We start from the raw sequence: 70,818 nt of genomic DNA on the forward strand, positions 1-70,818 counted from the left end.
GCATAAGCTTGTGACCCTTGTACTGCCTATAGGCTCCTGAGGTTCTCACCAAATGGAAGAGATATTTTTCTATTGGCAGGGACTCAATAGAAGAAAGAAGGGAAAAAAAATCCATGCCCCAAAAGAATAGCTTCATGGGAAAATGTATTAAACAGTGAAAGAACCAGGAAAATTAGAGCTAATTTAGATTGACAGTGTTTTCAAACATGTCAGAACTAAGTGAACTTTTTAGGCAAAAATGTTGTGCTAGATCCCTAGAGGACATAAATAATGATATCCATTATCTTCCTCATGAGATAAAATCAATATTTTATTTTTAAAGGCCATCAAAAGAGATGGAGCTCCAGATTCTCAGAGGCACAAAATACCAGTGTAAGCAGGATAGAGTGTCTGAGGCTGTGTGAGCCTCAATCCTACTTTCTTTATCTTGGAAAGTTGCAGAGGCTAAAAATGGCCTACAGACATTTCAGATGATCCTGATCCGAGGCATCTGGTTTCCATGAGGGTTTTTGTCATTCATTGAGAACAGTGAAATTATTTCTGGAATGCTGAAAGGCGGGACAGAATCAGCACAGCCTTTGTTAGAAGTGGGATCTGCAGAGTCAGAAATGCTTTTCCTTGGAGTGATCTCATGTAGTCCATGCAAACTTTAGATTTAGAATTTAGCTGCCCCTCAGGTGGAGTCACTGCTTCTCCTCTGAGCTGATAGCTGACCCAAAGAGATGGGCTTGCCGATGTCTGCAGCAGCATTTGGCAATGACTCAGAGCAGCAATTACTGACTCACAAAAGAACCTTTTCCACTAATGCATGTTTCTCGCCATTTTCCTAGGCATGGGAGGCTGTGACTCACTGCGTGCTTCAATTTAGAGGAAATGCACGATCAATGTCGTTTACAACTCACTCTTTTGGACTACTGATGCCTAGATATGCAGCTGCAGGCAGGTAAATGAATACCATTATCACAAGAGAGACTACCAATTCTGGGATACTGAGAGCCAATTCAGGACCCTCCTGCTTGCATGTTGATATGGGGATTTTTGTGTTGGGAGGGTTTTTTTTAAACATCATGAGTGAAAATAATTTGTTAGAGACACAGAGGAATTTGATGAATACTAGGAAAAGAAATGTTCTTATTTTTGTTATTTAAAAACTTTTAAGCAGTCTCCATAGAATATAAATGCAGTGCAAAGAAGTTCTGTTCTTATCTTATAAATACCAGTGAGAACAAGCCCATTAATTTGTAATACTGCCAAGGGTTGTACTTATGAAGCGTAGAATGTATGAAGTACAAAACAACAATTTCTATTCAGTCACAGAACAACTAAAATTAGGCTATACTTTGAATTCTCTATGGCAGAAAACGAAACCTTCAAGTGAAGAAAATGAAACCCTTTCAGGGTTTTTTATGTTTGAGCAATTAAAACACCTCATAATTCCACAGTATATGAGATCCAGTGGAAGACTCATTGAAATAGATCAGAACAGATTCTCTACATCACATTAACGATTTGAGCAACCAAAACATGCTTTGAATTAAATACAATGACAAAATACTAATCTTGATTTCATTTTAATAAATTCCAGAGATGGATGGTTGTCATATATGTGTGCTTTCAGTTTCCCTGCAAGGCATTTAAAGTTCAGTTGTATAGTGTGGTTTCATACATTGAAATATTGTAAATAAGTTTTAAAAAACAACCCAGAAGACTATTTTTCCCCCAAAAATATTTTTGACAAAAAAATAGCAGCATTAAATGTATGTTTGACAAAACAAATTTTGTTTGGAAATTTGGACTAGATCTAAAGTTTCAAATGTCAGCTTGAAAAATTCTCTAACAGAGACTACCAGTCTGTGAAGCTTCATGTTTAAACTTAGGCTCTGCAAGAGTCAGAGAGCTACATTGATGGTAATTAGAAAATTTTTTGTTAGATTAAGTGGGTTAAGGTTATTCAGAGTAGCTCTTTCACACTGTCCAGTGACTTCAGCATCCTCAAAATAGTAGTGGACTGCTCACTATACTCTGAGCAGTTATTTCATTTTTATAATTCCCTTTTTGACATATTCTAGGTGTGTCATGAGGGCTTTCTGTGTCCCAAGGACTTCACGTTTGGGAACATTCAAAGGAATAGGAGTCATAATGCAAAAAGTATTTCAGTTTTTATGTAGCTCCACATGTCTCGGCATATTATAGAATTTTATCTGTGACTTTTTTCCTGTAAGGAACAGAGTCAATTCCCAATACTTCAAAACCCAGCAGTGGTTTACATGTTTTTCTATCCACACTACTCCATGTGCATTACACATACAGACACACTGCTGTATATTATAAAGTGGGTAGGTTTATGCACATTATAACATGTATGTAGTTACACACAGACACACACAATTAATATGCTTTATACCAAAGCTATATTCTGTACAAACTACTAACAAAACCCCAGACCATGACATGACAAAAGAATTAATTTCTTTTAGAACCTTTTGGGGTTTTTTCTGGATTGCAGGAAAGTATTTATTAAGAAAGCATAGTCTTTCAAACATACAAGATAGTACACTTCCATCAATTTATTTTATTTAGTGACAGAGAAAAAGTAACACTTGTAGTAAAAGAACCAAGAAACCCTATAAATTGCTATCTGGTTCAACACCATTTCATAGAAGTTCTTTGAGAAAGAAAACAATTCTTTTTTTTACAAAGCTGTCCTTTTAGAATTTGTTCTACAACCTTAATTAAAACATTTGACTATGGGGTAGAGAGATGTTGTGGGTTTTCCATTATATTTCAGTTTAAAATATCTTTTTATTATCTTTTAAAATGTGAAAATCATGGTAGCCGTTTCCTTCAGGTGACAACTAGAAGGAGTATGAGATATTTTGGTAGTTTGATTTGTGCTTTGACTATAAAACTTTATGATGCAGCTTGTCTTGATGAGAAATCTTATAACTTAAGCAGTCCTCTAATTCTCTCACACTTGCTTTTTCAAAAGGGATAAAATAAAGATTTTGTGTTGAATTTGGCTCAGCTGAGTTTGATGGCATAAATGAGGGCAGAGGCTAAGCCTGACTGTGGAAGTGGGACCTTCGAAGGAATTTGGCTGTGGGCACATGAAAAGCAAAGCAGAGCAGCTTATTCACAGCCTCATCCGGCTTTTGAATTTGATGCTTTGATATGATGATTTGATATCAGTAAAAGGGTCAAACATATTTTAAACTAAAGAGAGCAATTGAGTTGAGAGATAAAATAGTGCAAATTGGAAAGTTTTCACGTTTCACAAACTGCTCAGCGCTGCAGAATGAGACTGGAATATTTTTAATTACCCTTAAATGTGACTAAGCTGTGTGTAGGTTTCAGAAGCAGGTGAGTCAGAGGAGGAAACCTCACTCCTCAGCAAGGATTTGGACCATCTGAGATAAATCAACATATGTAGAAAATTAAATCTGATTTAATAATGATGAAATTATTAGAAAATTGTATTATTTTATTTTTAAAAGCCTGAAGCTTACTGCTTCATTCAGTTTAAGAAATGAGAAGAGAAACAACAGAGTGGAAGGGTATCATCACAGAGAGAAACCCCCTCAGAGAGCAAGCTTTTAATTAAATCATAACAGATGCTGACCTAGGCATTGAGGGGAATCAACGTTTCTGATTTGTACAGCATTTAAGGTGATACAAGAGGTGAAGAGTGAAAAGCAGGGGAATTCATGTATACATTGGTTTTATTCCTCCTGGGATCACAAAGGTCATTGGCAAAGTTCCTGCTGACCATAAAGTCGCATGCTCAGGCCCAGCTGCTCACGTTGTTGTTCATAAAGAAAACAGATTTATGCAACTGAGCCGCTGAGTGGAGGGGTTTATGGGGCGCTCCCGGCGCTGTCTCATGGAAGGACTGCAGGAGCTTCTCACAGGGTCGGGGGGAACGCCTGGATCCGCGCTTGGATACGTGGAGCATCACTTAAAGGAGGCGCCGAGGGACGAATCTTGGTGCCGGGGAGCAGCAGCCGAACAGGTGAGCCCGTGTGGGTTTGGAGCGGGGAATTTTCTCCTTCCCCTTTGCAATTTCATCTCGCCAGTCCCTCCCCGGTTCCCTAGGAACAAAAATGGAGCTTATGAGGACAAAAGGGATTAAGGAGAAGGAAGCAGCTACTCTTCTTTTATTGTCTGCGTTTGAACTGAGGGGATCCCTCTTCACTTGGGGTTTTAAGGGTGATGATTGCAGGAAAAGCTGCCTTTTCCAGGCTGTTAGGGGTATTCCGGGGGTGACAGGGAATCCCTGCGTTCTATTTTAAGGGGAATGGGAAAAGTATTCTTGTGGTGTTATGGGTTTGATTTGAAGGCAGCCCACCCCATTTTCATCACCCTCGGGTTTAAATGGAGGGGGCAGCCCTGGTGTCCCTCCTTTTCAAGGGTTTGAATGGAGGTCGAAATCGCCCTTTCCCATCAGTCGAAGACTTTCATTTAAGGAGCGCCCCTTCTTTTCTGCTCTCATAGGGGACGAAACTGAAGGGAAGAACGCATTTCTTTGCCCTTGTTGAAGTGAGGAAAGGAAAGGAAAGGGAAGATTTATATAGAAATATAAATCTAAATATAGAAATATACAGTCAATATAGAAAGATATTTGTAAAAACACGACTGAACGAGGCCGCCTTCGGCCGAATGGAACGAGCTCAGCCGAACCAAGGCGAGACCGGCCGAACCTGACGGGCTCGAGCGAACCGAGGCCAGGCTTGCGAGGCTGCCTGAACGGAGCCGAGCTCAGCCGAACCGAGCCCACTGCTCTCGTGCGCGCTAATTAGCGCGAGTGCGGTCACAGCCCAATGAGCTCCTGTGCCACCCCGCGCTCCCGGTCGTGTCGGTGCGATGGCCGGGCCACCCGCGGGACGCGGCAGCAGGAGAGCCCCGAGCCGGGCGAGTTTAACGTGAGGTGCCGCCGCTTGCCCGCCCTCAGGGAGCCCCGAGCCGCGTCGAGCGCATTGAGCGGCTCCGAGTTCGGCCGAAGCGAGCCGAACGCACGGAGAGGCTCCGAGTTCGGCCGAATGAAGCCGAGCCGCGCCGAAGGCACAGAGAGCGGCTCCGAGTTCGGCCGAAGCGAGCCGAGCGCACGGAGAGGCTCAGAGTTCGGCCGAAGCGAGCCGAGTGGCGCCGAACGTACAGAGCGGCTCCGAGTTCGGCCGAAACGAGCCGAGCCGCACCGAGCGCGCTGAGCGGCTCCGAGTTCGGCCGAAATGAGCCGAGCCGCACCGAGCGCACGGAGCGGCTCCGAGTTCGGCCGAAACGAGCCAAGCCGCACCGAGCGCACTGAGCGGCTCCGAGTTTGGCCGAAGCGAGCCGAGCCGCGCCGAAGAGGCGAGTCCAGCCGAACGCAGCCGACAATAGCCGAGTTTAGCCGTTTACAGCCGAATTTAGCCGAGCAGCTGTGAGCCTTGCACGCTTGAGGTGAGCGTGCATCATTGCCGGTTTGGGATTGAGTGAAATGCACTAAGGAAACCAGCTCTGGGGAGGGAGGCAGGGAAATCCTCTCTTAACATTTACCAATTCTTCCGTCAAAGCCATCACGGCAGGACAGCGTGAAGACCGAAAGTGTAAGAAGATGTGGAGGGAAACAGAGAATCTGACAGGAGCAGCCAACGCACGAGTGCACGAATTTTGCTTGTTGCTTGGATGTAAACTCAGAAGTTGTAAGGAATTTGGGAATGAGAAGGGACATTTCAGAAGAAGAAGTTGTTGTTACAGTCCTGGCAAAATTTTTTGTTCTAGCTAATAAAAGAAGTTAGTTTAAATTAAAAAAAAAAAAAAGTGGTTTTTTTTTTTTCTTCACTATTATATTCATTGGTGGTATATGGTGTGTTGTTTTATTTCTTGGTGTTATTAACTCTGTGTAAATTGTTTTTTGAGTGAAGCTGACTTTCTGGATGGGTTGGTTTGTATTTGAGGTAGGATTGATTTCAATAGGTTTCTTTCATAGACTTGTGATAGCTATTACTGGGATTTTGGTTTTGTTTACTGTATGTATAAACATACAGATTTGGTAGGGCCAGCTGGGCTGCTGGAGTTTTGAGTGTGAACTTATTAGATGGCTTTTCCTAAACACAGAATAATTATGTAAGGTAACAGCAAATTTTTTGTGAGAAAAAGTTACAAAAAGCAGCCAGACCACGGGTAGCTGCTGAAGTTCTTCGTGTTTTGTTATTGTAATCACGAGTCGTTGTGGCTAATCGCTCCTTTTGTATCAGCAGAGCCTCGCCCGAGGCTAAGTTGTACCTTTCCCAGAAGGGTGGGAACCTTCCCGAACAGTAGAAGAGACCTGAGAAGGTGCGGGGGGGCTATGCAAAGTGACTCCAAGACCACAATGCAGCATGGGTCCCCCGCTGTACGGAGAAAACCCCAAAAAAAACGAGCCACCTAAGAATTGAGAGACCAGAGTGATGTCTAGACGTGAGGAGCCGAATGCTGAGCTTGCAGAGATGCAGAACACCTTCGGACCCTCTCGCCCTGACCAAGAGAGACGACCCCGGCGGTGAGACCAGGCCGACTGAGTGGGTGGGGCACCATCTGATGGGATCAGCAGGCCCTAAAGGCTCCCACGAGGACGTGATCCCCAGCTCTGCCCCTAGTGGACAGAGCTGTGCATATCTTCCTCCTCTGAGTCGCCCGGGAAGACGACGGAGACTGCAGACCCGTTGAGCCACCCAATCCTGAGCTGTTCACTTTTAATAAAGGCATTAAAAAGGAGAAGAAGTCTCCTGGCCCTTTCTGTTTATTTCACTGTCCAGCTGTAAATTTATCTTGTGTTTTGTCTTCCAGGTTCGCTCGTGTTGTAATTTGCAAATGGCACGGCAAATGCCACGAGAGCAGCTGGTGAAGGTGGCTCAGAAGCAATGACAAGAATGTGCTGCAAAGTTGGGTCCAGCAGTCCAGCTTCCCGACACGGTAGGGCAGGCACACCTTTTGATAAAGCATCAAACGCTGTAGTTTTTATTCTTGGTGTTTGTCTGCGCTCCCATTCTGATCACCCCTTGAAGTATTATTTTTCAAAATGATATCTAGGAGAGAAATCATGTTTATTCAGGGGGAGCCATAATTTTCATCTGTTCCAAATGCACCAGGTGTGTTTTAAGGCCTGCACACACAGCAAGAGCTGCAGAGCTTGTTGTGCAGTTTCCTGCAGCACTGATTCATTCTGTATTCCAGTAACCATGCCCTGGGCTGCCAGCCAGGCTCAATGCCAGGAGCGGGAGGAGCAGACCCGAGAGGTGCTTTGGGTGGAGCCCAGCCAGGTTTCAGGCAGCCCGCAGAGTCTGCCCTTGCAGTCCACGCCGGTCTGCTGTTGCCATCTGCTGGAAAAATCCCTAATGGATATTTCCAAAGGTGGGGAGGAGCATCCGCTCCTGTCACGGACCTGCTGGGGGCTCTTTGCCCTCTGGCTCCGTGCGCTCTGCCCAAGAACAGCGTGTGCAGCAGGCTGTCACCGCTCTCTGCAGGGTGAAGCACCTTCAGCCAAGGTCAGTGCAAGAGCAAAACAATCCTGCCAGTAAAGCCTGCTACTAGAGAGGCAAACAATGATCCTTCCAAAGGAATTCATCCTTCTTCTCCCTTACAACTCTCCTGTGTCATCACACCGCAGAATGGTTTGGGGTGGAAGAGATCTTGAAAACGACCTAGTTCCACCTCTGTCCTGGGCAGGCTCACCTTCCTCTGGGCCAGGGTGCTGTGCTGTCGCAGATCAGGTGGCAGATCTGTGGAAATTGTAATGATATTATTAAGGCGTGTCTCTTATTGCCTTGCCATTCGTGAATCCCGAGGCTGTCTTGTCCTAGTTTAGCTTTCTGATGTGGAGGAGCAGAACTGCCAACAGATATGGAATTTGGTGCTCTCTGTGGAGTGACGTCCTGTAAAATTTCTGTCCCAGGAATGCTGTCACGATGGCTCTGCTCCATAGAGAATGACACGGCCTGATTGTCAGCAATTTTTGCTTCTGCAATAGTGTATAAATGCTAAAATTTGAACACTGCTTATTATTTCAAAAGAGAATATTTTAAAACTGGAAGAGATAGCTAAAATTACGCCTGAAAGGTAGCAAGAGCAAATACATAGAATATTTCTCCCTGTTTGTAGATATACTTTTCATTCAAAATTATGCTGATGGGGATATGCTTTTATGTATTTAGTGACTTTACAGATTTCTTCCCCGAGTTTTTTGAGTTCATAGAATCATGGAATAATTCAGGTTGGAAGGGGCTCTAAAGATCACCTCGTTCCAAGCCTGCTGCCGTGGGCAGGGACACGGTTCCATGGACCAGGTTGCTCTGAGCCTGATCCCAGAGCACCAATGGGCCTTGGAACACTTCCAGGGATGGGGCAGCCCCAGCATGTGTGAGCAACCTGTGCCAGGCAGGTGCCAGAGGAGGAAGAAAGCCCTTCCCAGCTGGAGCAGAGGCTGCTGCAGCTTGGCGCAGCCTCGTGTCACCGAGCGTGTGAGACAGAAGGGCCCTTCCCGTGGAGGGAGAACGGCACTGGAAGATCTTTTCTGGGGAGAAGCGGAGCAATGGAACGCCAAAGCAGCCTTCAGTTCTTGCAGCAGAGTTGGGAACAACTGGAAGCAGGAGCAGAGCTGGCCTGGTGCCTGGCAGCTCTGCAGGCAGTGGGGATGGAGAAGGTGCAGTTGTCTGTCTTCTTGGCTGAGTCTTGAAAAATGAGGCACTTTTCTGTAGTTCCTTTTCAAGCATTATGTGGCAGTTGCCCCTAGAAGTCCAAAGGCAGCTGTTTTCTTAGCAGGAGGAAGTCAGGAAGAGGCAAAGCAGGCAAAGACATCAGATAAGTCTGGATAAAAATCTTGGCTAAGCTGTTTTTTCCCCCTCCTCCAAACAGGCAATTCTGAAGCGCTGAGCAGAGATCTGCCCCCGGGAGGCAGAGCAGAGCCGATCTGTGAGAGCTGACACGGGAGCTGTGGTGAGGACAGCTGCTCCCCTGCCTCGGTGTGGGACCTGCTGAGCTGCCGTTCCTGTGCTGGGAGTGTTTCTCCTCTCATGCAGGCAAGCCAGAGAGCTCCTAGGGAAGGAGCAGGTAAGGTTGAAGTGCCGAGATCTCCCCGGTAAGAAGTGCCGTGACAAAAGGAAATGGCCTCAAGTTGCAGCAGGGAAGGCTCAGATTGGCTTTGAGGACCAATTTGTTCACTGAAAGGGTGGTCAGGCGTAGGAGCGGGCTGCCCAGGGCAGTCCCCGTTGCTGGAGACATTTGAAGCATGGCAAGATGTAGTGTTTAGGGACCTGATTTGGGTGGGGGCTTGGCAGTGCTGGGGCAGCAGCTGGGCTCGATGGCCTTAGAAGGCTTTTGCAGCCTAAAGGATGCTATGGTTCTGGAAAGCCTCGACCCCTCTGGCTCCGACACAGCACCTGGATGCTGACGGAAGGAGGCTGGTCATGGAGCCTGGAGGTGCCTGTGCCACAGGGAGGGAGAGGACAAGGCAGTGTCACCTGCAGGGAGGGTCTCGTCCCCAGAGAGCGGCCAGTGACTCCATCCGTGCCCGGGGCTCTGGGTGCACCCTCGGGGTGGACACCTGCCCTCAGGTTTCCCTCTGGGCACCCGGGGAGGGAACCGGGTCCATCCGTGTGGCAGCTCCAGGGCCTGCAGGCTCTGGGGCCCTGCAGCCGTGCGCCCTGTCACAGGGCGGCAGGGACGTGACGCTGCCCGGCCGCGCCGCTGGCCTGGGATCCTTGCTGCTTTCCTCCCGATCCCACATGGCTGTAGCAGCAATCTTGTGTCTTTTCTTTAAAAGTGTCCTTGGGAGAGTTCAAAGAGAGGGTAATTAGTTATGTCAAAGCCTACAGATTTGACCTGTTGGCACTCAAGAGAAAAGACAGAAACCTGCTTGGCATCCTTGTGCCTGGAAGTCATTGTGACCCAGGGAAGTGAGGAAGGGGCTGGCCGAGGTCACTGAGGCTCTGAGATGGAGGTGAGTTTGCATTCCAGTTGATTGGAACGGAGGCTCATCAGGAGTTTCCTCGGCTATCCGAGGCACAGAGCCCTGGAGCCAGGTGAGCCTGAGCTGCTGCACGCTTGCTGTGAGCTTTGGGGTGAGGGTGCATCGTTGCAGGCCTGGGATGGATTGAAATGCGCTGAGGAAAGCAGAGGGAGGGAGGGAGGGAAATGCTCTGTTAACTTGTGCCAATTCTTCTGTCAGACTCATCACGGCGGGACAGCGTGAAGACTGAAAGTGTGAGAAGATGTGGAGGGGAAGAGAGAATCTGACGGGAGCAGCGAACGCACGAGTGCACGAATTTTGCTTTTTGCTTGGATGTAAACTCAGGAGTTGAAAGGAATTTGGGAGTGAGAAGGGACATTTCAGAAGGAGAAGAAGAAAAAGAGGTTGTTGTTGTTGTTACAGTCCTGGCAAAATCTTTTGTTCTAGCTAATAAAAGAAGTTAGTTTAAGAAATAAAAAGAAAAAAAATGTAGTGTTTTTTTTTTTACTTGACTATTATATTCATTGGTGGTATATGGTGTGTTGTTTTATTTCTTGGTATTATTAACTCTGTGTAAATTGTTTTTTGAGTGAAGCTGACTTTCTGGATGGGTTGGTTTGTATTTGAGGCCGGATTAATTTCAATGGGATTGTTTCATAGATTTCTGATGGGTATTACTGGGATTTTGGTTTTGTTTGCTGTATGTATAAACATAGACCTTTGGTAGGGCCAGCTGGGCTGCTGGAGGTTTGGGTGTGAATTTATGAGATGGCTTTTGTTAAATGCAGTTTTTAATTTTTGAAATGTTTTTCAATGTAGTGGTTTTAAGGTGGTTTTTAAGAATTCATTGTATTGTTTTCTGTTGTTTGTAGTTGGTGTATGATAAGGGATGTGGTGTGAGGTCTTGAACGCTATGGTTTTAGTGTTCCTAAGTTCTGATTTCTTTCTGGTTCGATAGTTTTTTTTATTTTTTGGGACAGGGGCATTTATATGGTGGGTTTTTATAGGCAATACGTTTTTTAATTTAGGTAGTGATATTTTTTAGTATTTTAATAGTTTAGGTTTTTGATTTTCATGGTTTTAATTATTTTTTTAAATTTTTTTCAAATAACTTTTCTAGATGATAGGTTATTATTTGTGCATTAGCATAAAGGTAGAGCTTTGGGGACTTTTTTTAGTAATGTTTAGGGTCAGTTGTACAGTTTTGAGTCTCGTGAGTTGGTTTGATTTAGTTTTTACTGGGTGTTTGTTTTTATTAGCAGTTGTGTCATTTTCAAGGTGTATTTGAGTTTTTTGGGGTTTTTGAGATACTGGTTTAGGAGGAAGTTTATGATGAGAATGTGCAGAGGTTTTGGGCTACTTTATAGTGGGATTTAAAATTTATTGACAGTTAGGTTTATTTGAGTTTTTATTAGGGTTCAATGACGTTGTGGGACGTTTGTTCCGTTAGTAATAGCAATGGGTTTTGTTTTGATGCGCTGCGATGGGACGAGCATGTGCTGCGTGCCGGTGCTGACAAAGGTACGGTACTGTTGTGGTTCTGGTGCGTGGGGTCAATGAACTTGTATGGTTTAATATAGAGATGAAAATAGAAATAAATATACATTTAAAAATAAATATAACATTAGAGTGGTAGACATGAATATAGATAACAGATACATACATAAAACTGTAATACATGGTATATAATTGTAACATCATATAGATAAATGATAGTCTATTATATATATATATATATATATATATACACAAAGATATATAAATATAGATAGTTAATATGAAAATATTTAAATGGAGTTAAAATAAATGGGGGGGGTGTTATTAGGTTATAGGCTGGGGTTTTTAAATAAATGATAGAAATAAAATATCAATTCGGATATACAAATATATATACAAATACAAATCTCTATAAATATTTAATTTAAATAAATATAAGGAAAATAAATCTATAATACAGAAAATACAGATCTCTTATTATATTAGAAGGTATTCTCTCTAATATATATAATATCTATGAATAAAATAAATTAAAATGTCCATATGAATATCATTATAATTTTGAAAAATAATATTACTTCCTACATTTTAAATCTGGTTCCAATAAAGGGGTGTCCTTGGTTTTCATTTGGTTAGAGGCAGGAGTTGTAATTTAAATAATATAAGTAATATAGAAATGTGGATCTTAAGATAGAAATATTTAATAAATATATAAAGAGAAATTGCTAAAATATGAATATAAATTTACATATAAATATGTGTAAGTAATATGAAGAGTTGTAGTGTAGAATATAAATAACATTATATGGCAATATAAATTATAAATGGGAATATAAATATAAAAATATGTAAATATAGCTTAAAAGAAAGGGAATGTTTTGGCTTTTATTTAAGTAGAGGCAGGGGTTTTATTTTGAATATTGTAAGTGTTCCAGAAGTAAAAATCCTGACGCAGAAACGTTTAATCAATATAAAAAATATGAATAAAAATATATAAAAATTCATAAATAACTACTCGCATCAGATGTATTATAGAATACAAATTTATTTATAACTTGACATTGGTATAGATAAATGTATAAGTAAGCAATATACATTAATATGCATTATAAATACAAATATGAATATAAAAATTGAATATAAGGATAAAATCTATTTAAATATTGTTTGCAACAAAGGGTTGGGGTTTTTTTTATTCCTATTGTGTTAGAGGCAGGGTTTTTATTTTAAATAATATGAATGTAGATATTATTGTTATTTATTTCTAAATATGGAGATATACAATCGAGATATAAATATATATATAAAAACACAAAATATAAAGAAATACAAATAATAGGAAGAGATGTAATGAAGAATACAAATAACAGTATACATAAGTGTACATTTTAAATGTAAATATGAATATGAACCTGAAAACTAGAATTTTAAAAAATATTTAAATACAGTTGAGAAGAAAGGGGTTCTTTTTGGCTTTAATGTGGATGGAGGCAAAGGTTTTATTTTAAATAATGCAAGTGTTACAGAAGTAAAAATCGTAACAGAAATATATACTTACCATGTAAAAATATGTATAACAATATACAAATAAATTTAAGTTTTAGGGATATATGCAATATGGAATAGAAATGTATTCATAAAAAGAAATGTATAAATGGACAGTGTACATCAATATACATTGTAAATAGAAATGTGAATATTAATAGGAAAAAACTTTTTAAAAAATATTTAAATATTTTTTAAAAGAAATTGTTGTTTTTTTGGGTTTTTTTTCTGTGTTGTGTTTTGTTTTGTCTTTTATCCTTTTAGATTAGAGGCAGAAGTTTATTTTTCCTCTTCCCCGTTGTTTTGGGGCATTTATTTCAGAGCAGTTTTCGGCGGGGGCCTCCCCTGTTCTTTTTCGCCGCCTTCCCTGCCCGCAGCCCCGAGGCGCGCTGCGCCCCCGGCTGGGGCGTGCGGCAGTGCTGCCGCCTTGTGGGCAGAGCGCTGTACTGCAGCCCTGCACCGAGAGGCCGCCACCTTGGGAGTGGCGCGTCGTGGATGTCGCGGACTTTTAATTGACCTTCTCATCATGGCGGCGAAAAGGGCGGGGAAGTGGAGGACCGGGGTTGGTCTAAGTGGACGGCCTGCACAGAATACTGACGTCATGGCGGCTCCGACGGATTTTTCTGCGGCGTTTCATGTGTACCCAACACACGGTGTGGGCTCAGCGGCGCCGCGGGCGGGGTAGTTTGGCGGGTTTGTGCCAGGCATGTGGGTTAAACGCCTTGCTGTGCCGGGGTCCTCTGACGGCCGCTTTCGCGCCCTGAGGGAGCCGAGCCGGGCCGAATTGTTCCGAAGAGCCGAAGAGCCGAGGGTGGCCGAAAACAGCCGAGTTTGCCCGAAGAGCCGAGGGAAGCCGGAAATAGCCGAGTTTACCCGAAGAGCCGAGGGTGGCCGAAAACAGCCGAGTTTACCCGAAGAGCCGAGGGTGGCCGAAAACAGCCGACTTGAACCGAAGAGCCCAGGGCGGCCCAAAATAGCCCAGTTTACACCAAGAGACCATGATAGCCGACTGGAACCGATAGCCGAGTGTAGCCGACACTGGCCGCATTTAGACAATGTGCCCAATATGACCGAGTTTAGTCGAACCGTGCCGAGTTCGGCCGAAGAGCCGTACTGAAATGAGTTTAGACCAAGAGCCGAACCAAGCCGAATTCAGCCGAGTTTCATTAAACAGAACCGAACAACGCCGCAGGGCTCTGCCTGCAGTGCGCCTGTGCAGGCGGCAGGGATCGCTGTGCCTGCAGTGCTCCGAGGCAGACGGCAGGGGGCGCTGTGCCTGCAGTGCGCCTGTGCAGACGGCAGGGATCGCTGTGCCTGCAGTGCTCCGGGACAGACGGCAGGGGGCGCTGTATAAAGTAAGTAGACAATATCAACTCTCTATAAGAAGGAATAAAAGCTCTATGTCACGTGCAGCAGTAGAAAATTTCAGGCTCCCAGGGAATAAATAGTTTTCTTTAAATCCTTTTCGTTCTGGAGTTTTTTTTTTTACTCCCAGGTAGCCTGATAGTTTCTACTGCTGTTTTTTTATTCTAAAGCTAGAAAGGTAAACCAAGATCAGAAATACAAGAAAGGGAAAGGGAAGGGAAAGGAAAGGAAAGGAAAGGAAAGGAAAGGAAAGGAAAGGAAAGGAAAGGAAAGGAAAGGAAAGGAAAGGAAAGGAAAGGAAAGGAAGCAGGAGAGCAAGAGGGAAGGGAAGGGGTGAAAAACAGAGTGAAAAAAGAAAAAAGAATTGGAGGGGGAAAGAGAAGGCATTCGGAAGGAGCGGTGCTGCCTCAGGTCCTTCCCCGCCCAGGGGTGAAGGTCCCGTGTGATGCCCGGGAGGTTCTGCAGCTCCCGGCGGCGGGGGACGGAGCCGTGGCTGTCAGCCCGAGACTACAACTCCCGGCAGGCCTTGCTGCCGGCGCGGCGCGTGACGCAACGGCTGACGCGGCACATGAGTGGCTGGCGGGCCAGGCGGCCGCGCGGGGCTGTGCGCGGGCCGCTCCCGGCGCCTCTCCCGCGCGTGACGGCGACGCTGGACGGGCGAAGCCTCCGTCCGGCCGCCCGCACGGCGCCGAGCAGCGCGGAAGGAGCGTCCGCGGGGTTCCTCGGCCTCACTCGGCGGTGCCGGGGGCGGGGGGCGGGGCGGTGCTTTGCTGCCGCGGGCCGGGAGCTGCAGGAGCCGCCCCGGGCGAGCACGGCGAGCACCTGTGAGTGGTTTTTTTTTCCTCTAAATCGGGAGTAAATATAGCTGAGTAAAATTAGCTTGGTTTTCTTCCTTCTTTTTTAACTGAATTGTTTTTATTAAAAATCCTATTTGAATGTGTAGAAAAAGTGGGGGTGTCCTGTCATATATTGTAGCTTTTCTTGTTTACAGGGTACTCAGAAAATACGTCTCCCTTAGAGTCCCACAGAAAGGTTCTCAGTGCAATCTCTGTCAAGGTATGTATTTCCAAATAAGTGATCCCTTTAGATATTTGCCTGTGTACCTTTTCCTGTTATTCAGAGCTTGCCTTCTGTGGGTTTTATGATAAACCTGTAAAACCGGTTTTGCAAGTCTTAATCGTTGAAGGCAGCATAGAGCCTGTTCTTGACCAGACAAAGGGAAAAAGTGTGACTTTGAGGCTGAACTTGTCATTTTTCATTTGACTTGTCTTGAATTATTTAAGAATAGAGAGAACTAGAAAAAGAGAGAAATAGAATTGGTTATTGAGCACTCCCCAAATGCTCACCATGATTCAGTGTAGAGCCACAGGGCAGGGTGATGGAAAGGGCTCTATGCTTTAGAAGGAAATAAATTTAAACCTGACCTCCACAGAGTCTCACTAACTTCTGTTGTTTTAAAATACAAAATACGTTCAGGAAGTGTTGGAAGTTAGTATTTTGGGAAAGAAATGGCAGTTCCACAGAACATTCCATTTAACAGTAAATTGGAGGAGAGCCCAAGAGAAATTTTTCATCCCTTGATAGAAAAGGTAGGAAGTGACTTTTTTTGGTTTGGTTCTTTTTTCTTTATTATTTTCTGGAAATAAAAGTAATTAAGTATAGGTACTACTGGTCTGTTTCTTCCAGTAACAGGTGATAATAATAGTAGTAGTAATAATAAAAATAATAATAGAAATAATAATAACAGTAATGTAATACTACTTAAACTGTCTTTATCCATTGAACTGGCCATTTCAAATCAAAACTTCTAAACACAAATCAAACCATCATCCTTGTAGAATCTTTCACAGCAGTGGGCTAAAGATCCTGGTTTTGTTGACAGGATTTCTTGGCTCTGGAAGAACAAGAGGGAAGTAGAAGCCTAACTACTTCTAGCTCACAGACCCGTCCAGTGAACAGAGCTTTGTATTTTGATGGGCTTGTGATGACTTTGAAATCAATTGGTCATTACAGTAAAAAAAATTAATGTTTTTTTGAACGTGACAGCAGAAATAACTTTAAGCACCAACTTAATAATAATAGATCACCAATTTAAGTTAAAAATTCATGCTATACTATCAAAATTTAAAGGTAAGTGATTATGTATTAGGTGATGGTATAAAGTGTATGTTCTAATGTGTAGGATGTATGCAAAGATACATACATACCTGAAAGTCCTTAGAGGAAACAAATTTTTATGTTTGCTGTCTGACTGTTTATCATACAATATTTGGTTTTATTTCGCAGGGATCGGTGAATTTTAACTTTGGAGTCCTCTATGCTAAGGATGCTCAGCCTGCAGATGATGAAATGTTCAGTAATGGTGAGTTTTTCACTTTCTCTTTAATTGCTATGCTGATCTGAATAAGAAAAAAACAAAAGCAAGAGAAAAAAAAGGATGGTTTATTATTTTTTACACTGTTATGTTTGTTTCCTCAGTATTTGCTGCAGCTCTGCTTACCCAAGCTTTGGGTTCCTTCTGTCCCACAGGGAGTTGCCCTGTTTGGTTGCATCTGGTGAAATTCACCCTGAGACCTTACAGAAGTAGCTCAAACTACGTGAGAGCCATTTGCAGTTCCCTCCACACACCTGGAGAATGGGTGACGTTTCTGAGGATGTGGCAACTGTACTTCTATCAAAACTCAGTCTGTGAAATTTCTGGGGAAAACTCTTCGGTGACCTGAAGGGTTCAAACTCTGGTGAGAATCCAGTTATCAGGTGCTCACCTGGATGGTTCCAGCTCTTAAAGTGAACACTTGTACTCTTGCCCTGTAGTTTACATCCATTGTATTTTTGTTATTTTGCAAGATTTTATGTCTTTGCAAAATATCGTCCATTTCGCTCTTTGGAACCTCTCAGATTGTTCTTTGGTGTAGCGCCACCTCATGGGACACTTGGCTGCCGTCCTGAAGGGGATGGTCGCTAGAATTGTAAATTCTGGAGAGTTTGTAAGTCTTCTGTCCCCAGGGAGCTATCATGCTTTGTTTACTTTTGTTCTGTTGGTTAGGCGCTGCTTCTCATTGCAAGTATGAATTTCAAACTACCCTGTTCTCTTTTTAACTGTTTTCCTGGTTCTCTCCGTACGGCAGGGAAAGACTCTCGTATCCTTGTCTTCAGGCTCGGTGCTGTCCACGAAGATACGGAGACTAAAAAAATCATAAGAAGCAAAATATGACTGCAGGGAAAACAAGCTGGAGAGAACAAAAGGTGATATTGTTATCCTTACCCTGTATTAGAAACATCCAATGTGCTTTGATGCTGGCAGCTGCCAGGGGCTTGTTAGCTCTTTGTAGGCAGGTGTAGGTGTTCGCTTGTAGGTTTTTTCTCTGGACAAGTCAATTCAAACTTTGCTAAGCTTATATTTGCAGATTACTCTCTAGCACAGTCCAGCATTACATTTTTGAATGCTGTAAAAAAAACATGTTACTTGGAAATTGCTAATGATGAGAAGCTTTAGGGGAAAAAAAGATTTCAGGGTTGGGAGACGTGAGAAGAATTTTGTGGGGATGTTAGACTGAAGTAAAGCACACTTTAGGCTGGACTGGCACGCTGGCAGGTCCCCTATTAAACAGTAGTGCTGAGATTAGCCTGGGGGTTGCCCATTGTTTCTGTAGAAATCAGTGTTTCCTGGTCTTCAGAAGTAAGCTGCTTTGAAAAGCTGGAAGGTGCAGCATGGTGACAATCCGTGTGCTCTGGATTAAAAGTAGATTTCAGAAGGGTCCTAGGCTTTTGTCTTTTCCTAGAAGCCGATGTAATCCTATTGAGGAGTTTTTAATTCTGTGCTGCCACGTCATCGGTCAGGGCCCTGTTGTACTAATCATCATACAGATACAAAACAAAAAATCGGACCCCGTCCCAACCACTTAGAGCCCAGAACACGATTTCCTCGGGCTGCCATTTGTGTGCCATCGGCACTCACCACGGAAGCGAGCTGGGGATTGTTGCAGCTGCTGGGAACAAACCGCTCCTCGTCACACAGGAACGGAACTGGGACGACGCCTCGGCCAGCCCCTCTCTGCCATCGTCTCCTGAATCTGCAGCAGAGCAGTTCCGGTCCATCCGGGCACGTGTAATCCAGTTCCTGATGATCTGAGCGCACGGAGCAGCGCTCCGCTGCTGTGGGGGGCTCAGGGAAGGCAGAGTGTGCATTGTCATCTTCCTGAACCTGCAGACGAATCCAAGTGAGAAGCCACAGGGTGGAAATCAGTCGCATATATGCTAAACGAAACTTGCAGGTTTTTTTTAAGAATTGTTTCTGCTTGTTCTTTTTTGTGCTTCAGTGCTTCGAAAACCTCTCTTTAAAATCAGTTCAATTCATCAGTTGAACCTTTGTTTGCAGACCCTCAGTGAGCAGAATTTGTTGCAGACTCAGTGCACGCTGTGCCGGCCTCCCGGGAGTGTGAGGGGCTCACGTGTGCTACTTTTTGCTTTAGGACGCTCTGAGGTATTTATTCCTTTTGGGATACATGACGAGAATTGCCAAGAGAGGTAGTTACAAGGTATGACATGAGGAAAAAGCCTGTCTGGTTGGAACGTTGTTGCTGTCAAAAGTTAATTTTTCCTTCTTTCTTAGCCAGTAGTTAGCTTTTTGCTTAATTTTTGTGGTATCATTATTTTATTGTTTAAAAAATGGCTTCAAAATCACTTTGGTGGTTGGTGTTGGCCACCAGTACCTTGTTCAGATTTGCCTATTTGCTTGTAGCTAAAATGTTCGCATCCTGTTTATCATTCTATTTAAGAAACTGCTGCCCAGCCAACTAATAACTGAATATCCATCTGTCTGGGACACGGGGAGAGGATTTAGGTAACGTCTTTGTTCCCAGGAAAAGGTTCCAGTGTAGTTTCTAAATAGAGGAGAAGGGGATGAAGACGCGGGGCTCTGATGCCATTGGGGCACCCCAAGGTCCCCAGGAGCGGGAGCCCCGCTGCAGTGCAGGAGCAGGTATGTTCTCATGTAATACTGAACAAATTATAAATATAAATATGACAATTTAAGCATGAAAATATTTTTTAAAATAGTTAAACAAAGTGGGTTTTTTCATTTGTCAATAGGCAGTGTTTTGATTGTAAAAATTATAACTACAAATAATATAAAGGGAGAAATCTAAGTATAGAAATATAAATATATACAGATATATATAAAATTTAAACCTATAAGAAAAAATTAGTTTTAGCAGTAGATGTGATACCTAATATAAATCATAACTTAGATACTTTCCTAGAATTTTATATATATTATATATAATTATGAATATAATGCATCAAAAGAAACTATAAATATAAATGTGAATATAATTATACAAAAGTATAAAAATATTTCAATATCGTTCAAAAGAAGGCTTTTTTTGTGTTTATTTGGTTAGAGACAGGGGTTTTATTTGGAATCATAGAAGTAGAAATCTAAATATAGAAATATACAGTCAATAAAGAAAGGTATTTATAAGAACACGACTGAACGACGCCGCCTTCAGCCGAATGGAACGAGCTCAGCCGAACCAAGGCGAGACCGGCCGAACCTGACGGGCTCGAGCGAACCTAGGCCAGGCTTGCGAGGTTGCCTGAACGGAGCCGAGCTCGGCCGAACCGAGCCCGCCGCTCTCGTGCGCGCTAATTAGCGCGAGTGCTAATTAGCACAGCCCAATGAGCTCCTGTGCCACCCCGCGCTCCCGGTCGTGTCGGTACGAAGGCCGGGCCGCCCGCGTGACGCGGCAGCAGGAGAGCCCCGAGCCGGGCGAGTTTAACGTGAGGCGGCGCCGCTTGCCCGCCCTCGGGGAGGCGAGCCGAGCCGAGCTCAGCCGAACGCGCAGAGAGCGGCTCCGAGTTCGGCCGAAGCGAGCCGGAGGGACGAATGGAGCCGAATGCGGCCGTCAATAGCCGAGTTTAGCCGACAATAGCCGAGTTTAGCCGACAATAGCCGAGTTTAGCCGAAGAGCCGACTGGAGCCGAGTGACTCCGGAGCGAGCCCAGCTCCCCCGAGCGCAGCCTCCCGGGCAGGGCGAGGCGCCGGGCCGGGCTCGGGGTGCAGCCGGGGCTCTGTGAGGCTTCCCCGCCTGTCCCTCTCTCTCGCCCTCCTTCCTTCTCCCCGTATTCGCCTTCTCTCGCTCCCTTTCCCCCATTCCCTCTCCCCCCACAAGCCCGGCTCCTTCCTGTCCAGCCCCTTCCCCGCTACTCCCTTTCTCTTCCCCGTTTCTGCCTCCTCTGTCCACCCTCCCTCTACCCCCCTCCCGGGCTTTCCCTTCCCGTGCCGCTTTCCTGCACAGCCCGCCCTCCCTCGCCGCCCTTTGTCATGCCCTGCTCTCGCTCCTCTCTTCCGGTGCCCGCTTTCCTTCTTTGCCGCGCAGCCGCGGGGCTCGGGGTGCCGGAGAATGAAGGCCCGAGGGTATGGGGGTTCATCCGTGGTGCTGTTAACACAGTCAGAATGGCTCAGTGACTCTGTGCCAGGCTGGTGTGGCCTCAAAGGCTGCCCCTGCTGCTGGCAGAGTGTGTGAAGCGTCTGCTGAGCGGGCAGCGGCATCCCCCTGAACACCTTCTCGCAGCAGGGACGGAGATGGAGCCAGCCCAGCGCGTGGAAATGGATCTCTCCAGCTGAACGCTCAGGTGAAGCGAGCAGAGAACTTGCCCAGCATGAACCAGGTGAGCTGCACGTCTCCAGGGTAATGGTTCTTGCACCTTCAGAGCCACAGTGTCGCTGAGCTTTTTTTTTCCCCAGGCTTTCCATCACCTCTCAAACAGACGAATGCTCCCCTTGGAGGCTGCTGTGCCCTGGGGAGCCTGGCAGGTGGCCCCGTTGGTGAGAGGAGGGCAGCTGCAGGCAGGCAGCCCCCAGGAAAACACGGGAGTTTCAGTGGTTTCTGATGCCTGAGGAACGGGGAGATGGCGTGAGCTGAGCAGGAGTTAAGCACGGTCGTACAGAGGCCTGGCTGTTATGATTTAAGATGGCTTATTGAATATCTGTAGTTTCTATAGATATTTGTATATCTGTCCAAGTAGGATATAGAGCCTTGTGCAGGAGAAAAAGAACTCTTGATGTAAGATATGACCTGGGGGAGGCATCATGCCAGGCTATCCCTTCCAGATTTGGACGGCTTCAGTGTCTTGTGTGGCATGATGGGAAGTTCTGAAAATTAAGATTTCCTCTTTGGTGCGGGTCAGATGGGTGACGCCTGGCAGCTCGTGCACTGCCACTGTGCTAACCTGTGTGCCTCTCCTTCCCTCCCTGCTCCACAGGCAGCGCAACACGGGAGCAGCAGGGAGAGCTGGCTTTGTCCTGGAAGATCCAGGAGCTCGCGGTGGATATCTGAGCCTGCAGCTCCAGGCTGCCGCACGACGCAAGGGCTGCACACACCCAGAGCGTACAGGTACTGTCACAAACGTGGGCTGTCGTGGCTGAGCCCTCAGGAGCTGGCGGTGCCAGCTGGGAGAAGAACAGTAGCTTCCAGCCTTTTCTTTTGTCTGCGTTTCCCGTGTTCAGTCAGTCTGATTACTTCTGGGCATTGCCCAGCAGGGTGTGAAATGCTTCCAGGGCTAAAGGGGGAAAAAAAGGGAAACACAAACTATAATCCAACCTCAGGAGGGAGAAGGCATCTGTCAGGACAAACTCTTAAGAGAAATGGGATGAAGAATACTTGTTTATTCGGTCTTTGGTATGTGTAGCTAGTTCAAAGAGGTCTCCCAGTCCTTCCCATTAGCAGAGCAAAGGAAGAGCAGCAAAGCCCTCAGGCTAAGCCATTAAAAGCAGCAGCAGCAGCTTTGTGTGCTGGAGTGTGGCAGGCATTCCTAGGTTTACTTTTTGGTTTTGCATCTAGCAGTGGTAGAAGAAAGTTCTTTGCAAGGTGATAGTTCCAGCCTTGTATTGAAATGTGAGCAAAGAGGAACTTTCTCAGTTGGATTGGGGTTTATTCACAGCACTTGTAAACAGAGTTAACATTCAGATAACATGTGCAGGGAGTGTGTGCTGTGGGTTAGCACAAGTGACAAAGGAAGTGGGACAGGGCACTTTCCCCTTCAAGGTACTGGTTTTTTTTCTGGAAGAATGACGTGAGAGCAGAAAAGTTGCAATGGCATTGCAGTTCCCTGCACAGAATATACCCAGGGAGGTGAAGCACAGCCCAGTGGTGCCATTCACCTGCGCCCCAATGGGGAGCATCAGTGAAGTGAGGAGGACTGAGGAGCTCTCCCCTTGAGCAATCACAACAGTCATGTCAACGAGTGTCACCCTTTTCCAGACCACTGGCATGTGCTTGGGGACAATAACCTGTGTTTTTTACAGCCAGGTCTTCTGAGCCGCTGCTCACTGCTCGCAGTGAAAAGAAACTTGTGTACAGGCACTCTGCAAAATTGCCACCTCAGATGCCACTGAAGCACAGCTTTGGCTTTCAGGCATCTCCCCTGCAAGCTGTCCCTTGCGGCGTTTCCGCACTGGGTTCATTGTAAATTCATTCCTCCCATTTTTTATTTGTAATTTCCAAAGAATATCAGTCGACTTTTACGGCCTCTTCAGGGCTCCCCAAGCTTCATACCACACCTAAATGCTCGTTTTCACTGCCTGAAGGGCTTCTCTCACCCGAGTGATTCTATGAATTTGGCCTGTACTTCAGCTGAAGGGGAAAGCTGTACATTGATTTTGGAGAAAAAGATTTGACTGTCCAGCTGTAAATTTATCTTGTGTTTTGCCTTCCAGGTTCGCTCGTATTGTAATTTGCAAATGGCACGGCAAATGCCACGAGAGCAGCTGGTGAAGGTGGCTCAGAAGCAATGACAAGAATGTGCTGCAAAGTTGGGTCCAGCAGTCCAGCTTCCCGACACGGTAGGGCAGGCACACCTTTTGATAAAGCATCAAACGCTGTAGTTTTTATTCTTGGTGTTTGTCTGCGCTCCCATTCTGATCACCCCTTGAAGTATTATTTTTCAAAATGATATCTAGGAGAGAAATCATGTTTATTCAGGGGGAGCCATAATTTTCATCTGTTCCAAATGCACCAGGTGTGTTTTAAGGCCTGCACACACAGCAAGAGCTGCAGAGCTTGTTGTGCAGTTTCCTGCAGCACTGATTCATTCTGTATTCCAGTAACCATGCCCTGGGCTGCCAGCCAGGCTCAATGCCAGGAGCGGGAGGAGCAGACCCGAGAGGTGCTTTGGGTGGAGCCCAGCCAGGTTTCAGGCAGCCCGCAGAGTCTGCCCTTGCAGTCCACGCCGGTCTGCTGTTGCCATCTGCTGGAAAAATCCCTAATGGATATTTCCAAAGGTGGGGAGGAGCATCCGCTCCTGTCACGGACCTGCTGGGGGCTCTTTGCCCTCTGGCTCCGTGCGCTCTGCCCAAGAACAGCGTGTGCAGCAGGCTGTCACCGCTCTCTGCAGGGTGAAGCACCTTCAGCCAAGGTCAGTGCAAGAGCAAAACAATCCTGCCAGTAAAGCCTGCTACTAGAGAGGCAAACAATGATCCTTCCAAAGGAATTCATCCTTCTTCTCCCTTACAACTCTCCTGTGTCATCACACCGCAGAATGGTTTGGGGTGGAAGAGATCTTGAAAACGACCTAGTTCCACCTCTGTCCTGGGCAGGCTCACCTTCCTCTGGGCCAGGGTGCTGTGCTGTCGCAGATCAGGTGGCAGATCTGTGGAAATTGTAATGATATTATTAAGGCGTGTCTCTTATTGCCTTGCCATTCGTGAATCCCGAGGCTGTCTTGTCCTAGTTTAGCTTTCTGATGTGGAGGAGCAGAACTGCCAACTGATATGGAATTTGGTGCTCTCTGTGGAGTGACATCCTGTAAAATTTCTGTCCCAGGAATGCTGTCACGATGGCTCTGCTCCATAGAGAATGACACGGCCTGATTGTCAGCAATTTTTGCTTCTGCAATAGTGTAAAAATGCTAAAATTTGAACACGGCTTATTATTTCAAAAGAGAATATTTTAAAACTGGAAGAGATAGCTGAAATTACACCTGAAAGGTAGCAAGAGCAAATACATAGAATATTTCTCCCTGTTTGTAGATATACTTTTCATTCAAAATTATGCTGATGGGGATATGCTTTTATGTATTTAGTGACTTTACAGATTTCTTCCCCGAGTTTTTTGAGTTCATAGAATCATGGAATAATTCAGGTTGGAAGGGGCTCTAAAGATCACCTCGTTCCAAGCCTGGTGCCGTGGGCAAGGACACGGTTCCATGGACCAGGTTGCTCTGAGCCTGATCCCAGAGCACCAATGGGCCTTGGAACACTTCCAGGGGCAGCCCCAGCATGTGTGAGCAACCTGTGCCAGGCAGGTGCCAGAGGAGGAAGAAAGCCCTTCCCAGCTGGAGCAGAGGCTGCTGCAGCTTGGCGCAGCCTCGTGTCACCGAGCGTGTGAGACAAAAGGGCCCTTCCCGTGGAGGGAGAACGGCACTGAAAGATCTTTTTTGGGAGGAGCGGAGCCATGGAATGCCAAAGCAGCCTTCAGTTCTTGCAGCAGAGTTGGGAACAACTGGAAGCAGGAGCAGAGCTGGCCTGGTGCCTGGCAGCTCTGCAGGCAGTGGGGATGGAGAAGGTGCAGTTGTCTGTCTTCTTGGCTGAGTCTTGAAAAATGAGGCACTTTTCTGTAGTTCCTTTTCAAGCATTACGTGGCAGTTGCCCCTAGAAGTCCAAAGGCAGCTGTTTTTTTAGCAGAAGGAAGTCAGGAAGAGGCAAAGCAGGCAAAGACATCAGATAAGTCTGGATAAAAATCTTGGCTAAGCTGTTTTTTCCCCCTCCTCCAAACAGGCAATTCTGAAGCGCTGAGCAGAGATCTGCCCCCGGGAGGCAGAGCAGAGCCGATCTGTGAGAGCTGACACGGGAGCTGTGGTGAGGACAGCTGCTCCCCTGCCTCGGTGTGGGACCTGCTGAGCTGCCGTTCCTGTGCTGGGAGTGTTTCTCCTCTCATGCAGGCAAGCCAGAGAGCTCCTAGGGAAGGAGCAGGTAAGGTTGAAGTGCCGAGATCTCCCCGGTAAGAAGTGCCGTGACAAAAGGAAATGGCCTCAAGTTGCAGCAGGGAAGGCTCAGATTGGCTTTGAGGACCAATTTGTTCACTGAAAGGGTGGTCAGGCATAGGAGCGGGCTGCCCAGGGCAGTCCTCATTCCTGGAGACATTTGAAGCATGGCAAGATGTGGTGTTTAGGGACCTGATTTGGGTGGGGGCTTGGCAGTGCTGGGGCAGCAGCTGGGCTCAATGGCCTTAGCAGGCTTTTGCAGCCTAAAGGATGCTATGGTTCTGGAAAGCCTCGACCCCTCTGGCTCCGACACAGCACCTGGATGCTGACGGAAGGAGGCTGGTCATGGAGCCTGGAGGTGCCTGTGCCACAGGGAGGGAGAGGACAAGGCAGCGTCACCTGCAGGGAGGGTCTCGTCCCCAGAGAGCGGCCAGTGACTCCATCCGTGCCCGGGGCTCTGGGTGCACCCTCGGGGTGGACACCTGCCCTCAGGTTTCCCTCTGGGCACCCGGGGAGGGAACCGGGTCCATCCGTGTGGCAGCTCCAGGGCCTGCAGGCTCTGGGGCCCTGCAGCCGTGCGCCCTGTCACAGGGCGGCAGGGACGTGACGCTGCCCGGCCGCGCCGCTGGCCTGGGATCCTTGCTGCTTTCCTCCCGATCCCACATGGCTGTAGCAGCAATCTTGTGTCTTTTCTTTAAAAGTGTCCTTGGGAGAGTTCAAAGAGAGGGTAATTAGTTATGTCAAAGCCTACAGATTTGACCTGTTGGCACTCAAGAGAAAAGACAAGAACCTGCTTAGCATCCTTGTGCCTGGAAGTCATTGTGACCCAGGGAAGTGAGGAAGGGGCTGGCCGAGGTCACTGAGGCTCTGAGATGGAGGTGAGTTTGCATTCCAGTTGATTGGAACGGAGGCTCATCAGAAGTTTCCTCGGCTATCCAAGGCACAGAGCCCTGGAGGCAAGTGAGCCTGAGCTGCTGCACGCTTGCTGTGAGCTTTGGGGTGAGGGTGCATCGTTGCAGGCCTGGGATGGATTGAAATGCGCTGAGGAAAGCAGCGGGAGGGAGGGAGGGAAATGCTCTGTTAGCTTGTGCCAATTCTTCTGTCAGACTCATCACGGCGGGACAGCGTGAAGACTGAAAGTGTGAGAAGATGTGGAGGGGAAGAGAGAATCTGACGGGAGCAGCGAACGCACGAGTGCACGAATTTTGCTTTTTGCTTGGATGTAAACTCAGGAGTTGAAAGGAATTTGGGAGTGAGAAGGGACATTTCAGAAGGAGAAGAAGAAAAAGAGGTTGTTGTTGTTGTTACAGTCCTGGCAAAATCTTTTGTTCTAGCTAATAAAAGAAGTTAGTTTAAGAAATAAAAAGAAAAAAATGTAGTGTTTTTTTTTTTACTTGACTATTATATTCATTGGTGGTATATGGTGTGTTGTTTTATTTCTTGGTATTATTAACTCTGTGTAAATTGTTTTTTGAGTGAAGCTGACTTTCTGGATGGGTTGGTTTGTATTTGAGGCAGCATTAATTTCAATAGGATTGTTTCATAGATTTCTGATGGGTATTACTGGGATTTTGGTTTTGTTTGCTGTATGTATAAACATAGAGCTTTGGTAGGGCCAGCTGGGCTGCTGGAGTTTTGGGTGTGAATTTATGAGATGGCTTTTGTTAAATGCAGATTTTAATTTTTGAAATGTTTTTCAATGTAGTGGTTTTAAGGTGGTTTTTAAGAATTCATTGTTTTGTTTTCTGTTGTTTGTAGTTGGTGTATGATAAGGGATGTGGTGTGACTTCTTGAACGCTATGGTTTTAGTGTTCCTAAGTTCTGATTTCTTTCTGGTTTGATAGTTGTTTTTTTTTTTATTTTTTGGGACAGGGGCATTTATATGGTGGGTTTTTATAGGCAATACGTTTTTTAATTTAGGTAGTGATATTTTTTAGTATTTTAATAGTTTAGGTTTTTGATTTTCATGGTTTTAATTATTTTTTTTAATTTTTTCAAATAACTTTTCTAGATGATAGGTTATTATTTGTGCATTAGCATAAAGGTAGAGCTTTGGGGACTTTTTTTAGTAATGTTTAGGGTCAGTTGTACAGTTTTGAGTCTCGTGAGTTGGTTTGATTTAATTTTTACTGGGTGTTTGTTTTTATTAGCAGTTGTGTCATTTTCAAGGTGTATTTGAGTTTTTTGGGGTTTTTGAGATACTGGTTTAGGAGGAAGTTTATGATGAGAATGTGCGGAGGTTTTGGGCTACTTTATAGTGGGGTTTAATATTTATTGACAGTTAGGTTTATTTGAGTTTTTATTAGGGTTCAATGACGTTGTGGGACGTTTGTTCCGTTAGTAATAGCAATGGGTTTTGTTTTGATGTGCTGCGATGGGACGAGCGTGTGCTGCGTGCCGGTGCTGACAAAGGTGCGGTATTGTTGTGGTTCTGGTGCGTGAGGTTAATGAACTTGTATGGTTTAATATAGAGGTGAAAATAGAAATAAATATACATTTAAAAATAAATATAACATTAGAGTGGTAGACATAAATATAGATAACAGATACATACATAAAACTATAATGCGTGGTATATAATTGTAATATATTATCATATAGATTAATGATAGTCTGTTATATATATATATACACAAAGATATATAAATATAGATTATAAATATAAAAACATTTAAATAGAGTTAAAATAAATGGGGGGGTGTTATTAGGTTGTAGGCTGGGGTTTTTAAATAAATGATAGCAATAAAATATCAATTCAGATATACAAATATATTTATTTAAATTAAATATTTATAGAGATTTGTATTTGTATATATAAGTAAAAAAAATATAATACAGAAAATACATATCTATTATATTAGAAGGTATTCTCTCTAATATATATAATATCTATGAATATAATAAATAAAAATATCTATATAAATATCATTATAATTTTGAAAAATAAATTTACCTGCTACATTTTAAATCTGGTTCACATAAAGGGGTGTCCTTGGTTTTTATTTGGTTAGAGGCAGGAGTTTTATTTGAAATAATGTAAGTAATATAGAAATGTGGATCTTAAGATAGAAATATATAATAAATATATAAAGAGAAATTGCTAAAGTATTAATACAAATTTATATATAAATATATGGAAGTAATATGAAGAGTTGTAGTATAGAATATAAATAATATTATATGGCAATATAAATTATAAATGGGAATATAAATATAGAAATATGTAAATATAGCTTAAAAAAAAGGGAATGTTTTGGCTTTTATTTAAGTAGAGGCAGGGGGTTTTTTTTGAATATTGTAAGTGTTACAGAAGTAAAAATCTTGACGCAGAAATATATAATCAATGTATAAAAATATGTATAAAAATTCATAAATAACTACTCGCATCAGATGTAATATAGAATATAAATTTGTTTATAACTTGACATTGATAAAGATAAATGTATAAGTAAGCAATAGACATTAATATACATGATAAATACAAATATGAATATAAAAATCAGACATAAGGATAAAACCTATTTAAATATTGTTTAAAAGAAAGGGTTGGGGTCTTTTTTATTATTGGGTTTGAGGCAGGGTTTTTATTTTAAATAATATGAATGTAGATATTATTGTTATATATTTCTAAATATTGAGATATACAATCAAGATCTAAATATATATATAAACACAAAATATTAGCAAATAGAAATAATAGGAAGAGATGTAATGGAGAATACAAATAAGAGTATACGTTAGTATACATTTTAAATGTAAATGTGAATATGAACCTGAAAAATAGAGTTTTAAAAAGTATTTAAATACAGTTGAGAAGACTGGGGTTCTTTTTGGCTTTAATGTGGGTAGAGGCAGGGGTTTTATTTTAAATAATGTAAGTGTTGCAGATGTAAAAATCCTAACACAGAAAGATATAATAAATATATAAAGATATGAATAAAAGTATATAAAAAATATAAGTAATAGGAACACATGTAACATAGAATATAAATTATAACTAAATCGCTAAATAGAAATGCAAAATCGATCATACATCAGTAAACATTTTAAATACAAATTTGAAAAATATTTTTTTTAAGATTTTAAATACAGTTGAAATGAAAGGGGGTTTTATTTGCCATGTATGGGGTAGAGGCAGGGGTTTTGAGTACTGTAAGTGTTACAGAAGTAAAAATCCGAACAGAAATATATACTTACTATGTAAAAATATGTATAAAAATATACAAATAAATTTAAGTTTTAGGGATATATGCAATATGGAATAGAAATGTATTCATAAAAACAAATGTATAAATGGACAGTATACATCAATATACATTATTGATAGAAATGTGAATATTAAAAGGAAAAAAACCTTTTTTTAAATTTTTAATTTTCTTTTTTTTAAGAAATTGTTGTGGTTTTGTTTTGTTTTTTTTTATCCTATTAGATTAGAGGCAGAAGTTTATTTTTCCTCTTCGCGGTTGTTTTGGGGCATTTATTTCAGAGCAGTTTTCGGCGGGGGCCTCCCCTGTTCTTTTTCGCCGCCTTCCCTGCCCGCAGCCCCGAGGCGCGCTGCGCCCCCGGCTGGGGCGTGCGGCAGTGCTGCCGCCTTGTGGGCAGAGCGCGGTACTGCAGCCCTGCACCGAGAAGCCGCCACCTTGGGAGTGGCGCATCGCGGATGTCGCGGACTTTTAATTGACCTTCTCATCATGGCGGCGAAAAGGGCGGGGAAGTGGAGGACCGGGGTTGGTCTAAGTGGACTGCCTGCATGGAATACCGACGCCGGCGCGGCCCCGGTGGTATTTTCTGTGGCATTTCAAGTGTACCCGATACGGGCCGCGGGCTCAGCGGCGCCGCGGGCGGGCGTATTTTGGCGGGTTTGTGCCAGGCATGTGGGTTAAACGCCTCGCTGTGCCGGGGTCCTCTGACGGCCGCTTTCGCGCCCTGAGGGAGCCGAGCCGGGCCGAATTGTTCCGAAGAGCCGAAGAGCCGAGTGTGGCCGAAAAGAGCCGAGTTTACCCGAAGAGCCGAGGGAAGCCGAAAAGAGCCGAGTTTACCCGAAGAGCCGAGGGTGGCCGGAAACAGCCGAGTTTACCCGAAGAGCCCAGTGCGGCCGAAAATAGACGAGTGTGGCCGAAAACAGCCGAGTTTACACCAAGAGCCGATGATAGCCGACTGGAACCGATAGCCGAATGTGGGCGACACTGGCCACATTTAGACAATGTGCTGAATATGACCGAATTTAGCCGAACCGTGCCGAGTTCGGCCGAAGAGCCGAACTGAAACGACTTTAGACCAAGAGCCGAACCAAGCCGAATTCAGCCGAGTTTCATTAAACAGAACCGAACAACGCCGCAGCCCTCTGCCTGCAGTGCGCCTGTGCAGACGGCAGGGATCGCTGTGCCTGCAGTGCTCCGGGGCAGACGGCAGGGGGCGCTGTATAAAGTAAGTATATAATATCAACTATCTATAAGAAGGAATAAAAGCTCTATGTCACGTGCAGCAGTATAGAAAATTTCAGGCTCCCAGGGAATAAATAGTTTTCTTTAAATCATTTTCGTTTTGGAGGTTTTTTTACTCCCAGGTAGCCTGAAAGCTACTACTGGTGCTTTTTTTATTCCAAAGCTAGAAAGGAAAACCAAGATTAGATATACAGGGAAAGAAAGAAAGAAAAGAAAAAAAAGAAAATAAGGAAAGGAACTGAAAGGAAGAAAGAAAGGACAGAGGGGCCAGCTGTCTGTCATCTGAAATTCTGCATTGCACAGGATGCCTCCCAGACGCCAGCTGCCAGCACTGCAAAGTCAGGCTGCTTTGAAGGTTCAAAATGTCCCCAGCAACGTGCCATCAGGAACCTGAGCTGGTGAGTTACACTTACCTGGGGCAATGGGGGGCATTTGCGTCCAGTGCCCGGGGGCCCTTAGTGGCCGGCTGGCTCCTCATATTCTGCATTGCACAGGATGCCTCCCGGACGCCAGCTGCCACCACCGCAGTGTCTGGCTGGTTTGAGGGTGCCAAGTGGCCCCAGCAATGTTCCATCAAGAACCTGAGCTGGTGAGTTACACTTCCCTGTGTAAAGGGCGGCGTTGGTGTCCAGGAATCAGGGGCCCTTAGTGGCAGGCTGCCTGCTGAAACTCTGCATTGTGCAGGATCCCTCCCAGACCCAAGCTGCCACCACCGCAGGATCTGTCTGGTTTCAGGATCCCAAATGGCCCCAGCAATCTTCCATCACGAACCTGAGCTGGTGAGTTACCCTTACCTGTGTAAAGGGCAGCACTTCTGTTCAGAGGTCAGGGGCCCTTTGGGGCCGGCTGCCTGCTGAAATTCTCCATTGCGTAGGATGCCCCCCGTACCTAAGCTGCCACCACCGCAGAGTCAGGCTGGATTTTAGGTCCCAAATGGCCCTGTCAATCTGCCATCAGGAACCTGAGCAGGTGAGTTACACTTCCCTGCGTAATGGGCGGCATTGGTGTCCAGGGTCCTGGGGCCCTTAGTGAACGCCTGGCTCATGAAATTCTTCACTGCGCAGCATGACTCCCAGCCCCAAGCTGCTTCCTGTGCTGAGTTGAGCTTGTTTGAGAGTCCCAAGCCCCTCAAGCAATATGCCACAAGGAACCTGGGCTGCTGAGTTTTGCTTAACTGGAGAAAGGGTCAGCCTTAGTTTTCAGGAGCCTCTGGCCAAGAGGGGCGGGCCGTCTGCCTCCTGAAATTCTGTATTGCGCGGGATGTCTCCCGGACCCACGCTGCCACCACCGCAAAGTCAGGCTGGTCTGAGGGTCTGAAATGTCCCCAGCAATCTGCCATCAGGAACCGGAGCTGGTGGGTTACACTTACCTGGGGTAATGGACGGCATTAGTGTCCAGGGCGCAGGGGCCCTTAGTGGCAGGCTGCCTGCTAAAACTCTGCATTGCGCAGGAGGCCTTCTGGACCCAAGCTGCCACCTCGGCAAAGTCCGGCTGGTTTGAGCGTCCCATATGGATCCAGCAATCTTCTATCAGGAGCCTGGGCTGCTGAGATTTCTTTTTCTGGGAAAGGGCTGGCCTTGTTGTTCAGGAGCCCTTGCCTGGAGTGGCCGGCAGCCTGCTGAAATTCTGTCTTGTGCAGGGTGCATCCCAGGCCCAAGGTGGCACCAGTTCAAACTCCCGCCGCTTTGTCCTCGGCACGTGTCCCCTGCTACCTGCCATCAGGGACCTGGGCGTCTGAGTTACACTTACCTTTTTAAGGGACTAGCATTGGTCTTCAGTCCCAAGGGCCCTTAGTGGCTGGCTGCCTACAGAAATTTCGTATTGCGCAGGATACCTCTGAGACCCAAGCTGCCACCTGCGTAAAGTCAGGCAGGTTTGAGAGTCCCAAGTGACTCCAGCCACCTGCCATCAGGAACCTGAGCTGGTGGGTTACGCTTACTTGTGTAAAGGGCAGCATTTCTGTTGAGAGCCCAGGGGCCCTTTGTGGCCGGCTGCCTCCTCAAATTGTGCATTGCGCAGGATGCCTCCCGGACCCAAGCTGTCACCGCCGCAGAGTCTGGCTGGTTTGAGGCTCCGAAATGTCCCCAGCAATGTGCCATCAGGAACCGGAGCTGGTGAGTTACACTTACCTGGGGTAATGGGCGGCATTAGTGTCCAGGGCACAGGGGCCCTTAGTGGCCGGCTGTCTGCTCAAATTCTGCATTGCTCAGGATGCCTCCCAGCACCAAGCTGCCACCTGTACCTAGTTGATCTTGTTTGAGACTGCAAAGCACCTCCAGCCATCTGAAACTAGGAACCTTGGCTGCTGAGTTTTGCTTACCTGGGAAGAGGGACTGCACTAGTGTTCAGGAGCCTCTGGTCCAGAGGGGCCAGCTGTCTGTCATCTGAAATTCTGCATTGCACAGGATGCCTCCCAGACGCCAGCTGCCAGCACTGCAAAGTCAGGCTGCTTTGAAGGTTCAAAATGTCCCCAGCAACGTGCCATCAGGAACCTGAGCTGGTGAGTTACACTTACCTGGGGCAATGGGGGGCATTTGCGTCCAGTGCCCGGGGGCCCTTAGTGGCCGGCTGGCTCCTCATATTCTGCATTGCACAGGATGCCTCCCGGAACCCAGCTGCCACCACCGCAGTGTCTGGCTGGTTTGAGGGTGCCAAGTGGCACCGGAAATGTTCCATCAAGAACCTGAGCTGGTGAGTTACACTTCCCTGTGTAATGGGCGCCATTGGTGTCCAGGGTCCTGGGGCCCTTAGTGAACGCCTGGCTCATGAAATTCTTCACTGCGCAGCATGACTCCCAGCCCCAAGCTGCTTCCTGTGCTGAGTTGAGCTTGTTTGAGAGTCCCAAGCCCCTCAAGCAATATGCCACCAGGAACCTGGGCTGCTGAGTTTTGCTTAACTGGAGAAAGGGTCAGCCTTAGTTTTCAGGAGCCTCTGGCCAAGAGGGGCGGGCCGTCTGCCTCCTGAAATTCTGCATTGTGCAGGATACCTCTGAGACCCAAGCTGACACCTCTGTAAAGTCAGGCAGGTTTGAGAGTCCCAAGTGACTCCAGCCACCTGCCATCAGGAACCTGAGCTGGTGGGTTACGCTTACCTGTGTAAAGGGCAGCATTTCTGTTGAGAGCCCAGGGGCCCTTAGTGGCCGGCTGCCTCCTCAAATTGTGCATTGCGCAGGATGCCTCCCGGACCCAAGCTGTCACCGCCGCAGAGTCAGGCTGCTTTGAGGGTTCAAAATGTCCCCAGCCATGTGCCATCAGGAACCGGAGCTGGTGAGTTACACTTCCCTGTGTAAAGGGCGGCGTTGGTGTCCAGGAATCAGGGGCCCTTAGTGGCAGGCTGCCTGCTGAAAGGCTGCATAGCGCAGGATGCCTCCCAGACCCCAGCTGCCACAACCGCAGGATCCGTCTGGTTTCAGGATCCCAAATGGCCCCAGCAATTTTCCATCCCAACCTAAGCTGGTGAGTTACCCTTACCTGTGTAAAGGGCAGCACTTCTGTTCAGAGGTCAGGGGCCCTTTGTGGCCGGCTGCCTGCTGAAATTCTCCATTGCGTAGGATGCCCCCCGTACCTAAGCTGCCACCACCGCAGAGTCAGGCTGGATTTTAGGTCCCAAATGGCCCTGTCAATCTGCCATCAGGAACCTGAGCTGGTGAGTTACACTTCTCTGTGTAATGGGCGGCATTGGTGTCCAGGGTCCTGGGGCCCTTAGTGAACGCCTGGCTCATGAAATTCTTCACTGCGCAGGATGACTCCCAGCCCCAAGCTGCTTCCTGTGCTGAGTTGAGCTTGTTTGAGCGTCCCAAGCCCCTCAAGCAATATGCCACCAGGAACCTGGGCTGCTGAGTTTTGCTTAACTGGAGAAAGGGTCAGCCTTAGTTTTCAGGAGCCTGTGGCCAAGAGAGGCTGGCCGTCTGCCTCCTGAAATTCCGCATTGTGCAGGATGCCTCTGAGACCCAAGCTTCCACCTCTGTAAAGTCAGGCAGGTTTGAGAGTCCCAAGTGACTCCAGCCACCTGCCATCAGGAACCTGAGCTGGTGGGTTACGCTTACCTGTGTAAAGGGCAGCATTTCTGTTGAGAGCCCAGGGGCCCTTTGTGGCCGGCTGCCTCCTCAAATTGTGCATTGCGCAGGATGCCTCCTGGACCCAAGCTGTCACCGCCGCAGGGTCTGGCTGGTTTGAGGCTCCGAAATGTCCCCAGCAATGTGCCATCAGGAACCGGAGCTGGTGAGTTACACTTACCTGGGGTAATGGGCGGCATTAGTGTCCAGGGCGCAGAGGCCCTTAGTGGCCGGCTGTCTGCTCAAATTCTGCATGGCTCAGGATCCCTCCCAGCACCAAGCTGCCACCTGTGCCCAGTTGATCTTGTTTGAGACTGCAAAGCACCTCCAGCCATCTGAAACTAGGAACCTTGGCTGCTGAGTTTTGCTTACCTGGGAAGAGGGACTGCACTAGTGTTCAGGAGCCTCTGGTCCAGAGGGGCCAGCTGTCTGTCATCTGAAATTCTGCATTGCACAGGATGCCTCCCAGACGCCAGCTGCCAGCACTGCAAAGTCAGGCTGCTTTGAAGGTTCAAAATGTCCCCAGCAACGTGCCATCAGGAACCTGAGCTGGTGAGTTACACTTACCTGGGGCAATGGGGGGCATTTGCGTCCAGTGCCCGGGGGCCCTTAGTGGCCGGCTGGCTCCTCATATTCTGCATTGCACAGGATGCCTCCCAGAACCCAGCTGCCACCACCGCAGTGTTTGGCTGGTTTGAGGGTGCCAAGTGGCCCCAGCCATGTTCCATCAAGAACCTGAGCTGGTGAGTTACACTTCCCTGTGTAAAGGGCGGCGTTGGTGTCCAGGAATCAGGGGCCCTTAGTGGCAGGCTGCCTGCTGAAATTGTCCATTGCGCAGGATGCCTCCCAGACGCCAGCTGCCAGCACTGCAGGGTCAGCCTACTTTGAGGGCCCCCAATGTGTGCCGCAATCTGCCATCAGGAACCTGAGCTGGTGAGTTACACTTCCCTGTGTAAAGGGCGGCGTTGGTGTCCAGGAATCAGGGGCCCTTAGTGGCAGGCTGCCTGCTGAAACTCTGCATTGCGCAGGAGGCCTTCTGGACCCAAGCTTCCACCACCGCAGGATCCGTCTGGTTTCAGGGTCCCAAATGGCCCCAGCAATCTTCCATCACGAACCTGAGCTGGTGAGTTACCCTTACCTGTGTAAAGGGCAGCACTTCTGTTCAGAGGTCAGGGGCCCTTTGTGGCCGGCTACCTGCTGAAATTCTCCATTGCGTAGGATGCCCCCCGGACCTAAGCTACCACCACCGCAGAGTCAGGCTGGATTTTAGGTCCCAAATAGCCCTGTCAATCTGCCATCAGGAACCTGAGCTGGTGAGTTACACTTCCCTGTGTAATGGGCGCCATTGGTGTCCAGGGTCCTGGGGCCCTTAGTGAACGCCTGGCTCATGAAATTCTTCACTGCGCAGGATGACTCCCAGCCCCAAGCTGCTTCCTGTGCTGAGTTGAGCTTGTTTGAGCGTCCCAAGCCCCTCAAGCAATATGCCACCAGGAACCTGGGCTGCTGAGTTTTGCTTAACTGGAGAAAGGGTCAGCCTTAGTTTTCAGGAGCCTCTAGCCAAGAGGGGCTGGCCGTCTGCCTCCTGAAATTCTGCATTGTGCAGGATACCTCTGAGACCCAAGCTGACACCTCTGTAAAGTCAGGCAGGTTTGAGAGTCCCAAGTGACTCCAGCCACCTGCCATCGGGAACCTGAGCTGGTGGGTTACGCTTACCTGTGTAAAGGGCAGCATTTCTGTTGAGAGCCCAGGGGCCCTTTGTGGCCGGCTGCCTCCTCAAATTGTGCATTGCGCAGGATGCCTCCCGGACCCCAGCTGTCACCGCCGCAGAGTCTGGCTGGTTTGAGGCTCCGAAATGTCCCCATTAATCTGCCATCAGGAACCGGAGCTGGTGAGTTACGCTTACCTGGGGTAATGGGCGGCATTAGTGTCCAGGGCGCAGAGACCCTTAGTGGCCGGCTGTCTGCTCAAATTCTGCATGGCTCAGGATCCCTCCCAGCACCAAGCTGCCACCTGTGCCCAGTTGATCTTGTTTGAGACTGCAAAGCACCTCCAGCCATCTGAAACTAGGAACCTTGGCTGCTGAGTTTTGCTTACCTGGGAAGAGGGACTGCACTAGTGTTCAGGAGCCTCTGGTCCAGAGGGGCCAGCTGTCTGTCATCTGAAATTCTGCATTGCACAGGATGCCTCCCAGACGCCAGCTGCCAGCACTGGAAAGTCAGGCTGCTTTGAAGGTTCAAATGTCCCCAGCAACGTGCCATCAGGAACCTGAGCTGGTGAGTTACACTTACCTGGGGCAATGGGGGGCATTTGCGTCCAGTGCCCGGGGGCCCTTAGTGGCCGGCTGGCTCCTCATATTCTGCATTGCACAGGATGCCTCCCAGAACCCAGCTGCCACCACCGCAGTGTCTGGCTGGTTTGAGGGTGCCAAGTGGCCCCAGCAATGTTCTATCAAGAACCTGAGCTGGTGAGTTACACTTCCCTGTGTAAAGGGCGGCGTTGGTGTCCAGGAATCAGGGGCCCTTAGTGGCAGGCTGCCTGCTGAAATTGTCCATTGCGCAGGATGCCTCCCAGACGCCAGCTGCCAGCACTGCAGGGTCAGCCTACTTTGAGGGCCCCCAATGTGTGCCGCAATCTGCCATCAGGAACCTGAGCTGGTGAGTTACACTTCCCTGTGTAAAGGGCGGCGTTGGTGTCCAGGAATCAGGGGCCCTTAGTGGCAGGCTGCCTGCTGAAACTCTGCATTGCGCAGGAGGCCCTCCTAGACCCAAGCTGCCACCACGGCAAAGTCAGGCTGATTTGAGCGTCCCATATGGATCCAGCAATCTTCTATCAGGAGCCTGGGCTGCTGAGATTTCTTTTTCTGGGAAAGGGCTGGCCTTGTTGTTCAGGAGCCCTTGCCTGGAGTGGCCGGCTGCCTGCTGAAATTCTGTCTTGCGCAGGGTGCATCCCAGGCCCAAGGTGGCACCAGTTCAAACTCCCGCCGCTTTGTCCTCGGCACGTGTCCCCTGCTACCTGCCATCAGGGACCTGGGCGTCTGAGTTACACTTACATTTTTAAAGGACTAGCATTGGTCTTCAGGCCCAAGGGCCCTTAGTGGCTGGCTGCCTGCAGAAATTCGTATTGCGCAGGATACCTCTGAGACCCAAGCTGACACCTGCATAAAGTCAGGCAGGTTTGAGAGTCCCAAGTGACTCCAGCCACCTGCCATCAGGAACCTGAGCTGGTGGGTTACGCTTACCTGTGTAAATGGGAAGCATTTCTGTTGAGAGCCCAGGGGCCCTTTGTGGCCGGCTGCCTCCTCAAATTGTGCATTGCGCAGGATGCCTCCCGGACCCAAGCTGTCACCGCCGCAGAGTCTGGCTGGTTTGAGGCTCCGAAATGTCCCCAGCAATCTGCCATCAGGAACCGGAGCTGGTGAGTTACACTTCCTTGTGTAAAGGGAAGCATTGGGGTCGAAGACTCATGGGCCCTTAGTGACCGGCTGTCTGCTGAAATTCTGCATTGCGCAGGATGCCTCCCGGACCCACGCTGCCACCACCGCAAAGTCAGGCTTCTCTGAGGGTCTGAAATGTCCTCAGCAATCTGCCATCAGGAACCGGAGCAGGTGAGTTACACTTACCTGGGGTAATGGGCGGCATTTGTGTCCAGGGCGCAGAGACCCTTAGTGGCCGGCTGTCTGCTCAAATTCTGCATTGCTCAGGATCCCTCCCAGCACCAAGCTGCCACCTGTGCCTAGTTGATCTTGTTTGAGACTGCAAAGCACCTCCAGCCATCTGAAACTAGGAACCTTGGCTGCTGAGTTTTGCTTACCTGGGAAGAGGGACTGCACTAGTGTTCAGGAACCTCTGGTCCAGAGGGGCCAGCTGTCTGTCATCTGAAATTCTGCATTGCACAGGATGCCTCCCAGACGCCAGCTGCCAGCACTGCAAAGTCAGGCTGCTTTGAAGGTTCAAAATGTCCCCAGCAACGTGCCATCAGGAACCTCCCGGGCCTCTTTCGACAGAAGCCGCACACCGCAGAGCACTGTGAGCGGCAGAATCGTCTTTGCGCGAAGAAGCAGCTTCTTCGTCTCCGGGGCCGGAGAGAGCGGCAGCTTCGCAAAGGTGATGAAACAAGCTGTACAACACTGCGATTGTGTGCGCAGCTTGCCAAGTGAGAGAAAACAGTACCTGACCACTCTCCTGCCTTTTCTATTCACATGAACATTCGATTGCAAGCTGTTTTGGACAACTTTCTTTCCCTTCTTGCAAAACACTCGGCAGACCTCCGTGCAGCCTCTAGAACACGATGGGAGATGTTTTCTGTGCTGGCACAGTTTCTCCTTGCCAGACAGAGTGGAAAAGCTTTTTGCTAAGATGTAGACGAGAAGAGAGGCTAAAGACGAAGGTACGGTGCTCTGCAGAGCTAAGCACCGCTCCCGGACCTCTTTCGGCAGAAGGCGCACACCGCAGAGCACTGTGAGCGGCAGAATCGTCTTTGCGCGAAGAAGCAGCTTCTTCGTCTCCGGGAGCCGGAGAGAGCGGCAACTTCGCAAAGGTGATGAAACAAGCTGTACAACACTGCGATTGTGTGCGCAGCTTGCCAAGTGAGAGAAAACAGTACCTGACCACTCTCCTGCCTTTTCTATTCACATGAACATTCGATTGCAAGCTGTTTTGGACAACTTTCTTTCTCTTCTTACAAAACACTCGGCAGACCTCCGTGCAGCCTCTAGAACACGATGGGAGATGTTTTTTGTGCTGGCACAGTTTCTCCTTGCCAGACAGAGTGGAAAAGCTTTTTGCTAAGATGTAGACGAGAAGAGAGGCTAAAGAAGCAGGTATGGTGCTCTGCAGAGCTAAGCACAGCTCCCGGGCCTCTTTCGGCAGAAGGCGCACACCGCAGAGCACTGTGAGCGGCAGAATCGTCTTTGCGCGAAGAAGCAGCTTCTTCGCCTCCCGGAGCCGGAGAGAGTGGCAACTTCGCAAAGGTGATGAAACAAGCTGTACAACACTGCGATTGTGTGCGCAGCTTGCCAAGTGAGAGAAAACAGTACCTGACCACTCTCCTGCCTTTTCTATTCACATGAACATTCGATTGCAAGCTGTTTTGGACAACTTTCTTTCTCTTCTTGCAAAACACTCGGCAGACCTCCGTGCAGCCTCTAGAACACGATGGGAGATGTTTTCTGTGCTGGTAAAGTTTCTCCTTGCCAGACAGAGTGGAAAAGCTTTTTGCTAAGATGTAGACGAGAAGAGAGGCTAAAGACGAAGGTACGGTGCTCTGCAGAGCAAAATGTCGCCCCCGGACGTCTTTCGGCAGAAGGCGCACACCGCAGATCACTGTGAGCGGCAGAATCGTCTTTGCGCGAAGAAGCAGCTTCTTCGTCTCCGGGAGCCGGAGAGAGCGGCAACTTCGGAAAGGTGATGAAACAAGCTGTACAACACTGCGATTGTGTGCGCAGCTTGCCAACTGAGAGAAAACAGTACCTGACCACTCTCCTGCCTTTTCTATTCACATGAACATTCGATTGCAAGCTGTTTTGGACAACTTTCTTTCTCTTCTTGCAAAACACTCGGCAGACCTCCGTGCAGCTTCTAGAACACGATGGGAGATGTTTTCTGTGCTGGCACAGTTTCTCCTTGCCAGACAGAGTGGAAAAGCTTTTTGCTAAGATGTAGACGAGAAGAGAGGCTAAAGACGAAGGTACGGTGCTCTGCAGAGCTAAGCACAGCTCCCGGACCTCTTTCGGCAGAAGGCGCACACCGCAGAGCACTGTGAGCGGCAGAATCGTCTTTGCGCGAAGAAGCAGCTTCTTCGTCTCCGGGAGCCGGAGAGAGCGGCAGCTTCGCAAAGGTGATGAAACAAGCTGTACAACACTGCGATTGTGTGCGCAGCTTGCCAAGTGAGAGAAAACAGTACCTGACCACTCTCCTGCCTTTTCTATTCACTTGAGCATTCGATTGGAAGCTGTTTTGGACAACTTTCTTTCTCTTCTTGCAAAACACTCGGCAGACCTCCGTGCAGCCTCTAGAACACGATGGGAGATGTTTTTTGTGCTGGCACAGTTTCTCCTTGCCAGACAGAGTGGAAAAGCTTTTTGCTAAGATGTAGACGAGAAGAGAGGCTAAAGAAGCAGGTATGGTGCTCTGCAGAGCTAAGCACAGCTCCCGGGCCTCTTTCGGCAGAAGGCGCACCCCGCAGAGCACTGTGAGCGGCAGAATCGTCTTTGCGCGAAGAAGCAGCTTCTTCGTCTCCGGGAGCCGGAGAGAGCGGCAACTTCGCAAAGGCGATGAAACAAGCTGTACAACACTGCGATTGTGTGGGCAGCTTGCCAACTGAGAGAAAACAGTACCTGACCACTCTCCTGCCTTTTCTATTCACATGAACATTCGATTGCAAGCTGTTTTGGACAACTTTCTTTCTCTTCTTGCAAAACACTCGGCAGACCTCCGTGCAGCCTCTAGAACACGATGGGAGATGTTTTCTGTGCTGGCACAGTTTCTCCTTGCCAGACAGAGTGGAAAAGCTTTTTGCTAAGATGTAGACGAGAAGAGAGGCTAAAGACGAAGGTACGGTGCTCTGCAGAGCGAAGCACCGCCCCCGGGGCTCTTTCGGCAGAAGGCGCACACCGCAGAGCACTGTGAGCGGCAGAATCGTCTTTGCGCGAAGAAGCAGCTTCTTCGTCTCCGGGAGCTGGAGTGAGCGGCAGCTTCGCAAAGGTGATGAAACAAGCTGTACAACACTGCGATTGTGTGCGCAGCTTGCCAACTGAGAGAAAACAGTACCTGACCACTCTCCTGCCTTTTCTATTCACATGAACATTCGATTGCAAGCTGTTTTGGACAACTTCCTTCTCTTCTTGCAAAACACTCGGCAGACCTCCGTGCAGCTTCTAGAACACGATGGGAGATGTTTTCTGTGCTGGCACAGTTTCTCCTTGCCAGACAGAGTGGAAAAGCTTTTTGCTAAGATGTAGACGAGAAGAGAGGCTAAAGACGAAGGTACGGTGCTCTGCAGAGCTAAGCACAGCTCCCGGGCCTCTTTCGGCAGAAGACACACACCGCAGAGCACTGTGAGCGGCAGAATCGTCTTTGCGCGAAGAAGCAGCTTCTTCGTCTCCGGGAGCTGGAGAGAGCGGCAGCTTCGCAAAGGTGATGAAACAAGCTGTACAACACTGCGATTGTGTGCGCAGCTTGCCAAGTGAGAGAAAACAGTACCTGACCACTCTCCTGCCTTTTCTATTCACATGAACATTCGATTGCAAGCTGTTTTGGACAACTTTCTTTCTCTTCTTGCAAAACACTCGGCAGACCTCCGTGCAGCCTCTAGAAGACGATGGGAGATGTTTTTTGTACTGGCACAGTTTCTCCTTGCCAGACAGAGTGGAAAAGCTTTTTGCTAAGATGTAGACGAGAAGAGAGGCTAAAGGCGAATGTACGGTGCTCTGCAGAGCTAAGCACCGATCGCGGGCCTCTTTCGGCAGGAGGCGCACACCGCAGAGCACTGTGAGCGGCAGAATCGTCTTTGCGCGAAGAAGCAGGTTCTTCGTCTCCGGGAGCCGGAGAGAGCGGCAGCTTCGCAAAGGTGATGAAACAAGCTGTACAACACTGCGATTGTGTGCGCAGCTTGCCAACTGAGAGAAAACAGTACCTGACCACTCTCCTGCCTTTTCTATTCACATGAACATTCGTTTGCAAGCTGTTTTGGACAACTTTCTTTCTCTTCTTGCAAAACACTCGGCAGACCTCCGTGCAGCCTCTAGAACACGATGGGAGATGTTTTCTGTGCTGGCACAGTTTCTCCTTGCCAGACAGAGTGGAAAAGCTTTTTGCTAAGATGTAGACGAGAAGAGAGGCTAAAGACGAAGGTACGGTGCTCTGCAGAGCTAAGCACCACTCCCGGACCTCTTTCGGCAGAAGGCGCACACCGCAGAGCACTGTGAGCGGCAGAATCGTCTTTGCGCGAAGAAGCAGCTTCTTCGTCTCCGGGAGCCGGAGAGAGCGGCAACTTCGCAAAGGTGATGAAACAAGCTGTACAACACTGCGATTGTGTGCACAGCTTGCCAACTGAGAGAAAACAGTACCTGACCACTCTCCTGCCTTTTGTAATTACATGAACATTCGATTGCAAGCTGTTTTGGACAACTTTCTTTCTCTTCTTGCAAAACACTCGGCAGACCTCCGTGCAGCTTCTAGAACACGATGGGAGATATTTTCTGTGCTGGCACAGTTTCTCCTTGCCAGACAGAGTGGAAAAGCTTTTTGCTAAGATGTAGACGAGAAGAGAGGCTAAAGACGAAGGTACGGTGCTCTGCAGAGCGAAGCACCGCCCCCGGACGTCTTTCGGCAGAAGGCGCACACCGCAGAGCACTGTGAGCGGCAGAATCGTCTTTGCGCGAAGAAGCAGCTTCTTCGTCTCCGGGAGCTGGAGTGAGCGGCAGCTTCGCAAAGGTGCTGAAACAAGCTGTACAACACTGCGATTGTGTGCGCAGCTTGCCAACTGAGAGAAAACAGTACCTGACCACTCTCCTGCCTTTTCTATTCACATGAACATTCGATTGCAAGCTGTTTTGGACAACTTCCTTCTCTTCTTGCAAAACACTCGGCAGACCTCCGTGCAGCTTCTAGAACACGATGGGAGATGTTTTCTGTGCTGGCACAGTTTCTCCTTGCCAGACAGAGTGGAAAAGCTTTTTGCTAAGATGTAGACGAGAAGAGAGGCTAAAGACGAAGGTACGGTGCTCTGCAGAGCTAAGCACAGCTCCCGGGCCTCTTTCGGCAGAAGACACACACCGCAGAGCACTGTGAGCGGCAGAATCGTCTTTGCGCGAAGAAGCAGCTTCTTCGTCTCCGGGAGCCGGAGAGAGCGGCAGCTTCGCAAAGGTGATGAAACAAGCTGTACAACACTGCGATTGTGTGCGCAGCTTGCCAAGTGAGAGAAAACAGTACCTGACCACTCTCCTGCCTTTTCTATTCACATGAACATTCGTTTGCAAGCTGTTTTGGACAACTTTCTTTCTCTTCTTGCAAAACACTCGGCAGACCTCCGTGCAGCCTCTAGAACACGATGGGAGATGTTTTCTGTGCTGGCACAGTTTCTCCTTGCCAGACAGAGTGGAAAAGCTTTTTGCTAAGATGTAGACGAGAAGAGAGGCTAAAGACGAAGGTACGGTGCTCTGCAGAGCTAAGCACCGCTCCCGGACCTCTTTCGGCAGAAGGCGCACACTGCAGAGCACTGTGAGCGGCAGAATCGTCTTTGCGCGAAGAAGCAGCTTCTTCGTCTCCGGGAGCCAGAGAGAGCGGCAACTTCGCAAAGGTGATGAAACAAGCTGTACAACACTGCGATTGTGTGCGCAGCTTGCCAACTGAGAGAAAACATTACCTGACCACTCTCCTGCCTTTTCTATTCACATGAACATTCGATTGGAAGCTGTTTTGGACAACTTTCTTTCTCTTCTTGCAAAACACTCGGCAGACCTCCGTGCAGCTTCTAGAACACGATGGGAGATGTTTTCTGTGCTGGCAAAGTTTTTCCTTGCCAGACAGAGTGGAAAAGCTTTTTGCTAAGATGTAGACGAGAAGAGAGGCTAAAGACGAAGGTACGGTGCTCTGCAGAGCTAAGCACCGCTCCCGGACCTCTTTCGGCAGAAGGCGCACACCGCAGAGCACTGTGAGCGGCAGAATCGTCTTTGCGCGAAGAAGCAGCTTCTTCGTCTCCGGGAGCCGGAGAGAGCGGCAGCTTCGCAAAGGTGATGAAACAAGCTGTACAACACTGCGATTGTGTGCGCAGCTTGCCAACTGAGAGAAAACAGTACCTGACCACTCTCCTGCCTTTTGTAATCACTTGAACATTCGATTGCAAGCTGTTTTGGACAACTTTCTTTCTCTTCTTGCAAAACACTCGGCAGACCTCCGTGCAGCCTCTAGAACACGATGGGAGATGTTTTTTGTGCTGGCACAGTTTCTCCTTGCCAGACAGAGTGGAAAAGGTTTTTGCTAAGATGTATACGAGAAGAGAGGCTAAAGAAGCAGGTATGGTGCTCTGCAGAGCTAAGCACAGCTCCCGGGCGTCTTTCGGCAGAAGGCGCACACCGCAGAGCACTGTGAGCGGCAGAATCGTCTTTGCGCGAAGAAGCAGCTTCTTCGTCTCCGGGAGCCGGAGAGAGCGGCAACTTCGCAAAGGTGATGAAACAAGCTGTACAACACTGCGATTGTGTGCACAGCTTGCCAACTGAGAGAAAACAGTACCTGACCACTCTCCTGCCTTTTGTAATCACATGAACATTCGATTGCAAGCTGTTTTGGACAACTTTCTTTCTCTTCTTGCAAAACACTCGGCAGACCTCCGTGCAGCTTCTAGAACGCGATGGGAGATGTTTTCTGTGCTGGCACAGTTTCTCCTTGCCAGACAGAGTGGAAAAGCTTTTTGCTAAGATGTAGACGAGAAGAGAGGCTAAAGACGAAGGTACGGTGCTCTGCAGAGCTAAGCACCGCTCCCGGGCCTCTTTCGGCAGAGGGCGCACACTGCAGAGCACTGTGAGCGGCAGAATCGTCTTTGCGCGAAGAAGCAGCTTCTTCGTCTCCGTGAGCCGGAGAGAGCGGCAGCTTCGCAAAGGTGATGAAACAAGCTGTACAACACTGCGATTGTGTGCGCAGCTTGCCAACTGAGAGAAAACAGTACCTGACCACTCTCCTGCCTTTTGTAATCACATGAACATTCGATTGGAAGCTGTTTTGGACAACTTTCTTTCTCTTCTTGCAAAACACTCTGCAGACCTCCGTGCAGCTTCTAGAAGACGATGGGAGATGTTTTCTGTGCTGGCACAGTTTCTCCTTGCCAGACAGAGTGGAAAAGCTTTTTGCTAAGATGTAGACGAGAAGAGAGGCTAAAGACGAATGTACGGTGCTCTGCAGAGCTAAGCACCGCTCGCGGGCCTCTTTCGGCAGGAGACGCACACCGCAGAGCACTGTGAGCGGCAGAATCGTCTTTGCGCGAAGAAGCAGCTTCTTCGTCTCCGGGAGCCGGAGAGAGCGGCAGCTTCGTAAAGGTGATGAAACAAGCTGTACAACACTGCGATTGTGTGCGCAGCTTGCCAACTGAGAGAAAACAGTACCTGACCACTCTCCTGCCTTTTCTATTCACATGAACATTCGATTGCAAGCTGTTTTGGACAACTTTCTTTCTCTTCTTGCAAAACACTCGGCAGACCTCCGTGCAGCCTCTAGAAGACGATGGGAGATGTTTTCTGTGCTGGCACAGTTTCTCCTTGCCAGACAGAGTGGAAAAGCTTTTTGCTAAGATGTAGACGAGAAGAGAGGCTAAAGACGAAGGTACGGTGCTCTGCAGAGCTAAGCACCGCTCCCGGACCTCTTTCGGCAGAAGGCGCACACCGCAGAGCACTGTGAGCGGCAGAATCGTCTTTGCGCGAAGAAGCAGCTTCTTCGTCTCCGGGAGCCGGAGAGAGCGGCAACTTCGCAAAGGTGATGAAACAAGCTGTACAACACTGCGATTGTGTGCGCAGCTTGCCAACTGAGAGAAAACAGTACCTGACCACTCTCCTGCCTCTTCTATTCACATGAACATTCGATTGGAAGCTGTTTTGGACAACTTTCTTTCTCTTCTTGCAAAACACTCGGCAGACCTCCGTGCAGCCTCTAGAACACGATGGGAGATGTTTTTTGTGCTGGCACAGTTTCTCCTTGCCAGACAGAGTGGAAAAGCTTTTTGCTAAGATGTAGACGAGAAGAGAGGCTAAAGAAGCAGGTATGGTGCTCTGCAGAGCTAAGCACAGCTCCCGGGCCTCTTTCGGCAGAAGGCGCACACCACAGAGCACTGTGAGCGGCAGAATCGTCTTTGCGCGAAGAAGCAGCTTCTTCGTCTCCGGGAGCCGGAGAGAGCGGCAGCTTCGCAAAGGTGATGAAACAAGCTGTACAACACTGCGATTGTGTGCGCAGCTTGCCAAGTGAGAGAAAACAGTACCTGACCACTCTCCTGCCTTTTCTATTCACTTGAGCATTCGATTGGAAGCTGTTTTGGACAACTTTCTTTCTCTTCTTGCAAAACACTCGGCAGACCTCCGTGCAGCCTCTAGAACACGATGGGAGATGTTTTTTGTGCTGGCACAGTTTCTCCTTGCCAGACAGAGTGGAAAAGCTTTTTGCTAAGATGTAGACGAGAAGAGAGGCTAAAGAAGCAGGTATGGTGCTCTGCAGAGCTAAGCACAGCTCCCGGGCCTCTTTCGGCAGAAGGCGCACACCGCAGAGCACTGTGAGCGGCAGAATCGTCTTTGCGCGAAGAAGCAGCTTCTTCGTCTCCGGGAGCCGGAGAGAGCGGCAACTTCGCAAAGGCGATGAAACAAGCTGTACAACACTGCGATTGTGTGGGCAGCTTGCCAACTGAGAGAAAACAGTACCTGACCACTCTCCTGCCTTTTCTATTCAGATGAACATTCGATTGCAAGCTGTTTTGGACAACTTTCTTTCTCTTCTTGCAAAACACTCGGCAGACCTCCGTGCAGCCTCTAGAACACGATGGGAGATGTTTTCTGTGCTGGCACAGTTTCTCCTTGCCAGACAGAGTGGAAAAGCTTTTTGCTAAGATGTAGACGAGAAGAGAGGCTAAAGACGAAGGTACGGTGCTCTGCAGAGCGAAGCACCGCCCCCGGACGTCTTTCGGCAGAAGGCGCACACCGCAGAGCACTGTGAGCGGCAGAATCGTCTTTGCGCGAAGAAGCAGCTTCTTCGTCTCCGGGAGCCGGAGAGAGCGGCAACTTGGCAAAGGTGATGAAACAAGCTGTACAACACTGCGATTGTGTGCGCAGCTTGCCAACTGAGAGAAAACAGTACCTGACCACTCTCCTGCCTTTTGTAATCACATGAACATTCGATTGCAAGCTGTTTTGGACAACTTTCTTTCTCTTCTTGCAAAACACTCGGCAGACCTCCGTGCAGCCTCTAGAACCCGAAGGGAGATGTCTTCTGTGCTGGCACAGTTTCTCCTTGCCAGACAGAGTGGAAAAGCTTTTTGCTAAGATGTAGACGAGAAGAGAGGCTAAAGACGAAGGTACGGTGCTCTGCAGAGCTAAGCACCGCTCCCGGACCTCTTTCGGCAGAAGGCGCACACCGCAGAGCACTGTGAGCGGCAGAATCGTCTTTGCGCGAAGAAGCAGCTTCTTCGTCTCCGGGAGCCGGAGAGAGCGGCAACTTCGCAAAGGTGATGAAACAAGCTGTACAACACTGCGATTGTGTGCGCAGCTTGCCAACTGAGAGAAAACAGTACCTGACCACTCTCCTGCCTTTTGTAATCACATGAACATTCGATTGCAAGCTGTTTTGGACAACTTTCTTTCTCTTCTTGCAAAACACTCGGCAGACCTCCGTGCAGCCTCTAGAACACGATGGGAGATGTTTTCTGTGCTGGTAAAGTTTCTCCTTGCCAGACAGAGTGGAAAAGCTTTTTGCTAAGATGTAGACGAGAAGAGAGGCTAAAGACGAAGGTACGGTGCTCTGCAGAGCTAAGCACCGCTCGCGGGCCTCTTTCGGCAGGAGACGCACACCGCAGAGCACTGTGAGCGGCAGAATCGTCTTTGCGCGAAGAAGCAGCTTCTTCGTCTCCGGGAGCCGGAGAGAGCGGCAGCTTCGTAAAGGTGATGAAACAAGCTGTACAACACTGCGATTGTGTGCGCAGCTTGCCAACTGAGAGAAAACAGTACCTGACCACTCTCCTGCCTTTTCTATTCACATGAACATTCGATTGCAAGCTGTTTTGGACAACTTTCTTTCTCTTCTTGCAAAACACTCGGCAGACCTCCGTGCAGCCTCTAGAAGACGATGGGAGATGTTTTCTGTGCTGGCACAGTTTCTCCTTGCCAGACAGAGTGGAAAAGCTTTTTGCTAAGATGTAGACGAGAAGAGAGGCTAAAGACGAAGGTACGGTGCTCTGCAGAGCTAAGCACCGCTCCCGGACCTCTTTCGGCAGAAGGCGCACACCGCAGAGCACTGTGAGCGGCAGAATCGTCTTTGCGCGAAGAAGCAGCTTCTTCGTCTCCGGGAGCCGGAGAGAGCGGCAACTTCGCAAAGGTGATGAAACAAGCTGTACAACACTGCGATTGTGTGCGCAGCTTGCCAACTGAGAGAAAACAGTACCTGACCACTCTCCTGCCTCTTCTATTCACATGAACATTCGATTGGAAGCTGTTTTGGACAACTTTCTTTCTCTTCTTGCAAAACACTCGGCAGACCTCCGTGCAGCCTCTAGAACACGATGGGAGATGTTTTTTGTGCTGGCACAGTTTCTCCTTGCCAGACAGAGTGGAAAAGCTTTTTGCTAAGATGTAGACGAGAAGAGAGGCTAAAGAAGCAGGTATGGTGCTCTGCAGAGCTAAGCACAGCTCCCGGGCCTCTTTCGGCAGAAGGCGCACACCACAGAGCACTGTGAGCGGCAGAATCGTCTTTGCGCGAAGAAGCAGCTTCTTCGTCTCCGGGAGCCGGAGAGAGCGGCAGCTTCGCAAAGGTGATGAAACAAGCTGTACAACACTGCGATTGTGTGCGCAGCTTGCCAAGTGAGAGAAAACAGTACCTGACCACTCTCCTGCCTTTTCTATTCACTTGAGCATTCGATTGGAAGCTGTTTTGGACAACTTTCTTTCTCTTCTTGCAAAACACTCGGCAGACCTCCGTGCAGCCTCTAGAACACGATGGGAGATGTTTTTTGTGCTGGCACAGTTTCTCCTTGCCAGACAGAGTGGAAAAGCTTTTTGCTAAGATGTAGACGAGAAGAGAGGCTAAAGAAGCAGGTATGGTGCTCTGCAGAGCTAAGCACAGCTCCCGGGCCTCTTTCGGCAGAAGGCGCACACCGCAGAGCACTGTGAGCGGCAGAATCGTCTTTGCGCGAAGAAGCAGCTTCTTCGTCTCCGGGAGCCGGAGAGAGCGGCAACTTCGCAAAGGCGATGAAACAAGCTGTACAACACTGCGATTGTGTGGGCAGCTTGCCAACTGAGAGAAAACAGTACCTGACCACTCTCCTGCCTTTTCTATTCAGATGAACATTCGATTGCAAGCTGTTTTGGACAACTTTCTTTCTCTTCTTGCAAAACACTCGGCAGACCTCCGTGCAGCCTCTAGAACACGATGGGAGATGTTTTCTGTGCTGGCACAGTTTCTCCTTGCCAGACAGAGTGGAAAAGCTTTTTGCTAAGATGTAGACGAGAAGAGAGGCTAAAGACGAAGGTACGGTGCTCTGCAGAGCGAAGCACCGCCCCCGGACGTCTTTCGGCAGAAGGCGCACACCGCAGAGCACTGTGAGCGGCAGAATCGTCTTTGCGCGAAGAAGCAGCTTCTTCGTCTCCGGGAGCCGGAGAGAGCGGCAACTTGGCAAAGGTGATGAAACAAGCTGTACAACACTGCGATTGTGTGCGCAGCTTGCCAACTGAGAGAAAACAGTACCTGACCACTCTCCTGCCTTTTGTAATCACATGAACATTCGATTGCAAGCTGTTTTGGACAACTTTCTTTCTCTTCTTGCAAAACACTCGGCAGACCTCCGTGCAGCCTCTAGAACCCGAAGGGAGATGTCTTCTGTGCTGGCACAGTTTCTCCTTGCCAGACAGAGTGGAAAAGCTTTTTGCTAAGATGTAGACGAGAAGAGAGGCTAAAGACGAAGGTACGGTGCTCTGCAGAGCTAAGCACCGCTCCCGGACCTCTTTCGGCAGAAGGCGCACACCGCAGAGCACTGTGAGCGGCAGAATCGTCTTTGCGCGAAGAAGCAGCTTCTTCGTCTCCGGGAGCCGGAGAGAGCGGCAACTTCGCAAAGGTGATGAAACAAGCTGTACAACACTGCGATTGTGTGCGCAGCTTGCCAACTGAGAGAAAACAGTACCTGACCACTCTCCTGCCTTTTGTAATCACATGAACATTCGATTGCAAGCTGTTTTGGACAACTTTCTTTCTCTTCTTGCAAAACACTCGGCAGACCTCCGTGCAGCCTCTAGAACACGATGGGAGATGTTTTCTGTGCTGGTAAAGTTTCTCCTTGCCAGACAGAGTGGAAAAGCTTTTTGCTAAGATGTAGACGAGAAGAGAGGCTAAAGACGAAGGTACGGTGCTCTGCAGAGCTAAGCACCGCTCCCGGACCTCTTTCGGCAGAAGGCGCACACCGCAGAGCACTGTGAGCGGCAGAATCGTCTTTGCGCGAAGAAGCAGCTTCTTCGTCTCCGGGAGCCGGAGAGAGCGGCAACTTCGCAAAGGTGATGAAACAAGCTGTACAACACTGCGATTGTGTGCGCAGCTTGCCAACTGAGAGAAAACAGTACCTGACCACTCTCCTGCCTTTTCTATTCACATGAACATTCGATTGCAAGCTGTTTTGGACAACTTTCTTTCTCTTCTTGCAAAACACTCGGCAGACCTCCGTGCAGCCTCTAGAACACGATGGGAGATGTTTTCTGTGCTGGCACAGTTTCTCCTTGCCAGACAGAGTGGAAAAGCTTTTTGCTAAGATGTAGAAGAGAAGAGAGGCTAAAGACGAAGGTACGGTGCTCTGCAGAGCTAAGCACCGCTCCCGGACCTCTTTCGGCAGAAGGCGCACACCGCAGAGCACTGTGAGCGGCAGAATCGTCTTTGCGCGAAGAAGCAGCTTCTTCGTCTCCGGGAGCCGGAGAGAGCGGCAACTTCGCAAAGGTGATGAAACAAGCTGTACAACACTGCGATTGTGTGCGCAGCTTGCCAAGTGAGAGAAAACAGTACCTGACCACTCTCCTGCCTTTTGTAATCACATGAACATTCGATTGCAAGCTGTTTTGGACAACTTTCTTTCTCTTCTTGCAAAACACTCGGCAGACCTCCGTGCAGCCTCTAGAACACGATGGGAGATGTTTTCTGTGCTGGCACAGTTTCTCCTTGCCAGACAGAGTGGAAAAGCTTTTTGCTAAGATGTAGACGAGAAGAGAGGCTAAAGACGAAGGTACGGTGCTCTGCAGAGCTAAGCACCGCTCCCGGGCCTCTTTCGGCAGAAGGCGCACACCGCAGAGCACTGTGAGCGGCAGAATCGTCTTTGCGCGAAGAAGCAGCTTCTTCGTCTCCGGGAGCCGGAGAGAGCGGCAGCTTCGCAAAGGTGATGAAACAAGCTGTACAACACTGCGATTGTGTGCGCAGCTTGCCAAGTGAGAGAAAACAGTACCTGACCACTCTCCTGCCTTTTCTATTCACATGAACATTCGATTGGAAGCTGTTTTGGACAACTTTCTTTCTCTTCTTGCAAAACACTCGGCAGACCTCCGTGCAGCCTCTAGAAGACGATGGGAGATGTTTTTTGTGCTGGCACAGTTTCTCCTTGCCAGACAGAGTGGAAAAGCTTTTTGCTAAGATGTAGACGAGAAGAGAGGCTAAAGAAGCAGGTATGCTGCTCTGCAGAGCTGAGCACAGCTCCCGGGCCTCTTTCGGCAGAAGACACACACTGCAGAGCACTGTGAGCAGCAGAATCGTCTTTGGCCAAAAAGCAGCTTCTTCGTCTCCGGGAGCCGGAGAGAGCGGCAACTTCGCAAAGGTGATGAAACAAGCTGTACAACACTGCGATTGTGTGCGCAGCTTGCCAAGTGAGAGAAAACAGTACCTGACCACTCTCCTGCCTTTTCTATTCACATGAACATTCGATTGCAAGCTGTTTTGGACAACTTTCTTTCTCTTCTTGCAAAACACTCGGCAGACCTCCGTGCAGCCTCTAGAACACGATGGGAGATGTTTTCTGTGCTGGCACAGTTTCTCCTTGCCAGACAGAGTGGAAAAGCTTTTTGCTAAGATGTAGACGAGAAGAGAGGCTAAAGAAGCAGGTATGGTGCTCTGCAGAGCTAAGCACAGCTCCCGGGCCTCTTTCGGCAGAAGGCGCACACCGCAGAGCACTGTGAGCGGCAGAATCGTCTTTGCGCGAAGAAGCAGCTTCTTCGTCTCCGGGAGCCGGAGAGAGCGGCAACTTCGCAAAGGCGATGAAACAAGCTGTACAACACTGCGATTGTGTGGGCAGCTTGCCAACTGAGAGAAAACAGTACCTGACCACTCTCCTGCCTTTTCTATTCACATGAACATTCGATTGCAAGCTGTTTTGGACAACTTTCTTTCTCTTCTTGCAAAACACTCGGCAGACCTCCGTGCAGCCTCTAGAACACGATGGGAGATGTTTTCTGTGCTGGCACAGTTTCTCCTTGCCAGACAGAGTGGAAAAGCTTTTTGCTAAGATGTAGACGAGAAGAGAGGCTAAAGACGAAGGTACGGTGCTCTGCAGAGCGAAGCACCGCCCCCGGACGTCTTTCGGCAGAAGGCGCACACCGCAGAGCACTGTGAGCGGCAGAATCGTCTTTGCGCGAAGAAGCAGCTTCTTCGTCTCCGGGAGCCGGAGAGAGCGGCAACTTCGCAAAGGTGATGAAACAAGCTGTACAACACTGCGATTGTGTGCGCAGCTTGCCAACTGAGAGAAAACAGTACCTGACCACTCTCCTGCCTTTTGTAATCACATGAACATTCGATTGCAAGCTGTTTTGGACAACTTTCTTTCTCTTCTTGCAAAACACTCGGCAGACCTCCGTGCAGCCTCTAGAACCCGATGGGAGATGTCTTCTGTGCTGGCACAGTTTCTCCTTGCCAGACAGAGTGGAAAAGCTTTTTGCTAAGATGTAGACGAGAAGAGAGGCTAAAGACGAAGGTACGGTGCTCTGCAGAGCTAAGCACCGCTCCCGGACCTCTTTCGGCAGAAGGCGCACACCGCAGAGCACTGTGAGCGGCAGAATCGTCTTTGCGCGAAGAAGCAGCTTCTTCGTCTCCGGGAGCCGGAGAGAGCGGCAACTTCGCAAAGGTGATGAAACAAGCTGTACAACACTGCGATTGTGTGCGCAGCTTGCCAACTGAGAGAAAACAGTACCTGACCACTCTCCTGCCTTTTGTAATCACATGAACATTCGATTGCAAGCTGTTTTGGACAACTTTCTTTCTCTTCTTGCAAAACACTCGGCAGACCTCCGTGCAGCCTCTAGAACACGATGGGAGATGTTTTCTGTGCTGGTAAAGTTTCTCCTTGCCAGACAGAGTGGAAAAGCTTTTTGCTAAGATGTAGACGAGAAGAGAGGCTAAAGACGAAGGTACGGTGCTCTGCAGAGCTAAGCACCGCTCCCGGACCTCTTTCGGCAGAAGGCGCACACCGCAGAGCACTGTGAGCGGCAGAATCGTCTTTGCGCGAAGAAGCAGCTTCTTCGTCTCCGGGAGCCGGAGAGAGCGGCAACTTCGCAAAGGTGATGAAACAAGCTGTACAACACTGCGATTGTGTGCGCAGCTTGCCAACTGAGAGAAAACAGTACCTGACCACTCTCCTGCCTTTTCTATTCACATGAACATTCGATTGCAAGCTGTTTTGGACAACTTTCTTTCTCTTCTTGCAAAACACTCGGCAGACCTCCGTGCAGCCTCTAGAACACGATGGGAGATGTTTTCTGTGCTGGCACAGTTTCTCCTTGCCAGACAGAGTGGAAAAGCTTTTTGCTAAGATGTAGAAGAGAAGAGAGGCTAAAGACGAAGGTACGGTGCTCTGCAGAGCTAAGCACCGCTCCCGGACCTCTTTCGGCAGAAGGCGCACACCGCAGAGCACTGTGAGCGGCAGAATCGTCTTTGCGCGAAGAAGCAGCTTCTTCGTCTCCGGGAGCCGGAGAGAGCGGCAACTTCGCAAAGGTGATGAAACAAGCTGTACAACACTGCGATTGTGTGCGCAGCTTGCCAACTGAGAGAAAACAGTACCTGACCACTCTCCTGCCTTTTGTAATCACATGAACATTCGATTGCAAGCTGTTTTGGACAACTTTCTTTCTCTTCTTGCAAAACACTCGGCAGACCTCCGTGCAGCCTCTAGAACACGATGGGAGATGTTTTCTGTGCTGGCACAGTTTCTCCTTGCCAGACAGAGTGGAAAAGCTTTTTGCTAAGATGTAGACGAGAAGAGAGGCTAAAGACGAAGGTACGGTGCTCTGCAGAGCTAAGCACCGCTCCCGGGCCTCTTTCGGCAGAAGGCGCACACCGCAGAGCACTGTGAGCGGCAGAATCGTCTTTGCGCGAAGAAGCAGCTTCTTCGTCTCCGGGAGCCGGAGAGAGCGGCAACTTCGCAAAGGTGATGAAACAAGCTGTACAACACTGCGATTGTGTGCGCAGCTTGCCAACTGAGAGAAAACAGTACCTGACCACTCTCCTGCCTCTTCTATTCACATGAACATTCGATTGGAAGCTGTTTTGGACAACTTTCTTTCTCTTCTTGCAAAACACTCGGCAGACCTCCGTGCAGCCTCTAGAACACGATGGGAGATGTTTTTTGTGCTGGCACAGTTTCTCCTTGCCAGACAGAGTGGAAAAGCTTTTTGCTAAGATGTAGACGAGAAGAGAGGCTAAAGAAGCAGGTATGGTGCTCTGCAGAGCTAAGCACAGCTCCCGGGGCTCTTTCGGCAGAAGGCGCACACCACAGAGCACTGTGAGCGGCAGAATCGTCTTTGCGCGAAGAAGCAGCTTCTTCGTCTCCGGGAGCCGGAGAGAGCGGCAGCTTTGCAAAGGTGATGAAACAAGCTGTACAACACTGCGATTGTGTGCGCAGCTTGCCAAGTGAGAGAAAACAGTACCTGACCACTCTCCTGCCTTTTCTATTCACTTGAGCATTCGATTGGAAGCTGTTTTGGACAACTTTCTTTCTCTTCTTGCAAAACACTCGGCAGACCTCCGTGCAGCCTCTAGAACACGATGGGAGATGTTTTTTGTGCTGGCACAGTTTCTCCTTGCCAGACAGAGTGGAAAAGCTTTTTGCTAAGATGTAGACGAGAAGAGAGGCTAAAGAAGCAGGTATGGTGCTCTGCAGAGCTAAGCACAGCTCCCGGGCCTCTTTCGGCAGAAGGCGCACACCGCAGAGCACTGTGAGCGGCAGAATCGTCTTTGCGCGAAGAAGCAGCTTCTTCGTCTCCGGGAGCCGGAGAGAGCGGCAACTTCGCAAAGGCGATGAAACAAGCTGTACAACACTGCGATTGTGTGGGCAGCTTGCCAACTGAGAGAAAACAGTACCTGACCACTCTCCTGCCTTTTCTATTCACATGAACATTCGATTGCAAGCTGTTTTGGACAACTTTCTTTCTCTTCTTGCAAAACACTCGGCAGACCTCCGTGCAGCCTCTAGAACACGATGGGAGATGTTTTCTGTGCTGGCACAGTTTCTCCTTGCCAGACAGAGTGGAAAAGCTTTTTGCTAAGATGTAGACGAGAAGAGAGGCTAAAGACGAAGGTACGGTGCTCTGCAGAGCGAAGCACCGCCCCCGGACGTCTTTCGGCAGAAGGCGCACACCGCAGAGCACTGTGAGCGGCAGAATCGTCTTTGCGCGAAGAAGCAGCTTCTTCGTCTCCGGGAGCCGGAGAGAGCGGCAACTTCGCAAAGGTGATGAAACAAGCTGTACAACACTGCGATTGTGTGCGCAGCTTGCCAACTGAGAGAAAACAGTACCTGACCACTCTCCTGCCTTTTGTAATCACATGAACATTCGATTGCAAGCTGTTTTGGACAACTTTCTTTCTCTTCTTGCAAAACACTCGGCAGACCTCCGTGCAGCCTCTAGAACCCGAAGGGAGATGTCTTCTGTGCTGGCACAGTTTCTCCTTGCCAGACAGAGTGGAAAAGCTTTTTGCTAAGATGTAGACGAGAAGAGAGGCTAAAGACGAAGGTACGGTGCTCTGCAGAGCTAAGCACCGCTCCCGGACCTCTTTCGGCAGAAGGCGCACACCGCAGAGCACTGTGAGCGGCAGAATCGTCTTTGCGCGAAGAAGCAGCTTCTTCGTCTCCGGGAGCCGGAGAGAGCGGCAACTTCGCAAAGGTGATGAAACAAGCTGTACAACACTGCGATTGTGTGCTTAGCTTGCCAAGTGAGAGAAAACAGTACCTGACCACTCTCCTGCCTTTTGTAATCACATGAACATTCGATTGCAAGCTGTTTTGGACAACTTTCTTTCTCTTCTTGCAAAACACTCGGCAGACCTCCGTGCAGCCTCTAGAAGACGATGGGAGATGTTTTCTGTGCTGGTAAAGTTTCTCCTTGCCAGACAGAGTGGAAAAGCTTTTTGCTAAGATGTAGACGAGAAGAGAGGCTAAAGACGAAGGTACGGTGCTCTGCAGAGCTAAGCACCGCTCCCGGACCTCTTTCGGCAGAAGGCGCACACCGCAGAGCACTGTGAGCGGCAGAATCGTCTTTGCGCGAAGAAGCAGCTTCTTCGTCTCCGGGAGCCGGAGAGAGCGGCAACTTCGCAAAGGTGATGAAACAAGCTGTACAACACTGCGATTGTGTGCGCAGCTTGCCAACTGAGAGAAAACAGTACCTGACCACTCTCCTGCCTTTTCTATTCACATGAACATTCGATTGCAAGCTGTTTTGGACAACTTTCTTTCTCTTCTTGCAAAACACTCGGCAGACCTCCGTGCAGCCTCTAGAACACGATGGGAGATGTTTTCTGTGCTGGCACAGTTTCTCCTTGCCAGACAGAGTGGAAAAGCTTTTTGCTAAGATGTAGAAGAGAAGAGAGGCTAAAGACGAAGGTACGGTGCTCTGCAGAGCTAAGCACCGCTCCCGGACCTCTTTCGGCAGAAGGCGCACACCGCAGAGCACTGTGAGCGGCAGAATCGTCTTTGCGCGAAGAAGCAGCTTCTTCGTCTCCGGGAGCCGGAGAGAGCGGCAACTTCGCAAAGGTGATGAAACAAGCTGTACAACACTGCGATTGTGTGCGCAGCTTGCCAACTGAGAGAAAACAGTACCTGACCACTCTCCTGCCTTTTGTAATCACATGAACATTCGATTGCAAGCTGTTTTGGACAACTTTCTTTCTCTTCTTGCAAAACACTCGGCAGACCTCCGTGCAGCCTCTAGAACACGATGGGAGATGTTTTCTGTGCTGGCACAGTTTCTCCTTGCCAGACAGAGTGGAAAAGCTTTTTGCTAAGATGTAGACGAGAAGAGAGGCTAAAGACGAAGGTACGGTGCTCTGCAGAGCTAAGCACCGCTCCCGGGCCTCTTTCGGCAGAAGGCGCACACCGCAGAGCACTGTGAGCGGCAGAATCGTCTTTGCGCGAAGAAGCAGCTTCTTCGTCTCCGGGAGCTGGAGTGAGCGGCAGCTTCGCAAAGGTGATGAAACAAGCTGTACAACACTGCGATTGTGTGCGCAGCTTGCCAACTGAGAGAAAACAGTACCTGACCACTCTCCTGCCTTTTCTATTCACATGAACATTCGATTGCAAGCTGTTTTGGACAACTTCCTTCTCTTCTTGGAAAACACTCGGCAGACCTCCGTGCAGCTTCTAGAACACGATGGGAGGTGTTTTCTGTGCTGGCACAGTTTCTCCTTGCCAGACAGAGTGGAAAAGGTTTTTGCTAAGATGTATACGAGAAGAGAGGCTAAAGAAGCAGGTATGGTGCTCTGCAGAGCTAAGCACAGCTCCCGGGCCTCTTTCGGCAGAAGGCGCACACCGCAGAGCACTGTGAGCGGCAGAATCGTCTTTGCGCGAAGAAGCAGCTTCTTCGTCTCCGGGAGCCGGAGAGAGCGGCAACTTCGCAAAGGTGATGAAACAAGCTGTACAACACTGCGATTGTGTGCACAGCTTGCCAACTGAGAGAAAACAGTACCTGACCACTCTCCTGCCTTTTCTATTCACATGAACATTCGATTGCAAGCTGTTTTGGACAACTTTCTTTCTCTTCTTGCAAAACACTCGGCAGACCTCCGTGCAGCTTCTAGAACACGATGGGAGATGTTTTCTGTGCTGGCAAAGTTTCTCCTTGCCAGACAGAGTGGAAAAGCTTTTTGCTAAGATGTAGACGAGAAGAGAGGCTAAAGACGAAGGTACGGTGCTCTGCAGAGCTAAGCACCGCTCCCGGACCTCTTTCGGCAGAAGGCGCCCACCGCAGAGCACAGTGAGCGGCAGAATTGTCTTTGCACGAAGAAGCAGCTTCTTCGTCTCCGGGAGCCGGAGAGAGCGGCAGCTTCGCAAAGGTGATGAAACAAGCTGTACAACACTGCGATTGTGTGCGCAGCTTGCCAAGTGAGAGAAAACAGTACCTGACCACTCTCCTGCCTTTTCTATTCACATGAACATTCGATTGGAAGCTGTTTTGGACAACTTTCTTTCTCTTCTTGCAAAACACTCGGCAGACCTCCGTGCAGCCTCTAGAAGACGATGGGAGATGTTTTCTGTGCTGGCACAGTTTCTCCTTGCCAGACAGAGTGGAAAAGCTTTTTGCTAAGATGTAGACGAGAAGAGAGGCTAAAGAAGCAGGTATGCTGCTCTGCAGAGCTGAGCACAGCTCCCGGGCCTCTTTCGGCAGAAGACACACACTGCAGAGCACTGTGAGCAGCAGAATCGTCTTTGGCCAAAAAGCAGCTTCTTCGTCTCCGGGAGCCGGAGAGAGCGGCAACTTCGCAAAGGTGATGAAACAAGCTGTACAACACTGCGATTGTGTGCGCAGCTTGCCAACTGAGAGAAAACAGTACCTGACCACTCTCCTGCCTTTTCTATTCACATGAACATTCGATTGCAAGCTGTTTTGGACAACTTTCTTTCTCTTCTTGCAAAACACTCGGCAGACCTCCGTGCAGCCTCTAGAACACGATGGGAGATGTTTTCTGTGCTGGCACAGTTTCTCCTTGCCAGACAGAGTGGAAAAGCTTTTTGCTAAGATGTAGACGAGAAGAGAGGCTAAAGAAGCAGGTATGGTGCTCTGCAGAGCTAAGCACAGCTCCCGGGCCTCTTTCGGCAGAAGGCGCACACCGCAGAGCACTGTGAGCGGCAGAATCGTCTTTGCGCGAAGAAGCAGCTTCTTCGTCTCCGGGAGCCGGAGAGAGCGGCAACTTCGCAAAGGCGATGAAACAAGCTGTACAACACTGCGATTGTGTGGGCAGCTTGCCAACTGAGAGAAAACAGTACCTGACCACTCTCCTGCCTTTTCTATTCACATGAACATTCGATTGCAAGCTGTTTTGGACAACTTTCTTTCTCTTCTTGCAAAACACTCGGCAGACCTCCGTGCAGCCTCTAGAACACGATGGGAGATGTTTTCTGTGCTGGCACAGTTTCTCCTTGCCAGACAGAGTGGAAAAGCTTTTTGCTAAGATGTAGAAGAGAAGAGAGGCTAAAGACGAAGGTACGGTGCTCTGCAGAGCGAAGCACCGCCCCCGGACGTCTTTCGGCAGAAGGCGCACACCGCAGAGCACTGTGAGCGGCAGAATCGTCTTTGCGCGAAGAAGCAGCTTCTTCGTCTCCGGGAGCCGGAGAGAGCGGCAACTTCGCAAAGGTGATGAAACAAGCTGTACAACACTGCGATTGTGTGCGCAGCTTGCCAACTGAGAGAAAACAGTACCTGACCACTCTCCTGCCTTTTGTAATCACATGAACATTCGATTGCAAGCTGTTTTGGACAACTTTCTTTCTCTTCTTGCAAAACACTCGGCAGACCTCCGTGCAGCCTCTAGAAGACGATGGGAGATGTTTTTTGTGCTGGCACAGTTTCTCCTTGCCAGACAGAGTGGAAAAGCTTTTTGCTAAGATGTAGACGAGAAGAGAGGCTAAAGAAGCAGGTATGCTACTCTGCAGAGCTGAGCACAGCTCCCGGGCCTCTTTCGGCAGAAGGCGCACACCGCAGAGCACTGTGAGCGGCAGAATCGTCTTTGCGCGAAGAAGCAGCTTCTTCGTCTCCGGGAGCCGGAGAGAGCGGCAACTTCGCAAAGGTGATGAAACAAGCTGTACAACACTGCGATTGTGTGCGCAGCTTGCCAACTGAGAGAAAACAGTACCTGACCACTCTCCTGCCTTTTGTAATCACATGAACATTCGATTGCAAGCTGTTTTGGACAACTTTCTTTCTCTTCTTGCAAAACACTCGGCAGACCTCCGTGCAGCCTCTAGAACACGATGGGAGATGTTTTCTGTGCTGGCACAGTTTCTCCTTGCCAGACAGAGTGGAAAAGCTTTTTGCTAAGATGTAGACGAGAAGAGAGGCTAAAGACGAAGGTACGGTGCTCTGCAGAGCTAAGCACCGCTCCCGGGCCTCTTTCGGCAGAAGGCGCACACCGCAGAGCACTGTGAGCGGCAGAATCGTCTTTGCGCGAAGAAGCAGCTTCTTCGTCTCCGGGAGCCGGAGAGAGCGGCAACTTCGCAAAGGTGATGAAACAAGCTGTACAACACTGCGATTGTGTGCGCAGCTTGCCAACTGAGAGAAAACAGTACCTGACCACTCTCCTGCCTCTTCTATTCACATGAACATTCGATTGGAAGCTGTTTTGGACAACTTTCTTTCTCTTCTTGCAAAACACTCGGCAGACCTCCGTGCAGCCTCTAGAACACGATGGGAGATGTTTTTTGTGCTGGCACAGTTTCTCCTTGCCAGACAGAGTGGAAAAGCTTTTTGCTAAGATGTAGACGAGAAGAGAGGCTAAAGAAGCAGGTATGGTGCTCTGCAGAGCTAAGCACAGCTCCCGGGGCTCTTTCGGCAGAAGGCGCACACCACAGAGCACTGTGAGCGGCAGAATCGTCTTTGCGCGAAGAAGCAGCTTCTTCGTCTCCGGGAGCCGGAGAGAGCGGCAGCTTTGCAAAGGTGATGAAACAAGCTGTACAACACTGCGATTGTGTGCGCAGCTTGCCAAGTGAGAGAAAACAGTACCTGACCACTCTCCTGCCTTTTCTATTCACTTGAGCATTCGATTGGAAGCTGTTTTGGACAACTTTCTTTCTCTTCTTGCAAAACACTCGGCAGACCTCCGTGCAGCCTCTAGAACACGATGGGAGATGTTTTTTGTGCTGGCACAGTTTCTCCTTGCCAGACAGAGTGGAAAAGCTTTTTGCTAAGATGTAGACGAGAAGAGAGGCTAAAGAAGCAGGTATGGTGCTCTGCAGAGCTAAGCACAGCTCCCGGGCCTCTTTCGGCAGAAGGCGCACACCGCAGAGCACTGTGAGCGGCAGAATCGTCTTTGCGCGAAGAAGCAGCTTCTTCGTCTCCGGGAGCCGGAGAGAGCGGCAACTTCGCAAAGGCGATGAAACAAGCTGTACAACACTGCGATTGTGTGGGCAGCTTGCCAACTGAGAGAAAACAGTACCTGACCACTCTCCTGCCTTTTCTATTCACATGAACATTCGATTGCAAGCTGTTTTGGACAACTTTCTTTCTCTTCTTGCAAAACACTCGGCAGACCTCCGTGCAGCCTCTAGAACACGATGGGAGATGTTTTCTGTGCTGGCACAGTTTCTCCTTGCCAGACAGAGTGGAAAAGCTTTTTGCTAAGATGTAGACGAGAAGAGAGGCTAAAGACGAAGGTACGGTGCTCTGCAGAGCGAAGCACCGCCCCCGGACGTCTTTCGGCAGAAGGCGCACACCGCAGAGCACTGTGAGCGGCAGAATCGTCTTTGCGCGAAGAAGCAGCTTCTTCGTCTCCGGGAGCCGGAGAGAGCGGCAACTTCGCAAAGGTGATGAAACAAGCTGTACAACACTGCGATTGTGTGCGCAGCTTGCCAACTGAGAGAAAACAGTACCTGACCACTCTCCTGCCTTTTGTAATCACATGAACATTCGATTGCAAGCTGTTTTGGACAACTTTCTTTCTCTTCTTGCAAAACACTCGGCAGACCTCCGTGCAGCCTCTAGAACCCGAAGGGAGATGTCTTCTGTGCTGGCACAGTTTCTCCTTGCCAGACAGAGTGGAAAAGCTTTTTGCTAAGATGTAGACGAGAAGAGAGGCTAAAGACGAAGGTACGGTGCTCTGCAGAGCTAAGCACCGCTCCCGGACCTCTTTCGGCAGAAGGCGCACACCGCAGAGCACTGTGAGCGGCAGAATCGTCTTTGCGCGAAGAAGCAGCTTCTTCGTCTCCGGGAGCCGGAGAGAGCGGCAACTTCGCAAAGGTGATGAAACAAGCTGTACAACACTGCGATTGTGTGCTTAGCTTGCCAAGTGAGAGAAAACAGTACCTGACCACTCTCCTGCCTTTTGTAATCACATGAACATTCGATTGCAAGCTGTTTTGGACAACTTTCTTTCTCTTCTTGCAAAACACTCGGCAGACCTCCGTGCAGCCTCTAGAAGACGATGGGAGATGTTTTCTGTGCTGGTAAAGTTTCTCCTTGCCAGACAGAGTGGAAAAGCTTTTTGCTAAGATGTAGACGAGAAGAGAGGCTAAAGACGAAGGTACGGTGCTCTGCAGAGCTAAGCACCGCTCCCGGACCTCTTTCGGCAGAAGGCGCACACCGCAGAGCACTGTGAGCGGCAGAATCGTCTTTGCGCGAAGAAGCAGCTTCTTCGTCTCCGGGAGCCGGAGAGAGCGGCAACTTCGCAAAGGTGATGAAACAAGCTGTACAACACTGCGATTGTGTGCGCAGCTTGCCAACTGAGAGAAAACAGTACCTGACCACTCTCCTGCCTTTTCTATTCACATGAACATTCGATTGCAAGCTGTTTTGGACAACTTTCTTTCTCTTCTTGCAAAACACTCGGCAGACCTCCGTGCAGCCTCTAGAACACGATGGGAGATGTTTTCTGTGCTGGCACAGTTTCTCCTTGCCAGACAGAGTGGAAAAGCTTTTTGCTAAGATGTAGAAGAGAAGAGAGGCTAAAGACGAAGGTACGGTGCTCTGCAGAGCTAAGCACCGCTCCCGGACCTCTTTCGGCAGAAGGCGCACACCGCAGAGCACTGTGAGCGGCAGAATCGTCTTTGCGCGAAGAAGCAGCTTCTTCGTCTCCGGGAGCCGGAGAGAGCGGCAACTTCGCAAAGGTGATGAAACAAGCTGTACAACACTGCGATTGTGTGCGCAGCTTGCCAACTGAGAGAAAACAGTACCTGACCACTCTCCTGCCTTTTGTAATCACATGAACATTCGATTGCAAGCTGTTTTGGACAACTTTCTTTCTCTTCTTGCAAAACACTCGGCAGACCTCCGTGCAGCCTCTAGAACACGATGGGAGATGTTTTCTGTGCTGGCACAGTTTCTCCTTGCCAGACAGAGTGGAAAAGCTTTTTGCTAAGATGTAGACGAGAAGAGAGGCTAAAGACGAAGGTACGGTGCTCTGCAGAGCTAAGCACCGCTCCCGGGCCTCTTTCGGCAGAAGGCGCACACCGCAGAGCACTGTGAGCGGCAGAATCGTCTTTGCGCGAAGAAGCAGCTTCTTCGTCTCCGGGAGCTGGAGTGAGCGGCAGCTTCGCAAAGGTGATGAAACAAGCTGTACAACACTGCGATTGTGTGCGCAGCTTGCCAACTGAGAGAAAACAGTACCTGACCACTCTCCTGCCTTTTCTATTCACATGAACATTCGATTGCAAGCTGTTTTGGACAACTTCCTTCTCTTCTTGGAAAACACTCGGCAGACCTCCGTGCAGCTTCTAGAACACGATGGGAGATGTTTTCTGTGCTGGCACAGTTTCTCCTTGCCAGACAGAGTGGAAAAGGTTTTTGCTAAGATGTATACGAGAAGAGAGGCTAAAGAAGCAGGTATGGTGCTCTGCAGAGCTAAGCACAGCTCCCGGGCCTCTTTCGGCAGAAGGCGCACACCGCAGAGCACTGTGAGCGGCAGAATCGTCTTTGCGCGAAGAAGCAGCTTCTTCGTCTCCGGGAGCCGGAGAGAGCGGCAACTTCGCAAAGGTGATGAAACAAGCTGTACAACACTGCGATTGTGTGCACAGCTTGCCAACTGAGAGAAAACAGTACCTGACCACTCTCCTGCCTTTTCTATTCACATGAACATTCGATTGCAAGCTGTTTTGGACAACTTTCTTTCTCTTCTTGCAAAACACTCGGCAGACCTCCGTGCAGCTTCTAGAACACGATGGGAGATGTTTTCTGTGCTGGCAAAGTTTCTCCTTGCCAGACAGAGTGGAAAAGCTTTTTGCTAAGATGTAGACGAGAAGAGAGGCTAAAGACGAAGGTACGGTGCTCTGCAGAGCTAAGCACCGCTCCCGGACCTCTTTCGGCAGAAGGCGCCCACCGCAGAGCACTGTGAGCGGCAGAATTGTCTTTGCGCGAAGAAGCAGCTTCTTCGTCTCCGGGAGCCGGAGAGAGCGGCAGCTTCGCAAAGGTGATGAAACAAGCTGTACAACACTGCGATTGTGTGCGCAGCTTGCCAAGTGAGAGAAAACAGTACCTGACCACTCTCCTGCCTTTTCTATTCACATGAACATTGGATTGGAAGCTGTTTTGGACAACTTTCTTTCTCTTCTTGCAAAACACTCGGCAGACCTCCGTGCAGCCTCTAGAAGACGATGGGAGATGTTTTCTGTGCTGGCACAGTTTCTCCTTGCCAGACAGAGTGGAAAAGCTTTTTGCTAAGATGTAGACGAGAAGAGAGGCTAAAGAAGCAGGTATGCTGCTCTGCAGAGCTGAGCACAGCTCCCGGGCCTCTTTCGGCAGAAGACACACACTGCAGAGCACTGTGAGCAGCAGAATCGTCTTTGGCCAAAAAGCAGCTTCTTCGTCTCCGGGAGCCGGAGAGAGCGGCAACTTCGCAAAGGTGATGAAACAAGCTGTACAACACTGCGATTGTGTGCGCAGCTTGCCAACTGAGAGAAAACAGTACCTGACCACTCTCCTGCCTTTTCTATTCACATGAACATTCGATTGCAAGCTGTTTTGGACAACTTTCTTTCTCTTCTTGCAAAACACTCGGCAGACCTCCGTGCAGCCTCTAGAACACGATGGGAGATGTTTTCTGTGCTGGCACAGTTTCTCCTTGCCAGACAGAGTGGAAAAGCTTTTTGCTAAGATGTAGACGAGAAGAGAGGCTAAAGAAGCAGGTATGGTGCTCTGCAGAGCTAAGCACAGCTCCCGGGCCTCTTTCGGCAGAAGGCGCACACCGCAGAGCACTGTGAGCGGCAGAATCGTCTTTGCGCGAAGAAGCAGCTTCTTCGTCTCCGGGAGCCGGAGAGAGCGGCAACTTCGCAAAGGCGATGAAACAAGCTGTACAACACTGCGATTGTGTGGGCAGCTTGCCAACTGAGAGAAAACAGTACCTGACCACTCTCCTGCCTTTTCTATTCACATGAACATTCGATTGCAAGCTGTTTTGGACAACTTTCTTTCTCTTCTTGCAAAACACTCGGCAGACCTCCGTGCAGCCTCTAGAACACGATGGGAGATGTTTTCTGTGCTGGCACAGTTTCTCCTTGCCAGACAGAGTGGAAAAGCTTTTTGCTAAGATGTAGAAGAGAAGAGAGGCTAAAGACGAAGGTACGGTGCTCTGCAGAGCGAAGCACCGCCCCCGGACGTCTTTCGGCAGAAGGCGCACACCGCAGAGCACTGTGAGCGGCAGAATCGTCTTTGCGCGAAGAAGCAGCTTCTTCGTCTCCGGGAGCCGGAGAGAGCGGCAACTTCGCAAAGGTGATGAAACAAGCTGTACAACACTGCGATTGTGTGCGCAGCTTGCCAACTGAGAGAAAACAGTACCTGACCACTCTCCTGCCTTTTGTAATCACATGAACATTCGATTGCAAGCTGTTTTGGACAACTTTCTTTCTCTTCTTGCAAAACACTCGGCAGACCTCCGTGCAGCCTCTAGAAGACGATGGGAGATGTTTTTTGTGCTGGCACAGTTTCTCCTTGCCAGACAGAGTGGAAAAGCTTTTTGCTAAGATGTAGACGAGAAGAGAGGCTAAAGAAGCAGGTATGCTACTCTGCAGAGCTGAGCACAGCTCCCGGGCCTCTTTCGGCAGAAGACACACACTGCAGAGCACTGTGAGCAGCAGAATCGTCTTTGGCCAAAAAGCAGCTTCTTCGTCTCCGGGAGCCGGAGAGAGCGGCAACTTCGCAAAGGTGATGAAACAAGCTGTACAACACTGCGATTGTGTGCGCAGCTTGCCAACTGAGAGAAAACAGTACCTGACCACTCTCCTGCCTTTTCTATTCACATGAACATTCGATTGCAAGCTGTTTTGGACAACTTTCTTTCTCTTCTTGCAAAACACTCGGCAGACCTCCGTGCAGCCTCTAGAACACGATGGGAGATGTTTTCTGTGCTGGCACAGTTTCTCCTTGCCAGACAGAGTGGAAAAGCTTTTTGCTAAGATGTAGACGAGAAGAGAGGCTAAAGAAGCAGGTATGGTGCTCTGCAGAGCTAAGCACAGCTCCCGGGCCTCTTTCGGCAGAAGGCGCACACCGCAGAGCACTGTGAGCGGCAGAATCGTCTTTGCGCGAAGAAGCAGCTTCTTCGTCTCCGGGAGCCGGAGAGAGCGGCAACTTCGCAAAGGCGATGAAACAAGCTGTACAACACTGCGATTGTGTGGGCAGCTTGCCAACTGAGAGAAAACAGTACCTGACCACTCTCCTGCCTTTTCTATTCACATGAACATTCGATTGCAAGCTGTTTTGGACAACTTTCTTTCTCTTCTTGCAAAACACTCGGCAGACCTCCGTGCAGCCTCTAGAACACGATGGGAGATGTTTTCTGTGCTGGCACAGTTTCTCCTTGCCAGACAGAGTGGAAAAGCTTTTTGCTAAGATGTAGACGAGAAGAGAGGCTAAAGACGAAGGTACGGTGCTCTGCAGAGCGAAGCACCGCCCCCGGACGTCTTTCGGCAGAAGGCGCACACCGCAGAGCACTGTGAGCGGCAGAATCGTCTTTGCGCGAAGAAGCAGCTTCTTCGTCTCCGGGAGCCGGAGAGAGCGGCAACTTCGCAAAGGTGATGAAACAAGCTGTACAACACTGCGATTGTGTGCGCAGCTTGCCAACTGAGAGAAAACAGTACCTGACCACTCTCCTGCCTTTTGTAATCACATGAACATTCGATTGCAAGCTGTTTTGGACAACTTTCTTTCTCTTCTTGCAAAACACTCGGCAGACCTCCGTGCAGCCTCTAGAAGACGATGGGAGATGTTTTTTGTGCTGGCACAGTTTCTCCTTGCCAGACAGAGTGGAAAAGCTTTTTGCTAAGATGTAGACGAGAAGAGAGGCTAAAGAAGCAGGTATGCTACTCTGCAGAGCTGAGCACAGCTCCCGGGCCTCTTTCGGCAGAAGACACACACTGCAGAGCACTGTGAGCAGCAGAATCGTCTTTGGCCAAAAAGCAGCTTCTTCGTCTCCGGGAGCCGGAGAGAGCGGCAACTTCGCAAAGGTGATGAAACAAGCTGTACAACACTGCGATTGTGTGCGCAGCTTGCCAACTGAGAGAAAACAGTACCTGACCACTCTCCTGCCTTTTCTATTCACATGAACATTCGATTGCAAGCTGTTTTGGACAACTTTCTTTCTCTTCTTGCAAAACACTCGGCAGACCTCCGTGCAGCCTCTAGAACACGATGGGAGATGTTTTCTGTGCTGGCACAGTTTCTCCTTGCCAGACAGAGTGGAAAAGCTTTTTGCTAAGATGTAGACGAGAAGAGAGGCTAAAGAAGCAGGTATGGTGCTCTGCAGAGCTAAGCACAGCTCCCGGGCCTCTTTCGGCAGAAGGCGCACACCGCAGAGCACTGTGAGCGGCAGAATCGTCTTTGCGCGAAGAAGCAGCTTCTTCGTCTCCGGGAGCCGGAGAGAGCGGCAACTTCGCAAAGGCGATGAAACAAGCTGTACAACACTGCGATTGTGTGGGCAGCTTGCCAACTGAGAGAAAACAGTACCTGACCACTCTCCTGCCTTTTCTATTCACATGAACATTCGATTGCAAGCTGTTTTGGACAACTTTCTTTCTCTTCTTGCAAAACACTCGGCAGACCTCCGTGCAGCCTCTAGAACACGATGGGAGATGTTTTCTGTGCTGGCACAGTTTCTCCTTGCCAGACAGAGTGGAAAAGCTTTTTGCTAAGATGTAGACGAGAAGAGAGGCTAAAGACGAAGGTACGGTGCTCTGCAGAGCGAAGCACCGCCCCCGGACGTCTTTCGGCAGAAGGCGCACACCGCAGAGCACTGTGAGCGGCAGAATCGTCTTTGCGCGAAGAAGCAGCTTCTTCGTCTCCGGGAGCCGGAGAGAGCGGCAACTTCGCAAAGGTGATGAAACAAGCTGTACAACACTGCGATTGTGTGCGCAGCTTGCCAACTGAGAGAAAACAGTACCTGACCACTCTCCTGCCTTTTGTAATCACATGAACATTCGATTGCAAGCTGTTTTGGACAACTTTCTTTCTCTTCTTGCAAAACACTCGGCAGACCTCCGTGCAGCCTCTAGAACCCGATGGGAGATGTCTTCTGTGCTGGCACAGTTTCTCCTTGCCAGACAGAGTGGAAAAGCTTTTTGCTAAGATGTAGACGAGAAGAGAGGCTAAAGACGAAGGTACGGTGCTCTGCAGAGCTAAGCACCGCTCCCGGACCTCTTTCGGCAGAAGGCGCACACCGCAGAGCACTGTGAGCGGCAGAATCGTCTTTGCGCGAAGAAGCAGCTTCTTCGTCTCCGGGAGCCGGAGAGAGCGGCAACTTGGCAAAGGTGATGAAACAAGCTGTACAACACTGCGATTGTGTGCGCAGCTTGCCAACTGAGAGAAAACAGTACCTGACCACTCTCCTGCCTTTTCTATTCACATGAACATTCGATTGCAAGCTGTTTTGGACAACTTTCTTTCTCTTCTTGCAAAACACTCGGCAGACCTCCGTGCAGCCTCTAGAACACGATGGGAGATGTTTTCTGTGCTGGCACAGTTTCTCCTTGCCAGACAGAGTGGAAAAGCTTTTTGCTAAGATGTAGAAGAGAAGAGAGGCTAAAGACGAAGGTACGGTGCTCTGCAGAGCTAAGCACCGCTCCCGGACGTCTTTCGGCAGAAGGCGCACACCGCAGAGCACTGTGAGCGGCAGAATCGTCTTTGCGCGAAGAAGCAGCTTCTTCGTCTCCGGGAGCCGGAGAGAGCGGCAACTTCGCAAAGGTGATGAAACAAGCTGTACAACACTGCGATTGTGTGCGCAGCTTGCCAACTGAGAGAAAACAGTACCTGACCACTCTCCTGCCTTTTGTAATCACATGAACATTCGATTGCAAGCTGTTTTGGACAACTTTCTTTCTCTTCTTGCAAAACACTCGGCAGACCTCCGTGCAGCCTCTAGAACCCGATGGGAGATGTCTTCTGTGCTGGCACAGTTTCTCCTTGCCAGACAGAGTGGAAAAGCTTTTTGCTAAGATGTAGACGAGAAGAGAGGCTAAAGAAGCAGGTATGCTACTCTGCAGAGCTGAGCACAGCTCCCGGGCCTCTTTCGGCAGAAGACACACACTGCAGAGCACTGTGAGCAGCAGAATCGTCTTTGGCCAAAAAGCAGCTTCTTCGTCTCCGGGAGCCGGAGAGAGCGGCAACTTCGCAAAGGTGATGAAACAAGCTGTACAACACTGCGATTGTGTGCGCAGCTTGCCAACTGAGAGAAAACAGTACCTGACCACTCTCCTGCCTTTTCTATTCACATGAACATTCGATTGCAAGCTGTTTTGGACAACTTTCTTTCTCTTCTTGCAAAACACTCGGCAGACCTCCGTGCAGCCTCTAGAACACGATGGGAGATGTTTTCTGTGCTGGCACAGTTTCTCCTTGCCAGACAGAGTGGAAAAGCTTTTTGCTAAGATGTAGACGAGAAGAGAGGCTAAAGAAGCAGGTATGGTGCTCTGCAGAGCTAAGCACAGCTCCCGGGCCTCTTTCGGCAGAAGGCGCACACCGCAGAGCACTGTGAGCGGCAGAATCGTCTTTGCGCGAAGAAGCAGCTTCTTCGTCTCCGGGAGCCGGAGAGAGCGGCAACTTCGCAAAGGCGATGAAACAAGCTGTACAACACTGCGATTGTGTGGGCAGCTTGCCAACTGAGAGAAAACAGTACCTGACCACTCTCCTGCCTTTTCTATTCACATGAACATTCGATTGCAAGCTGTTTTGGACAACTTTCTTTCTCTTCTTGCAAAACACTCGGCAGACCTCCGTGCAGCCTCTAGAACACGATGGGAGATGTTTTCTGTGCTGGCACAGTTTCTCCTTGCCAGACAGAGTGGAAAAGCTTTTTGCTAAGATGTAGACGAGAAGA

The 70,818-nt window shown here is 48.9% G+C and overlaps 1 long non-coding RNA gene across 1 annotated transcript; it reads left to right on the forward strand.

The window, feature by feature from the left end:
• Positions 1 to 16,892: 16,892 nt before the first annotated feature.
• Positions 16,893 to 26,679, forward strand: LOC128949365 (uncharacterized). The gene is made up of 3 exons (XR_008484202.1): positions 16,893 to 17,106; positions 17,497 to 17,614; positions 26,458 to 26,679. It is a non-coding gene; the product is annotated as an uncharacterized LOC128949365 (long non-coding RNA).
• Positions 26,680 to 70,818: the final 44,139 nt, after the last annotated feature.

This window comes from Melozone crissalis, unplaced genomic scaffold (genome assembly GCF_028551555.1).
Source record: "Melozone crissalis strain CALT ecotype California unplaced genomic scaffold, PUWL_Pcris_2 ptg000223l_1, whole genome shotgun sequence".
NCBI classification, from domain to species: Eukaryota; Metazoa; Chordata; class Aves; order Passeriformes; family Passerellidae; genus Melozone; species Melozone crissalis.